The sequence below is a fragment of the Syngnathus scovelli genome, chromosome 1 (genome assembly GCF_024217435.2).
Source record: "Syngnathus scovelli strain Florida chromosome 1, RoL_Ssco_1.2, whole genome shotgun sequence".
NCBI lineage: Eukaryota > Metazoa > Chordata > Actinopteri > Syngnathiformes > Syngnathidae > Syngnathus > Syngnathus scovelli.
In genome coordinates this window covers 23568164-23639485 of record NC_090847.1, presented here as the reverse complement: position 1 = coordinate 23639485, position 71322 = coordinate 23568164, and the positions used below count along the sequence as shown (strand labels likewise).

At 42.7% G+C, this 71322-nt stretch overlaps 1 long non-coding RNA gene and 1 pseudogene across 4 annotated transcripts; both read right to left on the bottom strand.

Moving 5' to 3' along the window:
- Positions 1-29550: 29550 nt before the first annotated feature.
- Positions 29551-29669, bottom strand: LOC125993966 (5S ribosomal RNA; annotated as a pseudogene).
- A 5286-nt stretch (positions 29670-34955) lies between these two features.
- Positions 34956-70757, bottom strand: LOC125989242 (uncharacterized). Of its 4 annotated transcripts, XR_011087561.1 has the most exons (7): positions 67605-70757; positions 65240-67530; positions 63944-65174; positions 57621-57696; positions 56599-57516; positions 49783-49901; positions 34956-36228 (listed from the first exon to the last, which is right to left on the bottom strand). It is a non-coding gene; the product is annotated as an uncharacterized lncRNA (long non-coding RNA). The 4 variants fall into 4 exon arrangements; XR_011087559.1 differs by having other exon boundaries at positions 63944-67530; XR_011087558.1 differs by lacking the exons at positions 63944-65174; positions 65240-67530; positions 67605-70757 and having other exon boundaries at positions 57621-61541.
- Positions 70758-71322: the final 565 nt, after the last annotated feature.

Genomic DNA, 71322 nt, shown 5'->3' with positions numbered 1-71322 from the left:
CTGGCACATTTCGCTAACAGCCCTTTTTTTGGCGAAACGGTCTGTTAATTTCGAAGTCAGCACAAGTTTTAAACGAGCCCCCTTGACTTGTGCCGCCGTTGCCGGGCGGATTAAACTCAACATTTTAAGTGTCACAGACGCAGCGGACAGGAAAAGCCACCGGAAATGGCCCCTCTTTTTTTACGTATGCTGATGTAATGACTTGATTCAGTGTGCATAAATTTGCATATATTTGCATATATCGGAACGGGCCCAGCCTGAGTGCATTCTGAAGGGTCATTTAAGGCAGGCAAGTGTGTTTTTTTAAGTTGAATTCAGATTTTGATTGGGATGTTTTTACATTGCATTAGCTCCAAGGAATTCTGATAGGATTTAGAAATAATAGAAATTTTGGCATGTTGCAAAATGTGTTGGAATATCTGACAAGGCTCAGAGGTAGGCATTTTGAAAGCAGCTTTCTAAAAAAACTCAGACATACTTCACATTTTACAAGATAGTTGTGTGCAAGGCACAATAACATTTCTTTGCAGACCGTCGGTAGCAAAACGATAAAATGAAAATTCTGAGTCGTATGAGTAGTCGGCGAGGAATATTTAGTCCATACACTTCTTTTGGCCAGTTGTTGACAATACATTAGATAAGAAGACAAAATCAATACGGTCCTTGAAGATATGCAGCAGAAAAAATCCCATAAAACAACGCACAGTCATTTTATGAATTTTGACACCATCTTCTTAAAAACACACAAGGTATGGCAAATCAAAATACCACAAATCGCTGGAAGTGAGAAGACACCAGATATAACAAGCATCTTTTTATATTAAGAATCAATTGTGTCCTTGCTCTGACAACAAACGTGATGTATCAAATGGATTTTAGTGAAAGCACCTTTGATCCAATTCCATCCATCCATTTTACGAACTGCTTATATTCCTGGTTGGAAAAAAAAAGGAAACCCGGATTGGTTGTAAACTGACATTAGTATGAATTTTCACACTCTCTTTCAAAAGTAGAGCGTCGCCGCTCGACATTTACACAAAAGCTGTCATGACAAATTAGGAGTTACTCACAAGAGACATGTCGCCCGAGGCACCTAAAACAGTCCAGATCGTTCTTTTTTTCTTTCTTTCAAAAATCAATAGGAAAAGTTAAAAAAGTCAAGAGTTTGGGAGCTTTTCATTGGTCCACTCCATCAGGAGCTCCCGTGGGAGGCTTGATGAACTTCAAATCCGGCAGGTAACCGGAGAGCTTAGCAGGTGGATGGCGAGACAGGGGACACCCTAAACTTTCGTTATCTAATCGGCGGTCTGGTAATGAGTCAGCAGGACAAACGACTCTACCCCGAACCCCCCGCCCCCCCCCTGAGGGGCCAGTGGGGGCGATCAGACCCTTTTGTGCCAGTCGAGCTAATTACATGGCGTTCGTTTAATGTGGGACAAGGTGGGGAAAAAGGATCTGGTAGAGGGAAAGTGGCCACTCAGGTTACCTGTGTTTCCCCAAAACACATTGCCTCCTTGTTGTGAAGGGTCGACAGGGGCGGGGCGGGGGCGTTTGAACCGGCACATTCCGTCTTTTCTTCCCAGGAGGATTAAAGCAGGATCGACCGGAAAAAAAACCCTACTGACAATCAATCCCATTCTTTTCCCCTGATTACATTCCCCATAGATGTTTTTGTAAGTATGAGTTGGTGGATTTGAAAGTATGAACATATCTGACAGCTCAGAAAATGTGTTAAAAACGCAACAGGAAATACGTAGGATTCTAAATTTTGTCACGAGTTACCGAAAGAAACTTAGAATATCAGAATAAAACTAAATGATATTCCCCGAACCTTTAAACAAGATGAAAACGGCTACATGAAATGTTACTGATGGGAAAATAAAGCTTTGCAAACGGAAATTTGTTTCATGAACCAGTTCATGTTCAACATTGTGCTAAGAGCACACTGCTCTGCCATTTCTTAAACTTCTTCAATCAACAATGGCATTTGTGTAGAAACTGTTTCATGAAGCAAATTTGAATCTTCATTTCCCCCCCATCACCACAAAACATTCCTTGTGGATTCTGCTATTAGATTCTGCTATATACAACTGGGAAGAAATATTTAGTTGATTGAGACTGAACGGCAACTGTCCTGAAGCCTTAGCATTCCGTCAAAGACAATGAAGCCCTCTCCCTCGGCTACGAGGACCATCTACCGTGGGATGTCCCAAAAGGGATTGCCCCATCAAGCTTGGTGTCAGAAACGAGATCCTCTTGACTGATCCTGAATGCAACTGTTTCTGCTTGTCTTTTCGGCAAAGATGCAAAGCAGACCTGGACAGTGTCATGAATGGAGTGCTTGGCCAGTGTTTTCCATATTCTGAGTTAACTTATTCCTATTTTTCACCGTTTATATGTGTGCCTGAGCTACACACTCATATCCACACACACAAATGTGCATACACACTTTGCTATCCGCTTCCTGCGGTGTATAGTCGTCCCCTGATGTACATGGTTGTCCTGCAGGAGGGCGGATGAATAATGAATGTCTAGCAGAAAATGATACAACATTATGGTCCAGTGTATTCACTCTAAAGGCATGTGGCCCATTTTAACGACTGGCCCAGCCCATAATGTAACAATTGCCTCCGTCCCCCCTCGGGACCCCCTAGAGTGGCTGTAAAGCCACGGGTCGCCCCGGGCGAGCCAGATGCCTGATTTATGGTGCACATTTGCTCCTGTGGTTCTGGTTCCGGTTCTGGCTCCACAGCGCTAAAGTCTTCCAAGCACGCTGTCCGCCGGCCAAGAGGTAAACGTGAATTCTCCCAGGATGCTTTGCTGGAGATGCAACAATCCAGATAGTGGTTCATTCATCATTCTGTCACAGCTTGGCTGTTTCTTTTTTTTTTTTTTTTACATTTATTCTCACTCATAAGGTAGAAAATACAGGAGCTGTAGCAAATTTATGCTACTTAATGTTCCAGTGAATTGTTTAATTCAGTAGGTCAGTTAGGAAGTTAGTTGCGTGGTTCATAAGTTACTTAGTCAAGTTAGTTAGAAAGTGATTCAGTTGATCCCGTCAGTTGTATTTATCATGATGTGGATGTCGATTAGTTGGAAAGTGATTCAGTTATTCAGTCACATGTGGCTATCCAAGCAGCGTTGTCATGGTAACCACATACCGATGCGATGCTTCGACTATAGCAGGATGCTCTCGTGGTCAAATGAAGGAAGATGTGGTAGCTAAGCTAATCGCTCATCCTCGTGCGAAGCATAGCGTCGGATCTCATTATACGCCAAATGAAGGCAACCAAGAAGTGACTGACTGAGTGCACCTACTTCTTCTTTCTCTTCTTCTCCTGCGAGGCGGCAGCGGTGTGATTAAGACGCATCGTCCCACGTTGCGCATTCATCAACCTCCGCCTTAATGAAGAGATCAGAAGCGCAGATGCGACGCGCTGAAATATGACGCCATTAGACTCTGACCCGCGGCATTTAGCTTGTTTACCCCTCAAACCCAATGCCCAATATGTGAAGTGTAAGTGATGACCTGCCATGCCGGCTCGGAGAAGGACAATCTTTCATCCTGGGCTCTTCAAACAGGAAGCACATGCGCCCTGCCTTTGCTGCCTCTCTGGTGGCAATGATGCTAATAAAGTGTCAGCGTGTAGCGCTTTGTAATTGCATTTGTGCCTTGTTGAACAAAGAGCGAGGGGATAGCTGGGGAGCGGCAGAGTGACAATCTGTCCGCCTCGTCGGGAAAATGAGCAGGAAAATAAAACAGCCGCCACATAAGAGATTGCGTAATGGCGCCATGCAGACGCATGCTGTGACCTCATTGTTTGTTTTCGGGTATTTGGATATCGTTTTGATTCTAATTCAAATGAGAAGAAGTGTGTTGAGAGCCTCGGTCCTAAAGCATATCTATCCTTAACATGACATCCTTGAAACACATCAGTCCAGAAGCACATCAATTTCAAGCTATATCGGCCTTCAACTATCCTAAATCACATGAGACCTTGAATGTATTTGTCCCAAATTACATCTTCATGTCCCACATCAGTCTGGATCTCTATTTTCCCAGAATTTGTATTGAAACACATCAATCAGTTGCAAAGTCAAACTCTATGTTGTCAATCAGTCTAAAATCACAGCAGGCCTAAACCATATCAGTCCTGACATCAGTCTCAAGCCACATCACATCACAATCAATACACAGTCAGTTGTGAACCATATGAGTCCTCTTTTGTCCTTAACAAAATCTTTCTTAGATCACATCAGTCTTGGACTACCTGGACCGAGTGAGTCCTGAATCCACATCAGTCCTCAGTCACTCTCAGCTGCATCAGTATTGTTTATACCCAGAAACGTAGTATGAACACGATTAAAAAGTGACAACTGAAAATTAACCTTCATAGAATTAAAACTATAGTTTCAATCCAGGAAGAAGATTTTCGCTAATTAGCACGTTCGGTAATTCCCAGCACAACGTGACACTGTGTCCCTGCCCCTCCTGGTGAAAGCTGGCCGGGTATGGACGGCGTCCAGCTAACACGCTAGCATGCGTTAAGCCGCCATTCTTCTGCTAAATGCACATTAGCATAAATACTTGGCAGCTGTCGTTAGCATTGTGCTATTGTCTATAGTCAATCTATTGTTTCAATCCACCTGTTGTCCTGGACGTGACGTAGAGTCTTTGCTCCATGTTGATGCTTTATTTTGAATAAATGATTTCTGATTAACACATGTTACTAACTAACCGCCACATATTTACATTGTTCTGTAAATCAGCCGTAATAGGGGGAACACAATTCCCTTGTTTTCTGTGTTTTGGTGTTTTTGCAATGTGGGCCCATATAGGCAAGCGCATTGGTGACAATGTTAAACGATGGCAAATGGTGGAATTGGGCAAAATTGCTGCCAGTGAGACAGAGCTTAATCGGGCTTAATTTATATTCCACAAATGCAATATTTATATTTTATATTATATAGTGAGGCCACCTAACATCATATTTTTGCTAAGAATATTTTTGCAATTCGTTCTTCTTTAAACCAGTCCTATTTTTGAGTATTTTGTCTTTTTTTTTTGCCAAAAGGTTTGATTCACAGTAAGAATAAAATACTCTTGCGTTTGACATAAAACATAAAGAAAAGTTCATAAAACATGTATGATTATGTCTATGTAAACGTGTGCGTGCGAGTGTGAGGTCGCTCGCGTGTACATGTTTGGTCGTTACGTGTGATGGATGCGTCCGTGCTCTGAAACGCTGCACTTCATAAACGCTGCCATGGCTTCTGGGGGAGATAACGAGGAGAGGAAGAGTGAGATAGAGATTGGGGGGGCCGTAACTTGAGTGTGTGTGTGTGTGTGTGTGTGTGTGTGTGTAGTATGAAGGAGGGGCTGCACAGGGGAGGGGGGGGGGGGGGTGAATGATGGCGAGACGTTCAGGTTTTAGGGAGGCGGAGGAGTCTGTTTTCACTCTAATCTGTTTACTCTGCAATTTGTGTTTTCACAGCCAGTCCATTCATTTTGCTTAAACTGACACTTCACTCGCCGACAGGAAGTGTGGGTGTGTACGTGCGTGTGTGTATATGTGTGCATGTGATGGAGTGAGAGAAGGAGAAATCTTATTTAAGCCTCAATTTATAGACATGCAGTGTGTATGCAGGACTCCATATTTGGCGCGTAACACATTTACGAGACCTCCTGTCATTAAAACTGAGGAAAGAGCATTTGGCATTGTCAAGTGCATTAATGCGGATGACTTTGGCAATTACCCAGGATGTAACCTTACACTGGATGGTGTGTGTATGACTCCACATATTGCATTCCGTACATTTACTAGACCTCCCATCATTAAAAATGGGAACAAGAGTGAAAAGCATTGTGAAGTGCCTTAATGCGGATGATTTTGCTAATTACACAGAACGCTGGTCTCATACTTTTGTTAAGCACTGTGTGCGTATGCGTGTGTGTGTGTGTGTGTGTGTGTGTGGGGGGGGGGGGGGGGGTTGGCTCCTACAGTGCTTAACAAATTTATTAGACCACCTGTCATTAAAAAATGAAAAGCATCATGTCGTGCTTTAATGCAGATGATTTTGGTAATTACACAGGGTGGTGGTCTAATACTTTTATTAAGTACCGGAAGTGTGTGTGTGTGTGTGTGTGTGTGTGTGTGTGTGTGTGTGTGTGTGTGTGTGTGTGTTTAACACACTTAAGAGACCACCTGTCATTAAAGAAATGAGTAGGATCATGACGTGCTCTAATGCTGATGCTTTTGGCAATTAATCTGGGTGGTGCTCAACTGATACATTTGTTAAGCACTGTAGATGTTGTTGGTATGTGTGTGTGTGCGTGTGTGTGTGTTTTTATATGTGACTCCATATACAGTGTTTAAAACCTTTATTAGAACACCTGTCATTCAAAAAAAGAACCACCATGAAGGGATTTAATGCAGATGATTTTGGTAATTATACTCGTCTGTTAAGCAATGTTCATGCCGGTAGAAGTGTGTGTGTACGTGTGTACAAGATACCACATGTAGCGCTTAGCATATTTATTAGACCAACTGTCAGGAAAAAAAACAAAGAAGCATCATGAATTATTTTAATCCAGATAATTTGGGTGAGTGCCAATGCTTTAACTGGACACTGCTCTGGTTTAAAGTATTTGCGTGTGTACATGTGATTTTGTGTACTTAACAGATTCACGAGACCACCTGTCATTAAAGTTGAGACAGGGGCATTTGCGAAGTGCTTTAATGCGGATATTTGAGTCATTACCAATGCTGTAACCTTATACCGAGTGCTGGTTGAAAAGATTTGCTAACCACTGTATCGATTGTGTGTTTACTTGTGTGTTAGTCTGACATCTCATTTACGGGGCTGCTGTCTTTAACTGTGTGTTTGTGTGCGTCCATTAGCAAGGTGGGAATGTAATTATTCAGAGGCACTAAGGCCATTAGCGGCGTCGGTGGACAGAATGTTCTCGCTGTCGCATTTCTGGGTTGACATTGTTCCCTTTCTTTGCTGTACTCTAAATCGGAGCTGGCCTATTATTATTGAGCAGCTACTTTTCCAATTTTCCCTTCAAGAATTAATCTCGTTAAATTAAAAATACAAGAGTGGACTGGATTGAGTTGCAAAACAGTAAGTGGTGGACACGTCAACTTGACTACCCAACAATGAGCAGTCAGCACAGACGTTTTGATGAAATTAACACGTGGTGTATTCACAACAAAAACATATGGTAAGCGTATGGCAACATTTTATTTTATATATATATATTTTTCTTTTTTATGTTTTTATTTTTAATTTTATTATTATATTTTTTTAATTAAGTAGAATTACTTTTTATTTTATTTTGACATGACCCTTGCAATATTCGCATATTTAACAAGCGCACAATGAAGTACTACGTACACGCTAATGCTAGCTGAAGAGAAGCCTTCGATCCTCATGTCAGCCATCTACATGTTCGCCATCTCCTTCTCATGACAAAACCAAGACTAGATATGGTCGAGTTTGACCATAAAAACTACACCTTCAGTCCATTTCCTATTCTTCGGTGTTTAGGACAACCATGGGCTAATCGCCAGTCACTCACAGGAAACAAACAAACGAGGGTTCACACTAATTGTGTCTAAACTGCCGTGATGGCTCTACCAAACTTGACAGATGAGCTCAGTATTGCAAAGTTGTCACGCGACAGTCCCGTAATTATTATTTACTTGGCAGAGAGTCGTAAAAGTCATTCAATAATTGATGAAGTGCACTGACCTCATTATAAATGCATTAGTTAGTCTTCACAAACACACCCTGCTTGAATTATAAGTGCATACGCCAAAAGGTAGGCTTCGACATGTACCTTAGCTTTAAGGTGTTGCTGTTGGGTTCACAGGAGGAGAAGAGAATAAAAGTATTGGACAGGAAATAGGTTGAATAACACCTAACAAAAAAAAGTGGTTATTTTATGTAAGGTAACCTTGGGTTACTCCAAATAAATTGAAATGAAGAAAAAAAAAAATCCTGCAAGCTCAGCATAGTCTTAATGCTGTGAAAACTCTGCACCATGCTGAAGTCCAATGACGAACCAATCAATCGAGAATTAATCGATTATTGAAATAATCAATATTTCTTTTGATAATCAATTAATCATTGTTAAAGTTAGTCTGAACAAATTAGAAATCGCAGACCACATGAGTCCTTTAAGGCACCTGCATCTCGAATCACACCAATACTCAACCAAATTTGTCAGGTAAAAAACGGTCCTAACCACATCAGCCCTGAATTGGCTTAACATAGTACGATAACATCTTCCCGAATAGCTTAGGCTAGCCGACTAGCAAAACTCCAGCAGAAAACATTCAAACAAAAGTGGCTCCTGTAGGCTGTCAATAAAGAACATATGTGTAGAACTCCATGCCTGTGAGCAACATCTGACCGTGTGCAATAACATGCGGCTTTGGAACGATTCGACAAATAACGTGGCACTGGACCCCGCAGCCAGGTTGTAAACATATGGTGTCTTTGTTTTTCTCGGTGGTACCTACTTTCGATTTGACACAAACACGCATGCGTTTCATTCATGCTTCAAGACATCCAAGAAGTAAACGGATATAAGTAGACCGGGCATGAAGAAGATGTACGGGTTGAAGTTGGTCCCCAAGTGTCTACTTTGCAGAAGACACCTTTACGTACATCAACAAACGGAGACCTTGCAGTTACTAAAGAACGTATTTTGCGCACACTAATCTCTTTTACAGACTCAAGAGAGTCCGTTATCTATCTGACTGGAGGAAATGAGGGCAAGCCGCTTTGAGTGGCCACAAACAAGCACAAGACAAATAAGAAAAATGGAATGATAATACATGATCGGAATCTTTCAAATAGATTTTTAAATGAAAAATTGCAGCCATTGGAGGAAGGCCAGAATCTGAGCTCTCATTTAGGAGCCAAGCAGCAGCATTTTGAGTCAATTACCCTGCTTTTAAGCAACATCATTAGCAAAAGCGAACTAAATTTAATGCTAACACTTCTTGCTGTTGAAAAAAAGTAAAGTAGAAACGCTCCTAACAAAGAAGGCTCCTGCAGGCTGTCAAGCCACCTCATTGTATGGTCCGAATGCATATTTGATGGCGGGGCATGCAGACAAAGCGCAAATCTCATCTCGGGGCGACGAGCTGCCGTAAATCCGAGCAGGAATCAAAGGCGAGCGCAGGGTATGAGACAAGGTGAGGAGGCCCGTGGAGCGCAGAAGAAGCGGCCGGGATGCTTTTGAAGTGTCAAAACATCGGTGGGTCAAAACAGCGCCAGCCACAGTAGGGCTCGAGCGGTGCTAACAGCATCCTGGAGCAGAGCCTTTGACGGCACTTGCGACGGAGGTGTCAGACCGTCATCAAAGTGACGGCAAACCTTGAGGAAGGCCGGGAGGAATTGAGAGCTATCGTGATTTCACTCAGGAGCTTTTTGTGTGGTTCTGGCCTACTGGCAGACACACTGTGTGCCAGCAAGTTGGCAAACATGCTGCATTAGATGTGCTTCAGACCTCAGGACCTGGCCCGTTCCGTCGATGCGGATTCCTTAAGGGAAAGGCATCAGACTCACCGCCATCTAGCAGAGGAGGTGGGCAGGAGAAAGGAGAAGCAGCAGTAAAACTGGCCAAAGTGTGAAACAGAACAGAACAGTGATTGTGAGTGTAAATTGGTTTGCCCTGCGATTGGCTGGCAACCAGTTCAGGGTGTAAACAAATGACTGCCGACGTCTGTTGGTGAGGAACACATACGGTCCAAATCTGCTACCTCATTTAGTCCTTCCTTTCATTTTGATGCCAACTTTCCTCACTCTCCAGACGCCCAATGGTGTGGAGATTGTCTTCTAAAAAACAAAAACTATAAATAAATCTTGATCGCAAAACAAACACCCATCCATCCATCCATCCATCCATCCATCCATCCATCCATCCATCCATCCATCCATCCATCCATCCATCCATCCATCCATCCATCCATCTTCCGCTTATCCGGGGTCGGGTCGCGTATATAAACTACTGCCATACATTTAATCCATACATTAAACACAGTGTCTTTTTTTTCCACCGTACCTGACACTCCAGCCAACAAACTTATTTCTTCTTTGGCATTATGCGGTAAAAATGTTGATGACAAAGCTGGCTCCTGATTGGCCTCCGTCCTTAGCTTGTCTCACCCCCGCCCGGACTCTAAACGCTGCGGCATGACAGGCTTAGCGGCGATATGAGCGGACGCCTTATCTGCTCAATTCCAAATTCATAAATCTTTGAGATCAGATGAAATTGAAGCAGCTTGAAAGGCTAGAGGGGGGGAAGGGGGTGGTGGGTTGACACGTCTGGGTGGCTCTGCGGGCCGGCTGCATGCTAATGTAGCATCACGCTCGTGTTTGTATGTACTCAAGAGCCAATGTTGTGGCGTATTACCTCAGTCTGCATGCATTTATGCATTTATGCATGAAGGTCCACTTGGGTGCTGATTCACTGTCAATGCCGACCAGCCGGCTTGTTTTACATTTTAACTCGGTAAATGTTTAACATCCATATCGCAAAGTCGGCTTTAATCTTAATGTTTGCAACTAAAACAACCTCTAACTTACATGAACCCTCCAGTTTTTAAGCCGCCAGGTCATCCTGTTTTCGGCAGAAATGTAATACTATTAACAAGATACTATGGCAATTATAATTAGGGTAATAATGAAATATAAGTAATGTTTGTTGCTGACTCTTAGGGATGATTATTCTCCCTAACAGGTCAAACTGATTCACAGCTTTTGTAAATTATTTGACTTGATAGAATTAAATCAACTGTCTAAAACTGTTTTATTTTAATGTTGTTGTCACCTCAACGTCGTGCCTACATCGACAACAGTTGAAAACTAGCTTAAAGCTAACACTGGCCCATTTACAGAAATGTTCATTGACGTGCACTGTCCCTGTTACATAAATAAATAAATAAATAAATAAATAAATAAATAAATAAATAAATAAATAAATAAATGTTTTTTCATACAATTACAAACTTTTAATTTAATCACTCATACTAAAATATATGTTTCCAGTTTTACTCATCGCCACCAAATTACATGGCTGTGTCAATGATAAGAGAACACCCGAAAAATTCATGAAGCCATATCCGGAATCAAACAGAAAGTCAGCCTTTTTGGATTGAAGCAGCATTTTTTTTAGGGATTAGGCCTATTTGCATTCCTCCAAATCACTGCAGCGTCTACTTCTACTGCAATTTATTTATTATTATTTTATTCAATCTCTCTTGAAATGTTGCTCCCCACAAAAGTTAACGCCCGAGGCAACTGCCTCCCCCCAGTTCCCCCCCTGCATAACGCTATGCGATGGCAGAGTTTCGGGTGCAGATTGAGTCTGAGATGTAGCGTGAGATGAGCGTTATTTTCGCCTCCAGATACAAAGTCTGCCTCTCGTACTGGCTAATTCCTTTTGCTTCCTCCGATTTATCTTGTTTTCCTGCGTCTTGTCAGCTCATGCCCCCGATAACAACTTCCCAAAACCCTCCCCACCACTTCCGCCTCCCCCAAATTGCATCAGCCACCCATCGCTGGCTAAAACCGCCCCCCCCCCGCAAAAAACAAAAACATCTAACGCTGCTATGTTTTCGATTGAACGTAGATCAGCGTTTACGCACATGGAGGAAGCATCTTTTGATGAAATCATTTCATGTGTCAGGGTGCAAACAGCACAATGGGGGGGCTTGAATTTGTGATCTGACAAAGCTGACTCATCATTTTCACATGCCGTATAAAAAAACAAGATAATCTTTTTGCTGAAATTCTTCCTGTCAGTCAGAAGTAACGCAAAATGATAAATGCTGGCGTATTGGTTATCAGATTCCAAGACTTTTGTTAAAAACAAGTTAGGATCCAAACTCTAATAAGCTCGAGCAAATACGTTGAGGAGTAGTGACCACAGTTGAAACCAAGACAAGACCAAGACTTTGAGAGGTTAAGACCAAGACAAGACTGAGACTTTGTGGATTTGAGAGAAATTGAAGACCCAGACTTTGAAGGAATGACGTTGAGCCAAGTCCATAAAATATTTTTGAGCTTCAGAACAAGACAAAGATCTTTGAAGAGTTGGGAAGTCATGACATGGACTGAGCCTCAAGACTGACTCAGAACCAAGACTCTGAAGGGTCCAGACCATGTCGAAACAACAACTTCAGTGCTTAAGATCAAGTCAAGACCAAGATTTATGTGATTGTGACCAAATTAAGACCGCACAATCTGACACCAAGTCAAAACCAATAATGAGAATTTGGGAAGGTGATGCATAAGACTTTGAAGAGGTAGAACCAATTCTGGACCAAGACTTTGAACCATTAAAACCAAGTCAAATCAAGGAATCTAAGAAGATGAAACCAAGACTAAGACAACAATTTAGGATCGAAGATTAAGTCAAGACAAAGATTGTAAGAGGATACTTTAAAAATAACTTTATATGTCTAACTCTCAGTGGAAGAATGTTCAGCAAAACACGTACGAGTTTGGTATTGTATTTTATGGTAAGTCAGCACTTTGATTTTTTGTTTTTTGCTGCATGCTCCCAATCGTAGAGAAATACTTTAAGAAGCTAAGAACAGCTTTTATGTCACGTGTCAAACAAACGTCAAATAATACACTGTGCAGTGTTCGAAGAATCCAATGTAACCTTGCTGGCAGGAGGTCTGTACTCCCTCAAACACTTTTGCAGTTTTGTAATAGCGATCTCCTGAGCGTAGCAGGATGTAGTAGAGTGTCTCTCTGATGGCAGCAGACAGTCGGCGGCTTGAAATGTGACAGGTGTCATCCAGGGAAGACCATCGAGCACACGTTAGAGCGCTCACGACGAGAAAGGAGCTCGATGAGGCCCTTTGGGACAGTGGATTGGCCCCCAGTAATGAAAGGCTAATTAGCTACCCCCCAATCTACCGCCCCCTTACTCTCATCACAGAGCAACACCCCAGGAGTGGGCTTCCCACCTAATTCCATCATTTCTCTCAATGGATGTCAGCACATGCATGGACCCTGTCAGGGGACGTCGCCGTCGTCCTGATGGAAATTACTCGCGTTCCCAGTGATGATGAGAAAAAGACAAACCGCGACCGCTCGATAGAGTCTTCGTTCATTGTTACATGTCAATCAAAACAGTGCGAAACCAAACGCCACTTTTCGAGTGGCAAGTGGGAAAATTTCCTTTCATATCAATAGCATGAAAGATCGCAGAGCCAATCAGAGGAACATATAAACAATCACACTCACATAACCAATTTAGAGTCATCAATTAACCGTTAACAATTTTTGGGGATGTGCAAGTAAACTGGAGTGCCGAACAAAACACATGCAGGCAGAGATTTGATGAAAGTGAATATGCAAACTATCCCAGTCGAGGTTCGAACCCAGAACCGCAAGGCAGAGGTGTTAACCACTGAAGCACTGCATAGCGCAAGCTAACAAAGCAAAACCCGTCTCAGAGGTGCGTAACCACGGCAACTTTGAAGGAGCCAACTTGTCAGGATTGATTGGGATGAATTCCCAACAGGCGGCAAAGCGGCACAGCCATCAGACGCTCGTGTCAGGAGGCTTTTCACTTACATTTGTCATCGGCGGCAGCGCTTTGAGGATGCCGACAGTGATTGAGAGCCTCGCGCCTTTTTGTCAATGAAGGAAATCATTGACTCTCTCTGTGATTTTTATGAAAAGCACTTTCGCCCCTACGGAACTTTCTCGTTCACCCCGTTTGACAAACGACGAGAATCTAACACACTTGACTCCTCGAGTCCAAAACAATTGGTTAGTGTGAGGAATGTAACGCAGACATACTTCAGTTCTTTCTTCCAGTTTTCACAGAGAATAGAAACAAAAACACAGTATAGACATTTGAAGACTACGTAGGATTTGCAAAGGACAATAATTAGATTGAACTATCTTTGAGTCATAGATAGGTATTGCTAAATATTTAAGGACATTAATTCCTTGATTTTTTGGTTAATCTGAGATTGATTTTAGGCTGAGGATGCAGAGTGCCCAAATGCCTTCTTTTCTTGAATTTCTGTCTAAGTCAGGGGTGTCAAACTCATTTTTTTTTCACGGGCCGCATTGTGGTCATAGCTTCTTTCTGAGGGCCATTATGACTGTCAACCCAAATAAATGTACGTATGAGCACCTCATATTATATACAGTAAAAGCTACAAAACAAACTGACAAATAACTCGTTTTCAAATCAGATTAGTAAAAACTGGTCAAATATTCTAAAAAAAAAAACTTTTAAAAGTGAAGACAATTTGCAATTCTAGTAATGACACATGAATTTGATGCACAATTTGTCTTCGCGGGCCACATAAAATGATGTGACGGGCCGTATTTGGCCCCCGGGCCTTGAGTTTGACACCTGTGGTCTAAGCGTATGGAATAGGAAGCGTAAAGAAGTCCTGAGAACACAACAAACACTTCCCTGCCTGATAAATACAAAGGAGGACACAGACCGAGAATTGCCATATTAACGATAAACGACTGCAAATAATCCTCAAAGTCGGAAAAACTGCATAATGAAGGCAAACGGATGAGCAGTGTATAAGTCAGCTCTGCTAACAATGTCATGTTCTGCCCCCAAATGTCTATAGGTAGTGCTGCTGTTTGTCATTGTTCTTGTCTTTCCGGCATCTGAAGACTTCCCATGGCCGCCATCATTAACCAGCGGAACCCAGGGCCGGCTGTCACCGGCTTCATTTCTAATTCCGCAACCCCGAAGTGGTCTCGTACTTGAGAACGTGCCGGCTGGACTAATGAGAGGAGGATCTGGAACATTCTTACATTCTTTTGCGCAGGCTTGCTTAACTCCGATGCTTCTCGTTCTTGAACCAGGCAGATTTGAAATTCACGACATTTTTACGTCATCTGGTTGGTTGGTCAGAAACAAGAGTTCCAGAGTTGGACGATGCACGTGACAGAGCATTGGCATTATATTGCGATTTTGAATCATATTTATGGTTTGTATAATTTTGTTTAATGTGATAGCGGTTGATTACATCAGATAAGACCCACTGAAGGCCCACGGACCAAGTCTGCCCGTGCTTTTTATTGAGGTATGGTGCAGAGTGCCACAAATGTTATTGGCTTTCAGTGAGTTGTTTTAATGATGCGTCCTGTGCGGTATAATTATCAGCAGGGCTTCACTGCCGAGTTTGGCTTGTAAAGTCTGCGTCGTGTGTTTCTTTATGAGCTACACCAGCAATAAACTTTTTCATCTTTTTATGAGCTTTCGCTTGTTTTACCCCACTGCGGGATCACGTTGGCTTGGAACGGAGTACTTTTGGTTGATGAAACCGCAAAAAACCTCCCAACAACTGTCTGGATAGGATGTTTTCTAAGTAATGTAGATCTTGAGATTGTTCTGGTTTGAATGCAAACATATTATTTCTGCCATGAATGACATTTTGAAGACAAGCCTGACCCCTCAAGTGTCCTCGGTACAATTTCTTCAGGTTTTTGCCAAGACTTGGTTTCAGATTCTGTAGTTTAGTTGTTTTCAAGTCCTCAAAATCTTGACTTGGTCTCAATTCCTTGGTCTTGAGTTAGTTTTATTGCCTCAAAATTCAGGTCTGAACTTGGTGTTAGCCTATTCTTTGTCTTGAGTCAACAAAGTCTTGGTTTGGCTTGGTCTCAAATCCCTAAAGTCTTAGTCTATACTTGGAGTCATGTTACTTAAGGTGTATTCAGAAAAGTCCTTTAGTCTGCTTGTTTGATCCGGACCAAAAACGTACTTAATTTTTTCCGTTTGTTGCGGTTGCTATTCAGACTGTACATTTTGCCGGTGAAGTATATTTTGTAAACACATCCACGCTAGTGACGATCTGTGCTCCCATTGGACAGCAATGACCAGGGCGGCACACAGATTAGACGTTTAAAGCGTCTTAGGGTGTATCCAGACCAGAAAAGTCCTTTACCTGACGTTTAAAGCGGTCAGGTCTGAATACACCCTTAACCTTGGTCTGAGTTTCTTTATCTCGACTCAGTCTTAAACCTTCAAAATCTTAATCTTGACTCATTCCCAAGCCTTCCCCTCATGGGAACCTGTTAGTATGTTAAAAACTGCACCTGTCAAGCCTTTATATGTGCATATAATGGTATATTCAGCATATCCTTATTCAAACACCAATCAGTGCGCTTGTGGTTTAGTAGAGGATTCTGGTGATTATCTCCACAGAGGTTATGATTGTAGATTGATTTCAGTGTGAACTTAACCAATCTTAATCTTCCTCTTTGTGATGTGGCAGCGAGGCTGACTGAGGAGCAGCAGCTGCAATAAAAAAAAAAATCAATTTATCCTTTAATGAAGTCATAAATATCATATTGTTATAAAAGCAAGCAAGCATAAAATATTCCTACATTTAATCTTTTTCTGGATCTAAAGTCTTGTGAGCATCAAAGATGGTGGTAAATTATTATGAATACTATGTACTTGCATATGTTTTTGGGACATTTAATTGGGATGACATACAATATTACCCCCCCCCCCCCCAAAAAAAAAACAAAAAACAGCATAGAGCACAAGATTAATACAATAAGGGAAAATCAGTGTGAATTGCGAAGGTCGGAACCATTCAAAGTCTTGTTCTTGACTTGGTCTCGGTCTTCAAGTCAAGTTAAGTCAAGTCAAGTTTATTTATATAGCCCTAAATCACAAGCAGTCTCAAAGGGCTTCACATGTACAAAACAAATTGACAATTATTCTCAAAGCATCCCCTGATCTTAAGCTCCCAAGTGACCCCGGTCTTGACCCCTCAAAGTCTTGGGCATGATTTCATCTTAGTCTTGAGTCAGCGTCATTCCCTGCAAGTCTTGATTTGGTCTTTTTCTTAGTCTTGATTTGGTCTTAGCCTTTCCTTGGTCTCGATTGGGACTTGATCTTGACTTGTGCATCTCGGCTCCCTCAGGGTTTTGACCGAGCACAGTCTTAAATTTTTGGGCGTAATGGTATCCGTAGAATTTGATATTCTGACCTGACGCGGCCAGTGAGTGTCTGCTGCGTTTTTTCTCAGCAAAATCATAACCAAGCCGTGGCCCCCCAAATTAAATTGAATGAATGAAAAATGTACACTCTGTTGTCACAGTGTCTTCCTAGCCTTTGGCGTGAAACCGACTGGGAGCCAATTGAGGTGAAAGGGTTTAAACTCGTAAAACATTTAAGCCTGAAATTGGAGCCCAAACGTACTTAGTGAAGTGTATGCAGCTAATGAGAAGGGGAAAATACAGACGTATGAGCCCTTTGGCTCAGTGTGACCAATTCATTTTCTGGGGATGGTGCTAAAGGCAGGTCTATTTATTGCTAAAAATGACACGGCCATTGCGTGGGGTTGTGATTGCATGGTTACAGCGGTCATTCCAAAGTTGCTAAATCTATCAACAAATCTGCTAAGTTGCATCAGAGCTGTGATTGCGAGTAACCTCGTTCAGGGAATGACACTGCTGGCAGAGATTTCTTTCATCCCAGTGGTTCCGATCGATAACGTGAAGTGCAACATGGCAGCTTGAGCTGCTCAGTGTACCTGCACGGGAGTTCTTCTACCTGCGTCGGCTTGTGTTTGGAGGTTTCGTCACGCCCAAATGAACCCAATTTGACAATGGCGCTAACCTGATGTCAACCAGAAAATGGAAGCACATGTCTGGAAAGTCTTTGGATCTTCCATACATCATATTTCATGTTCTTTCCACCTGTAATGTACCAGATTCACATTACAGTTGATGTCTATAAATGTCTAGTTTGCCGAACTTACATTCTGTTGAATTTCTATACATAATCTATTGTATCATATCTAATGTTTAAAGACTTCTACTGCTGCATAATTACACAATATTTTAAATGTAATACAACTTACTTAAAGGTAACATAGTGTATTTTCCGGACTATAAGGCGCACCAGACTATAAGGCGCACCTTCAATGAATGGCCCATTTTAAAACTTTGTCCTTATATAAGGCGCACTGGACTATAAAGCAGATTTTTAATCCAGATCAAATCATTCTACATTTTATCTTTTTTTATTTCAACTTCAGATGCAACAAATTACTTTATAGTCACAAAATAATGATCCAAAGACTTTTTGATTCATGATTCATAGTCTTCAGCGGGCCACTTATGATTGAGTTCATGACACAATGCTTCGGGCCAGTTTAAATTTAGGATTTTGGTCCACATATAAGGCGCACCGGACTGTAAGGCGCACTGTCGGCTTTTGAGAAAATTTTAGGTTTTTAGGTGCGCCTTATAGTCCAGAAAATACGGTAGTTAAACATGTTAAGTACGCAGCAGGAGTGAGGCTCCAAGTGGAGGGAAGCAACCAGATGTGAAAAAATTGATAATTTATTATAAAGGGGATAAGGCAAAATAAGGTTCAGAGACTATCCAAAATCCAAAGAGCAATTACACAAAAGCTAAGAAAACAACTGGGCTGGGTATGAACATGGGTTGAAAAATGACAAGACAACGTGGCACGGACACACTCAGATGAAACCAACAAGGACGGAAAGAAAGCAGTGAAATAAATACAAACGGACGAGACAACGAACACCTGGACCTGGGGAGCTGATTGGGTAACACAAGACCACAGATGTAACAATAAGTTGACAAGACAGACATACACAAGAAAAATAAACTACATTCTAACTCAAAATCATGACGAAATAGTTCCTTTCTCTTTTTCAAATAATACATTTCTTTGATGCGGCTTGCATCAAGGTGTAAAATGAAAAATCTTCATAAGTGTGTGTGTTTGTGTGTACACTGCCTTCTTAAAGGCTTTTTGAAGCCTTTTCAGGCCCCCATAAAATCAGAAGCGAGCCTCTGTAGTGGGAACCCAAAAAGGAGATAGGTTCCCTGGAGCTTGCACGTCTCAGCATGCTCCTAAAAGCTGAACGTCTGCCGCACTTTGCCTCGCGCTGCACAACACTTTCATCAACACATTTCACACTTTGCCGTCTTCATTATTTACACACCGCCCGCCTTTGATGCGCCCGTGCCGAGCCCCTCTGCAGAATTCGGCCAGGGCGAGCTCGTCTGAGGGTAAATCCAAAGGGTCGCCAGGGGAGTCGCAAATCCAATGATGTCATCTCACTGAAAAACTTTCATCAGACACAGACACCCCAGGAATGTCTCAAATTCTTTTCATCATTTAGTTCATTGGACTCCATTCAAATGTCCTATTTTGTGCTGCTTTTCCCCTTCCAGTTTTTGTCTGAGAGGCAACCCTATCAAATGTTAGTTTTGACTTGCTGTTTTTAGAGTAGGATTATTGGTTAAGTTTAGGTTTTAGGGGTTTGGGTCAGATTGTTATTTGGGGTTGGAGGACAGATTTCAGATGAGTTAGCAAGGGTCCAAGACAAGGGTTAGTATTCGGAATGTATTGTTCTGGATAGTGTTAGGTGGGGTAAAATTAGGGTTAGAGGGTTTAGGATAGCATTGGTTTGTGGGTTAGATGAAGACTTTAGGATGGGGTTAGAGTTTAGGGTGGTTAGGGTCTGAGCTCCCTAAACCTGGGTTTGATTTACTGCCAGTCCCTAAAAGTGTTTCTCTTCAATCTGACTAGAACTCCGAGATTTGGGCTTGACTTTGACAGTCTAAACCCCCTTAAAATCTGGATTTTAACTGGATAGTAGCTCCTAAAAATCTTAGTGGTGACTATCTCAATTTTATGTCACAAAATCTTAGTTTTGATTTGGTCTCATCTCCTTAAAGCCTTCTTCTGATTTAGGCTCATTGAATGGTCTTGAATTATTCAAAGGGGCCTAAACTATTGGTCTTGATTGGGTCTCAGTGCCTTAATATCTTTGTTGTGACTATCACCCTCACTTAATCTCAACTACTCAAATTGTGTGCTCTCACTCAGTATTGCTCCTTAAAGACTCAACAAAAGCCATGATATGATCTTGAATTATTCTCAGCTCCTTAAAGTCTAGGCACGGGTCTTTCAAATCTTTGCCTTGGCCCACTTAAATCCTTGATCTTAACAGTGCCTGAAATAAAATAATTTTCTAAACTGGGACTTGTTTCTGAAAAGTCTTGGTCTTGTTTGTATCTCAAACCAGTGTTGACCTAATTCATAATCTTGACTCTGTCTCAGCTCCTTTAAACCATTGTCTTGTCACTCAGTCTTGTTTTGACTTTGTGTTGACGCTGTCTCAACCCCAAAAAGTTTCATCACTGCTTTGCGATTGAAGTCTTGACTCAGTCTAGACTACTCTAAATCTTGGTTTTGACTAGACTTTGTTTGGTCTCCTCAAAGCCATGGTATAGGCTTATTGTCCTTATTATTCTCAGCTCCTTAATATCTTGGTCTTTGCTCAGTAAATTCCGAGCCTTGATTTGGTCTCACCCTTTCAGTCTTGGTCTTGATTCTGTCTTGACCCCTCCTCAGTTATGTCAGCAATAAAACTTGCCTCGGTTCAGATAGTATTTTGCTCTCAGTGCCCCCCCCCCCCCCCCAAATATATCGTAAAAGACTAATCAGACGCTTGCGATTCAAAAGTATTTCTTAAGCTACCAACACCCCTGGAACCTTACAAATTATTTTCATAACTTAGTCTGTTGGAATCCAGTCAAACGCATCATATAGGACACTTCCTGGTCAAGGTCCTTGCGCTTTTGTTTTTGAATGTACGCAGCCATTATTTCTTTTGTCTCACCGTTTCAGTGTCATTGTGTTAAAAATGTCTTTTCTCTCTCCCCTCTCTCCACTTCATGTCAGTTTCGCAGCGCTTAAGATTGTCGTCTCCCTCCACCCAGCAATCCTATCACGGCGGCCATCTCGCACTCCAGCCGCCACTCCATCGGAGGCTTATGTTTGTTTAATACCCTCTGGAGTTGTCTGGCCAGGATTGGGTGTCTGAGGTGCGATGCCCACAGATTTCCAATTGATGGAAAGAAGTGAGCGGAGGCGATGGAGCGGTCGACCAAAAGTGTTTTGGCCCAGAAAGCATTCGGTGAGGACTATTTACCGGAGAGAACGGGCGGGCCAAAGTGGAATAGAAACTGAAAAGGCTTCAGTGGAGAGCTGGGAATTCATTTTTTTTCGAGTGAAATTGCAGTTTTGTGCCAGCGTTTTAAGGGTAGCGACATTCTTTTGACTTCTTCTCCTCTGGCTTAAATCCTGCTGTCGTTCTTTCCAGCCACTCGCCTGCTTTTGGTTGAGGTCCAACCAGAGAGTATTGATGGGTTTATACATAACGACGTCCTGATATAAAAACCTTTCTAAAATTATTTTACGTCCTACAGAAATGTGGTAAATCAAAATTTTACTCAGAGGCGGGCCATGTCGTGATCTTGCTTAGTCTGTGATCTCCAAGGGAAAAAACAAATTTACCAGTCGAAGTTGCCCGTCACATCTGATCTAGAACTTTCTGATTTGGTCTATGCCTGAAAATAAACTGGTGAATATGAAATTCTTGCCTGCTGATTTGTGCGAATGAGAATGAAAAACAAGCGTCGCTGAGGCAGAGGAACATATCGTGACATTTCTTGCACACAGTGTCTGTTTACTTGACTGTTCTTGTAACTCCTGTGTTGTCGTCCTTATATACTTCCCACCTATGTTGGTTTTCCAAGATTTTTTTCCCCCCTCCTGCTTTCTGTTTTACTATCTCTGTCTTCTTGCAGTTTGTTGCACCCGCCGCCACTGATCCTCCTCCACTGTTCCTCGCAACCGCAAAGTCAAACAGATGTTAAGATTCCGATTTTGTTTCATGTGCTGAAGTGATTCAGGTGCGACCGTTTTGTAAGTCGTGTACCCGCAAGGAGGGCGGTCGCCGAGCTACCTCTCGCTTCACGTTGCTAAGCAATCCCTGCTAACAGTCGCTGGAGAGGCAGCAGACAGCTGTTGTTGTTTTTTCCCACTTGACATGTTTGCTTTAAGGCTGAATTTACGCTGCCAATCAACGGGGGAAGTCCAGAAAACAGCAAATTATGATTTTTGAAGGGGTTTACATGTGCTACAGAGCAGAACATCAAAAAGCACAGTAAATAGACACAGTATATTGGACGAACATGAATTACATATGATATAAATATGGCATATTAGAGTTGTTCTTGCATTAATCATGATTTAGAAATAGTACATTCGAGGAATATGATGAATTAAAGAGAATTATATTAAATATGATTCATAATTTCTACATTACATGAATTTTATAAGATGGAAAAATGCTACATCAGATATGTATAATGTAAATATGGTACTTTACATGCAGATTGACATTAAATATGAAATTATAAGAACATGCATTATTATTATTATTATTTGTGCAAATATGAAAAAACAGAGGTGTACAGAATAGACATTAAATATGTCAAGATAGAATAGAATGTAGATTATAAACGCACACACACGGTCGGCCATTTCTTTGATATTTATTAAATATGATACAAATATTCTAAATTAGAGGGACACTCACTAAATCGTGGTTCACACGGCAGGATCATCGGCCCGAAAATTAGCCTCGGATCTTCCCTCTCGATAATCGTAGGTCGGCCCCAGTTCTCGAGATAATCTTAGCAGATAATCATGTCGTGCGTGATGTCTTCAGGTTGATCTTGGCCGTGCCATTATATTAGATGCGGAGGTGTGAAATATGGTCTGAATAGATGTAAGCGATGAGGGGAATTTTAAAATAGCTATGGTACATTAGAGATAGTATATAGAGAGTCAATACAAAAAAAATGTAGGTACATAAAATAATATGTAAATATATTGCATTTCAAGTGTACAGACTTAAATATGATGGAAGTGTCATGTCTCGCTACCATCCCGAATGCTGACAGCGGAGGTCATGGAGGTTGCCCAAGTCGTTCCCCAAAGTGCACCGCCGAGGCTCATTTTGCTACTGGAGCACTTCTCAAGTCTCTTTTTTATTTCCATCTGTCTCATAAGCACTCCACACCGTCATCCCCCGAAAGGGAAGGAACATCACTTCACATCACTCAGCGGCCGACAGATCCTTCCAACGATGAGAGGTCCCGTTTGAAAATCTACTGACTGCGGTGCAACGTTCTCACTGCAAAACGTAGAAAAAGCCCGCCAGAGTGCCATTGCCAGCTTTGAGGTCAGGTTAGGGCTAGCGATAGCGGGTTAAGGTGGGAATTAGGGTTCGGGTTAGTAGTTAAAGATTAGAACATTAGGATAAGTGGGATTTGCGTTAGGGAGAGTCTGATTGTCACCAAGCGACACACACACACAGCCTCCTCTCGTCATTCATCAGTATGACTTCACCAGAGAGTTTGTGCGATCTCGCTGCCGTCAGCCTCGCTTAATTCAGTGCTGGCGTTCATCCAAATGCTAACGACAATTGGCTCTTGTTACTTTTCTGCGGATGTAGCATCTTTGGTTGGAAGCATTGAGCAGCGGCGGTGGGGAAAGCCTTCAATTCGTAGTCTTCAAACTGTCACTGGGGAAGAGAAAAGTGGGAGGGAGCCTCTGGTCAGCAGTTTGCGAGTCCCCCCGCCCCCAAAACACGCTCACTAACGAGCACTTTAAGTGGCCTGCCAGCACTCTTAATATCTCGGTCCCCGCCAGCAAAATCAGGCAAAAAGAGAGGTTGGGATTAGGGTTAGGAGATAAGGCTCTGAAGTAGGTTTCAGGGGTTAGAACCAAAATAAAAAGAAAAAGAAAATCCGAAAATCCATTACATCGATAAGTGTATCCAAGCACGGGTAAGGTTAGTTCTAAATAGGTTAAGGATTAGCGTTGTGGTCAAGGGATTTGATTTAGATTGAAATCAATTCATTCATACATTCATTTTCCTTAGCGCTTATTTTCACAAGGGTTGCGGGTGTGCTGGAGCCTCTCCCAGCAATTCTGGAATGTGGGAGGAAACCGGAGTACCAGGAGGAAACCCACGCAGGCACGGGGAGAACATGCAAACGCCACACAGAAAATCCGAAGCCCAAATCGAACACATGCGTATTTCAATTCATGGTTATTTTTATTCAGGTTATTATTTAAAGTAGTTGTTTCAATAGGAGGTGTTGTTGGGTTTGGGGTTTTAGATTTCGGGTTACGTCTTAGGGTTTGTGGTTTACGTTTGACATGTTTTGGTGTGATAGTAGGCAGTCTCATTCGACTGGGAATCAAACGCTGAATCCACACGAGGAGACTGCAAAGGTAGCCACTGGTCAGCAGTTTGAAAGCCAGAAAAAATAAATAAACTGCAAAAGGCTCCCTGCTGTCCTCCCAAACACGCTGGCTAACGAGCACTTCCTTAAGTAGCTTGCCAGCTCTCTTTAAACAAGCAAAGTGGGCAAAAGAGACGGCTTTTAAAAGGCAGCATATGGTCGCGCTGGATTTTACCCTGATGTATTGTCACGGGATAGCTCAATACCCTCCTTCCCCTTGTGGTACCCCGCCTTCGGCTTCACCGCCAGATGTCGACGTCTCGCCCTGAACATGATGCGCTGTCGCTGTGAGGCGATCGGTCGCTGGTGAAGTCGCTTACTAGCATCTCGTTGACGCTGATGGCGTTAATAACAGATGAGAAGGCTGATTAAAAGTTGCCGGTGCATCAATTATCCAGCTGGGAGAACAACTGCAGATAATCTTTGATGTCATTACTTTTTCAGGGAGAATATTGGGAAAAGGAAATTTACACGTTTCAACAATTCCACCTCCAATTTAATCAGAAACTGACTATGAATTAGTCAAGTCAGGTTTACCCGGTGACCTAAACCAATCCAGAAAAAGTACGTTTGGGGATTTAACCTAACCGTTAGGGTCAGCAATATTCAGTTTTTAGTGCTAGGGTAAAATGATTCGCCAACAGTGAGGTGTAATTCAAGTCGGGTGATAAGGTTGGTCGCTAGTTTGAATTAACTGGTAAACAAGTAGAGCAAAGCTAGATTCAGGGAGGATATTAGAAAAAACAGAGTTGTTTAATTTCACTCCTAAAACTCTTCATAATTTAATCTCATGAGCGACACTTGAACGAGATAAAACAAGTCAAATGTTTCTGAAGATCAGAGATGCATGAATGCTCAGCAGCACATTAGCAGTCCACGCTTCCAGCCAGGTCCAAGGTTGACCTGAAAATGAGCTTATTGTCCTTTTACAAATAACTAGCCAATGTTTTCTCTCAGAGAACAACAAATGCTGACAGCTCCTTGGCACATTTTTGCGATTCACAACCACCCAGGAATGTTGCGCCACGTGTCCAAACATCCGTCAATCAAAAGCAGTCTAGAGGCTGCATTGTGATGGTTGTATCATAGATGCATGATATCTTCACTTCTCCAAACACAAAATGTTGAAATGGGATGTCAAGCACTGTGTGGGGGAAGTGAAAACAAGCTTGAATGACACCTGCTCACGAAAAGTAACAGTTTTGAAATAGGAAATCGTTCGCCTCCATTTTTCTAAAATGCTAATTTCCACGCTAATGAGCGTTGAGATTCATGATATACGATTAAACAAACAAACATTCGGTTGGTCTTTCCATCAACAGTCTTCTCTATTCCAATTATTTCATTTTAAAGGGACTTTAATATATTTAACATGAGTATTGTTTGAAAAAGAGAAACTATCTGCTGCAGTCAATTGTGATCACGGGTGTTAAAATTCGATTCTAAAACTGTCAGCCCACTTCATTGTTGGTGAGCGGACGCAAACAAACGACCAAATTGTTCTTCCTGTGAACATGACGGCTCATCTGAGATGGCAAAGAGGATGTCTTCCTCGTAAAACCACAACAAGATGCCGAGCATCCATTAAGTAGCATGGAGCTGAGGCGCAGGGAACAAGAGAGATTTTAAGGGGACGCTGACATCATCATCATCAACAATATCATCATCGAGTGCCCCCGCAGTCAAGCAAACACTCGGGCGGGCGATTGGTGGTGAAAAGGCGGCAAATGAGGCCCAATCAAGCTGAAAGAAGAAGAACAAGTACTTGTAAATGAATTGCGATAGATATGCAAATGAGGCCTGTTTACACCACCATCACTGTCAATACCAACGAAGAAGGTCACACGTCACTTTTTTTTTTTTTTTAACAACAATGAAAAAGTTGTCTTCTATAAGAATAGACAGAAACATAATTGGAGTCCTTTTAAACAGCTTCTTTATGGTCTTCACTGTTTCTTTGGCATTTCAGTTTCAAGACAGAGTTTCAAGGCAGGACTTTCAAATGAGAATTTTAAAGTACCGTATTTTCCGTACTATAAGACGCACCTAAAAACCTCCAATTTTCTCAAAACCCGACAGTGCGCCTTATAATCAGGTGCGCCTTACATATGGACCAATATTGAGCCACTACAGCAGGAGTGTCCAAAGTCCGACCCGCGGACCAAATATATATATATATATATATGGACAAAGTTGTGCTGCAACAGGGAAACCTGGAAAACGGCTCCCTTGAACTGGACTTGCCTACCCCTGGTCGAGGGTTTCAATCCAAGTTCAGGGTTGAGTTTCAAGTTCATGGTGATAGAGTTTCAATACAATGTAAAATTTCAAGTTCCAAAGTAGATTTTCAAGATAGCGTTCTGCTTTGATACAAGCAGTAAGGATCGGGGTGTTTTATTTGTTCCGGACTTCCTTTGTTGCATTCAGACTTGATGAGTTGAAAAAAAATACACGTTTCTTGGGTGAACGTGATGAATGTTGAAAGGAAAAGCCCTCGGGTCACCTCCTCGTTTGTCTTAGGAGTTCTGCTGTGTGCCGTCAAAGATTTCTGCTTCAATCTTTGTGACTAATTGAGAGCAGCCAGTGAGTCAAACAATACAGAAAAAAAGTCTGAGAAATGGTCGGATGAAAGAGTCCAAAAAGACTTTCAGGTTTTTCAAAGACGACTTGGAGACACTCTCCGCTTGCATCATTTTTGCTGCACTCGGAGAGAATCTTAATGTCAGATGTCCCAGCAAAAGACAAAAAAAAAAAAATTCTGGTGAATCCAGCCGGAAGGGACGTGGGCTGTTTCTCCCTGGGGGAGGTCGCACCTCAGCGCCTCAGACTCGCCGGCTCGTTTTCATGCTGCTCGATTCCGAAGCTCAAAGACGGTTTGAGTCATCCTCCGTGGAATTGGATTATTTCGGGATGTGGACCCAACACCCGCGCATTACACGCACGCACGCATATAAACACACACACACACACACACACACACGCACACTGTCCATCACTTCTTAACTTGTCCTTCCTCTCTGCTGTGCTGCTGTTGTGCGGAGGGGACACTGTTGGCTTTTTAAACGTCCCCGTGGTGAAAAACGCAACCCCTGAAGCACATTCCTGCTGGCAAGATTTATGAAGAAGTCCAAATTCTGGTCTTTCCCCTGCTGTGAGGACCACGCACTTTCAGACACGGCTATCACAAAAACACTCAAATGTCATCTTTGGTGACACTTTTACCACATGTTTGACGATGATTATTTGCAGACGTCTCAAATAAACCAACACCTGTAAGAAAAATACCGCCCTCTACAGGTGGTACCTCATCTGACTTTGCTGAGTTGTTACTGGAGTTTCCTGTTTTATGGCGTTGAATGAGCTGAATGAGCACCAAATAGCTTCTTTACACCAAAATGACAGACATGGTGACTTTCCAACTTCTGCTTCTTAAACTTTTTTTTTTTTTAGGGTTTAATCGTGACACACCTACTACATTTCACATTGTTAACTAAGTTGTCTTGGCTTTACGTTTAAAAATGCATAGCACTTAATGTTGGTCATAAGACAACACAAACACGCCCCCTGTTGTGTATTGGAAAGGGTGAAATGTCAGCGTCGTTAATCGGCATCTGTAACCAATCTTAACAAATGCCAGCGTCGGTTATCCCCAAGACAAATCTGACCAATTACACCCTCTGACCTTTCCGCTGATTTGTTTACAGCACCGCAACAACATTTCCTTTTGTCCTCAATTGTTCCACTTTGTTAACAAGCAAATCATAAACACAAACATCACGTCCAAATATGACGTATGAGTAGCCTAAAGATCAACAAGTATTGCTAGCTTTTTCAACCTAACCATCTTTCACAATCAATTTGACTTAATTAGCATTTCATTCAGCGTTGTAACATTGGACATAAAAAAGCTACTTTAAGAAAAATTCGAAAATGCCTACCTCTGGTCTAGACAAACATTGAAACATGTACTTGGCCAGAATGAATTTTCTGGAATAATTATAGCAACTGTTTCGTTCCTTTTATTCAAATGCAAAAATAGAAAAAAAAAAATCCAAAGCTGGTCGTTGCAGTGAGTGTAGTAAAAGCCAACATGAATGCTGTCTGTGTCGAAGAGACTGCTTTGGCGGCGGTGTGATGAAACCAGTTGAAAGACAGCAAATTTAGCCTTGTTTGTCCGTCTGTCACGCGCAATTTTCCAGGCCGGCGTTTAACGGTGAGGCTTCATTTCTCTTCATTGGCGCAGGAGCGAGCTGACAGCTCTCCTTAGAGGACGTCTACACAAACGTCTCCGACGGGATCAAATCTTTTTCACCGCGTGACGCGCTTGCAGACAAACAGGATTCAGGCCTCAAATTGACTCGACGGGATTTTTTTTTCATTTCTCCACGTTGTCGACAAAACGATTTAATGTGCCTACAAATTGCGGGAGTCAATAAATATGCTGCTGTACAAAATTTATTGGACGGGGACTTTAAGAAAAATGCAATCAGAGTATATTTTTTTAGACTAAAGTTGGAATAACTCAAGGTGATACAAAAATACACGAGGACAAAAAGTATTGTCTAAGTTTGATGTATGAGACTTAATGATTTAATAAGGTCGATTTATTGAACATACACTTCATATAAATTAGATATGTATTCAACTACCCAAATTTAGCATACCGCCTTACCTCAAAATGGCTGGTGTGGCTGAACAGAAGAGCACAGCACGTAGTCCAGGTCGGGGCAAGCAGGTAGTCGGGGCAAGCAGGTAGTCAAGACACACGGCAGTCAGGACAGGCGAGTCGGAACACGAGCAAAGTCGGCAACGGGATTCGTTCGGGCAGAGCACAACAGTGGCGTCACAGGCAGGGTAAGGAGACGAAACTGACAACCACTAGCTTGATTCACCGAGTTTAAATAGAGCTAACCTGACGAGCCGAGGTAGGTGCTGGTGATTGGCTTGATTGGGGGCGTGGCTGGAAGTCAGGTGACGCAGTCACGTGACACAAATGCAGAAATGCGTTCTGCCAAGCGACCGCTATACATTGACCATTGCTGTTTGCTAGCCCGGTTTCATCCCTATTCTTGGCAAAGAGGGTCTACGTTTGATTTAAAAGTAAATGTCACCTTTTGTTTGATAAAAAGAGCCTGATATGATTAGTTAGGTCGTCCTCAGACGAGCTTCCATAGTAGAAGCTATACATTGCTAATAATGACTGTGGGGCACAGCTCCTCACAGCACCCCCGATCCAACCCTTAATGCTGAGTGTCAAGCAGGGAGGCATCGGGTTCCATTTTATAGTCTTTTGGCATGACTCGGCCGGGGTTCAATCCCACGACCTCCCAGTCTCAGGGCGGACATTCATACCACAAGGTGAGCTGGTCAAGTTTACCGCACCTGGTATTCCCAGGCTGTCTCCCATCCAAGTACTAAGCAGGCCCGACCCTGCTTAGCTTTCGAGATCGGACGAGATCAGTCGCTCTCAGGGTAGTATGGCCGTATGATTAGTTAACCGTTTTGGGAGCTAAAAGCCAAACTAGTAGAAAGGGGTCTTCATACCACCCCCCATTAACTTGTGTGAATCCTAAACAGGGCAAATTTGAAAGACTCCTGATTGGCCCGGTGGGGGAACAGGCGCGACAAACTCACCAGCGCCGAGTTATTTGTCGCTGATTGGTTGAGTCAGCGGGGATGATGATTCTGTGCCGCCACCGCCTGATTTATTTCCTTTCATCAAGACTTTCGCATCTGCCAAGCTCCCAAAACACAAATAATTCATGTGTTGCTGCCACGCATGCATCGGCATCTGCATGACTATGACAACGCCCGTGTGGGTCGCTTTGGATCATCTTTGGTTAAGTGTAAAGCCATCATGAGGCCCTTCCCGTGGGGAAACGTTTGGCATTACCGTAAGAGCAAATGTATGTCCGACCACTGTGCCGGATGAAGTAGAAAAGGACGACAGGGTAGGGCAAGGAGGTGTGTGTGTGTTGGGGGGCCAACAACAGAAAAAAATTCAGCAAGTAGAGCGTAAGAAGCCAAACAAGCACGTGAAAACACAACAATGTCCCCACATGAGCGCAAATTGCCTGATTTTCATTTATTTAGAGGGCTTTTACGCTACAAATTCTGCCTAGCAACAGGTGGCCACAACAGGGAGATAGACATTGCGTTGGTGGGTTTTTTTTTCACAGAAAATAAAGGTTTATTTACGATGCAATAAATATTGGACAAATTCCCAAGGCACAGCTGAATATCTCTGGTTTAGAGGTTATTGGGTTCGCCTTAGAAGAAATTGACTTATGTAAACTAAACAGTGACAGAAGTACAAGGATAAGACTGGGTAAGACAGCTCCATTTCATGAAAACAAACTTATTCACAATATGATGATGAATTACCCAGCATTCGTCAGGGTGTCCACGAGGAGCACAAGAACCCGAGAACGTCCTCCCGGTGCGTGCACGTCGGCGGGGCGCTTGTCGCGGCGCCATCCATCACACCGCCGACCGGCCTTATCTGCAAGACAAAAAGACGGGATTTCCTATTAGCCACGTGGTCGGCTCGCATTCGCTGATGATTATCAACATGATGTCATCCGGACCAGGACGGGAAAAAGGCACAGAGAAAAAAATTAAATGAAAATACTCGCCACACATAATGGTAGAAAAAAGATAACCTCTTAGGTTCCAATGATTTACTGTTTGTCATGAGGAAAAAGACATCATCAGATTTGGAGAATAAATTATAAATAAAAAAATGACATATATTCAAGACTGAGGTGGTATCTTGTCAAAAGAAGAAAGAAAAAATATGATTTAAGTCAACTTTTCGAGGGACAAATGTGTAATAAGGAAGTAAAGTACTAATTCTTTTGTTTGGAAACAATGTAAATTACAAGAATAAATATTGCATATATTTTTAATTTAGGTTGTTCTAGACATTTGTATTTTATGTAGTAAACAGGTGCAACATTTCTGGTAGGATATGGACGAGATAAAGTTTTTGTCATATGGATTTAAAATGTAAATTATACATTTGTGTTTCGATATAAAATTACAATGATATTAAGTTTGGAATACTTTAGTTAAAGTAGAAGTGTAAGAGTTAAAAAGTTGATTATTTTTCCTACAATTTATTTTCTGAATGTTTGCTTCTTTCTGTTTTATTCATTATTATTTTTAAAATGTTGTTCAAAAATCAAATTCAATTCAATAATGTAGAGTGGGCCAACTCAAATTCAAAAATCAACTTTAGAAGCTTGTTGTCTTTACGTCGCCATAGCAAGGTGTCGGCTGCATCTGTCAGCTCAACGTTGGCAGATTGCGCGGCATTGATTTAGCGGCTTTGTTTTATAATTAAACATAAAACGCAATTCGTCCATATGCATGCATTTAAAAGAGCAGCGTACACACACACACACATGGCGCTTGTAATTAAAAGCACTCACGGGAAGCGGGAACGTAGAGGTTGGCAAGAGTTGGAGGCGTCAACGAGTGTTTGGCCGCCAGCTCACAGGTGCTTTCTTTTTGAGTTTCTCAACACAGAGCAGAGAAAACGCTACAAACGCACATAACGTTGGCTGGCGACCACTCGCTAGTCAAAAGTGTTCTCATCGTCGTGACGGAGTACAAATTCGATGGCAGTCAATCACACGGCCATCTGGAGGCGGCCATTGATCGCATTTACTCAACATGGACGACATGATCGGCAACAGGACGCAAATTGCTTTTTAGCGCTTTTATGTTTTAACTCATCCAAATTTTACAACCCAGGAAATCAGCTGCTTTATCGTAAGGGAAGAAAATAGAGGAAACTGGAAATACGATTTGACAGAGTCATATCCCAAAAAGAAACCTCATATGATCAAGCAAAAGAAAATGTACTTGCAAGGAAAAGAAAGGAAATTCTGAGGAAAATAAAAGTGTCTCATTTAAAAATAAATTAAGACAAAAGTTACATTTTAAGAAAATATATGTACCGTAATTTTCTGACAATAAGCCGCGACATTTTTCGCAAATTTTGAACCCTGAATCACGAGTTTTAGCTGGTGCGGCTTATAGTCCGGTGCGGCTTATAGTCCGAAAATTACGGTCATTTAAAAATATATATTTCCAGGAAAAAAATGGGATATTTCAATTTTCACACAAAGACAATTCATTTTGAGTAAAATATCATACATGGTTTTGAGAAAATAAACATATTTTAGACGTCATATTTTCCAGACAAATGTATTGCTATTTTGTGGTTATGTTCTTGTTCGTACGTTGGTTTTAGTTGTTTCTGTATTGTTCCTCTTGTGTGTTCTTACTGTGCTGTTGTGTTGTTTTTGTTATCTTGTCATTGTTTTGTTGTTAGCATATTAACTTGTGTTATTATTGTGCAGATATTTCCTTGCTGTTTTGGCTGCGCGTTTTGCCTTTGTTGTGTTCATGTACTATTATGTTTCCTGTGTGTTGTGTTATTGTTGTGTTGTTGTTACGTTGTTGCTTGTAAAACGTGACAGGCCCGATGCCTTGCGTTGAAACCTAGCAGGAATCCGCGTGTCATCCGCTGAGTGGAGGAAAGCTGACGAGGTGAGGTAGCGTTCACGTGGGGGATACGATAGAAGGTTGTTGGGGTTTTTTTTTGGTGGCGGGGGTGCGTTGACAAGCATCCCGCGCCACAAGTCAAAATGGAGAATGACTAATGAAAAGTCGTGGACGCAGATGGCGTCGGCGTGCCAGCTGTGCTGAAATCTCCCAGCATGCATCTGCGGTGTTTATCGCCACCGCCGAGCCAAGCGGGAACACGACAGAACGGAAATGCGACAAAAACATCTGCGCGTGATCCTCATGGACCACCCCCACACACACAAACACACACACAAAGAAAAGGTTTGGAATTTTCTGTCCAACAAAATAAATAATACCCTACTTCAAAACTCTTCCCCTTTCTCAAAACCCTATTCTGAAACCTCAACTTGAGTTTGAAAGCCTAACCCTGTCTTGAAACCAAAATTTGAAACTGTAATCAGGGCTTAAAACCCTGCTTTGAAACTTAAACCCAAATCTGAAATCCTACCCTTTGCTTCTTTCCACTTTTGAGTCTCCACTCTTGACTTGAAACCCTACTATAAACACCTAACCTTGGTCTCGTGACCCCAAGCAGAAATCCTTAACATCGTCGCCAAGGCTGGAAATACTCGCTACATTGGTTTGAATTTCTAATTCATAACGGTAACCTTGTGTCGTCATTTGATATCACCACATTGTTTTGAAAAAAAACGCTGCAGAGTAAAAGTCGGAGGCCGTCTTTCACGCCGACGCCATTTTCATCCCAGCGGGGCGTTGAGCGTCTCCCGCAGACCGGTCGTCGGGCTAAGCGAGAGTGTCTGAAAAACTCCCGGCGACCGAGCGGGAAGATAATGGACAATTGATGTTCTCTCGGAGAGGCCCTTCTTGGCAGGATTTAATTCTTTTAATGGCGGTACTGCTGTTTGAAAGCCGGATGTGAACCCAACCGTGTAAATATTTTATGATGTCGCGGTGTCGCCAAAGCGCTTACTTGGCATGCCAATGTCATGTGATGAGGATCTTGACGACTTCCATACTCATGTCATTCCTGAATCCCGAATCAATCCGTTTACGCATTCATGGGTAAATTTCAAATACAAATCTGAATTAAAGGAAAGTTTTTTTTTCTCAAGAAGACCAATCCGCACGAAAACAAGCGATTTCAACTAAATGAGCCGGGACATGTGCTTAACTGCTGATTCCCTCTTGAAATCTCGCCACTTCAGCCATTTCTCAGCATTGAAGCGTCCTAAATTAACCGGGATAAACCCGCATCCCCCACCCCTGTAGGCTAATTACACCGTCAGCCGCTTGTTGTGGAGATTGTTTGATGAAATATGAGCGCAATAAAAGTCGCATTAAAAGGAGGAGCGATGCGCCGGCGGAGATGGCATCACATCTTCCGTGTTGTCATCTTCATCATTCCCGTCACGAGCTAAACGGCGTTCTTGACGGGAGGTGTGGGTGCTTGGGGGGGGGGGGGGGACACGTGTCGGGACCGGAGGGGAATCGCTCATTCATCCCCCAAATGTTATTTCTATGCAAATGAACGCGGACCGAATTAGAGGAGACAGGCTTGCGGGAGTCCCGCCGGTTGCCACGGCGACCGGAATCTCATCATCATCATCATCGCAGTCAAGTGGGGCAAAAGAAGCAGATGAGAAGCTAGTTGAGAGGCTAAGAGATGAAAAAGATGAGAAAAAAAGAATCTCGAGAGGAAGCTACACACAAGTACCAACAACTTTGTGCCAAACACGGGTCTCAAAACGGCTTCAAAACAAAATGGCCGACTTTCTGTTTCGTTTGTACATGAGACTTTTTAGTGCATCCTGTCATGATACTAATTGGTATCAATGATGTCATTTATTCTAAAATGGTTGCTTTTAACCATAATGTCCGACTTCCCGTTTATTTTCTTTGAGTCATTTTTCAAGTGTTTCCAAAAATTCTCATCACATTTTCATACCACATTGGATGGAAAATTAATTAAATCATTGTGTTAAAACTTATTGTACTTTTTGCACATTTTCAAAAAAAGTGTAAACAACGTGGGACTGTTGTGTGACCCTTTCAATATTAACGACTGGGGGTGCGGGTTTGGTGGCTGGGGGGGCGGGTGGAGGGAATAGCGGGAGAGCGCATGAAAACAAAAGCTGCTTTATTCCAGAGAAAATTCAGCACATGAAATATTTAGTGTTGTTTTATTTGACACACACACACGCTTTCTTCCTGCCTCCCATGATTCCACTGGGCTCTCCTGCCAGGAAACGCTCAGCCTGGAGCGCATGGCCCGTCTGCGATAAAGACACGGCAGCACAAGAAGAAGAAAATTCTCCAAAGTTTTCTTTGGACTTGCAGTGAACACACTCGCTCTCTCTCTCGCTCCTCCCGCTCGTCATGCAGCAGACTTCTTAGGAGATTAGAAGCTTTTAGGCATTTCGCAGACCCTCCCGTCTCAGCCGGGGTCTAAGTTAGGCAGCGGGGGCTTTCACAGTGGCCGGCCGGGCCTCCTCAGATATCAGACGCCACTTGGTGTGATTGTTTGAGAAAATTTCCTCACAGCCAATCAAAGAGACACAAAAGAGTAACCACAAGCTTATTTTGGACAGCCAGATTTGAGAGGGGTGACAGACGGACGATGTTGAAGACCATTTTGAACAGAGTCCATCTCGAGGAATCTCTTGGAAGACATTTGGTCAAGATCTGATTTTGACGTTGGAGGATCCTGTTAAAAAATGGCGTACTTCTTTTCTGGTATGGCTTCTTGCACCTTTTTTTGTGGGTCTACTCATAATAGACACATTTGAAAAAGTCTCTTAAACTCATACCAGGAAGCAAATTGGAAGACATTTCAGACAGATTTTTTTTGGCCTTGTTTGGCCAGATGTACAACCTACATTCATAATTCCAAAAGAAAATAAATTCAACAGCGTGCTCATTATTGTTCTCCTCACATTGCAAACTTTTCTAATATTTGAACCGTGAGGGTCAAAGCGTGGTGACGGAAATAAAATGTCTGCACAGCGCGTTCTTCTCCACATTAATTTGCTTCCCGCTGCGGGGACGCTCTGCCTTTGATGCGGCTCTCTTTCAAACAGTAAAACAAGACAAGAATTTAACATTGCCGCTGTTTATCTATTCTCAAACACCGAGGAGAAGAAAAAAAAAAAAAACGTTTCGCTTCGTCCACGTCGCTGGGAACAATTTAACAGTTCAAAGTGGTTTTAATGCGTCTGTGTGGCTCGCCTCTAAAGGATTTGCTAGCACTTTTCAAAAAAGACGCAGATACAGCAGAGGTGTTTGATGTGCCCGCGACCGTCTGAGCGCCCCGACGGCTCTCCACACCATTTAACATCCATTTTTCATCAGCCGCCTTTGAACAAGTTGTTGCCATCCATCGCTATGCCAGCGCCGTCGGCCTCCTTGGCTTCGCTCGCGTCGTCTGTGATCCGCCTTCTTCGTTCCCGGCCCGTCCCCCTCATCCCCCAAACTCCACACGCCTCCTGGACCCTGGAGGAAGAGCGCCAGATTTCATACGTGGCCAAAAAGAGTACACAGAAGAATTGGCAGATGCGGATAGGAAGTGGAATGTGGGAAAAATGTGTACGACAGTTTTGAGTAAAATCCTTTGGGACTTCTATGGAAAGTGGAAAAAAAAAGGATTGGGACACTTACAAGAATGCAATGCAGTGGAATGGAATGGTGACAGTAGAGAGAAAAGTATTGGGACACCTACAGGATGTGAAAATGCGATGAAAATATTAAAATAAATAAATCAAAAACAAATATTGGCACCTATACAAAAAAATTAAACGTAACAAAAATGTAGACAAAATACTGGGAACCTCAAGTATATAGGAAGTGAAAATTACACAAATTTATATTTTTTCCCCAAAAAACAACTATTATGACGTTTACAGCAATTACAATACAAATGTATTCAAACGTATAAGGACATTTAAAAGATGTGGAAACCGTCACTTCACCTCCACTATTGCACCCAATAAAGCACAATTAAAAAAAAAAAAAAAGTGACATTCATCCTTGGTAAAATCTTTTCCAAGAAAATCGCTCTCAGGGCCTTGTAGATTGTCTCAGTCAGCCGTCACCTTGGCCGTTAAAACAAAATGGCAGACTGGAGCAGAATACAACGCAGCTTTTGACTGACAGGGTGCCGACACGTACCGAGTCCTGGTGGATCTGGACCAGCGACCTCAGTCTTCTCCAGTCAGTCACGTCAAGAAGAACCTTGACTGACTTGATGATTCAACCGACGTTTCCAGTAAAGCACAGAAGCGCTGCACCACTGTAAATCACGTTTCACCTTTGTTGCAAAATTCATTTTCAGTTTTATATTTTAGGAGCTGGTCAAAATAGGCTTTTTCCACACGTTAAAATTCTGTTGTTGGATTTTTATGGCAAGCATTAAACATTTTCCTTTTGGTGGCTGTCCATCTGCTTGACTTTGTTAAGGAGGTCAAGTGTGATTGTATCAGGGTCAGGGTCACTTCCTTTTCATTCTTTCATCTTCTCGTCAGTATCATCTGCATGCAGGAGAGGGAGGAAAATAAAACAGGAAAGGGCCATCCAACATCGAGGCGATGATGCAAGCGGGAGGCAAGACGAGCGCTAGCTGAGCGCTAGCCGCCGTTAGCGATCCAGCAACAGGAAGGCAAACCCTGTGAGGGTTCAGGTGGGGAGCCCCGGCCTGGCCTGGGGAGTTAGGAGGTGGATTTCTTCATCTTCTTCTACTTTTTCCTCTTCTCCGTGGGGTGTCGTGACACTGTTGCTGCTTCCTTCTCCTGTCAAAACCGACCACCCGAGGACAAGATGAGCCATCAAAGACCACAAGGAGTGTGTCTGAGTGCTTCTGTTGTACGTCATACAACAAACCAAAAATAACGCCAAGGATTCTATTGATTTAGATTGGTTATTTCCCAGGTTTCAAAAACGGTTAGTGTTGATTTGAACTAATACAATCATATAACCCTTGGTTTGATTCCTCAGCGGGTAATTGCTTTTGAATTATTTAGCACGAAGGCTTATTTCGGGTCTTAGGGTCAAAGTTGAACAGCTAATCAGTGATGATCCTTCTGTCACAGGAGCCACTTTGATCATTCATGTGTTCTCTTCAACTTGCTGGTCTTACATCATCATCTTGTCTTACCTGGTCTTCTCCTCATCCTCCTCTTTTTCATCCTCCTCCTCTTCTTCTTCTTCATTGAACACGTAAGGGGAAAAAAAACACAAGGCAGCTTTCTTTTTATCCCGTGACACTTGAAAGAGAATCCATGTAAAATTTAACAGCCCTTCTCCGCCAGCAGAAGCGATCTGTTCGCAATGGTAGGGGGGTGGGGGTGTAGCTGCTGGTATGGGGAAGGATGAGGAGGTTGAAGATGTGGGTGAGGAGAAGAAGGGCAACAGGTGAGCCTGAGACATACTTGATGATGTCATCGTAGCAACTTTGCTGGAGTTAGGCAGCCAATCGCAAAATGAAGAGTAAGGGCGGTATTGTTGCAAAGCATGATGGGAGTTGTTCTTTAGTGGGAATGATGGACAAATAGAGAAGTCAAACTAGAGTTTAACTGAAGTGTGATCGTTGGCTTGTGTGTTTTAAAACATAAAAACCTAACTCTTGTTGGTAACTCTAGCCTGGTCTTGAAACCCTAACTTTGGTTTAAGGTTCCAATTCAAACACTAAAACTTCTTTCAAACCTTAATTTGGAACTAACCCTGCTAATAAGCCTTGTTGAAAACCCAACCTTGGCTTGAACTTAAAAGTCTTGTTTGAAATGTTAAAAATCAAATTTTAAGCCTTATGTTACAACACTTATTTGAAGTACAAAACCCTGTCTTGAAACTCCTGCCTTGAACTCCTACTTTAAAACCTCAAACCTTGTTTGAAATCTTTATTTCAAATTAAAACCTTTAACCCTTTTATTGAAACATGACATCAGATTGGAATCAATTTTTCATAACTTAATCCTGACTTAACCCTTAATCCTGAACCTCAGCTTCCATTGATGTGTTTATTTCTGCGTCTGTTTCCATCAGAAGTTATTAATTACATTTTAGTTCATATCAACCACAAAAAAAAAAAAAAACTTTTGAATTCTGAACGGGTTGAAAAAGGTTGAGCTAATTTAATCATAATGTTTTTTTTTTTTTCTCCCTGTTTGTTTACTCTGCTAACTTTTCATCAGTTTCTTGAAGAGCACTCACAGCGATGCCCGGTCAATTATGCATATTGCATATTAATACTTCATATGGCGAAAAAGAAAAAAGGAAGAGCTGTACTGCATTTCTCCCGAAACATGCCCAAAAGCACAAATATCTTTTTTTTTATTGCCTTTAATTATTTGATTCAGTGATGCTCTAAATTATTGTATTATATATATATAATTGTTATGTATTATCTTTAAATTGTCCCCTCGGGAAGAGACTGGACTTATTGGACCTCTTCAAATTGTGGTCTTTACATCAGGACTTTCCTTTTCTATCCGAGCCACAAGACCCAGAGGCTTTTGCCGAAAAGGATGCTAGGAAACAAAAATACTTTGGAAAGGTGCCTGCAACATTTGAACAGACAGTAACTGCTCAAATGAGTGAAAAGTCTTCAACAAATAACACGACTCACTTCACTCTTTCCAACATTGTCGTTTCAAACGTTCGCAAGGGACACTGACTTCTGCATTATTCAAGTAATTTTTGCAAAGGGAAAATGTTTGAGGTTCTTATGTATTGAATTTGATTTGTCATCTGAGAAATCAGTCGGCGCAAATAAGTCCAATTGGTCTCTGGATGTGAAATATGGGATTTATTTGAATGTTTTGTGTCAATGGAAGCAGAGTCGCAACAGATGTTTACGCTTGTTTCAATCTAATTGTAAATCTCACTGGCATGAAAGACCAGACAAAATACATCATTGTGGTTGCCACGGCGACACGAAAAACAAGTGCGGCTGATAGACTCGGGTATGCAGTTGTAATTTTTCCGGATTGTTTTTTGGGGAGTGTATATGGCTACGAACTTGGGTTCATATTGAAATTTGAAACCCTAACCCAAACTTGAAATTTGAATTTGAAACCCTAAACCAGATTTGAAACTTGAATTTCAAACTGTAGACATTGCTTCTAACACATATTAGAAACCTTAACCGTGGCTCAAAACTCAAATGGGAAACCGTAACATTGGCATCAAATGTTAACATTTTGTTTAAAACCGTAATCCGATTTTAAATGCCCAACGTTGGCTAGAAATTCTAGTTTGGATTCTAAATGTGAAACCCAAGTCCACAAATCTTTTTTTCAAGAACTATGATCCAAGTTTGAAACCTTAATTTGCAAACTTAACCCTGCCTTAACACCCACCGTAAATTAAAGTGTGAACAAACAGCTGCTGCTTGAACTTGTTGTAAATCTAATCGTACATCTCCCAGACATGAAGGTCCAGATGAAACACAAGACTGCTCTTGCCACTACAAATGTTGAAAAACAAGGTTGGATGGTAGACTCAAGGCAGCTGTTATTCTTATCCAAAAGTCGGCGTAATTACCCCGGCAACGGCTAACCAAATTGTCCGGGCTGGGCTGGCCAATTAGGTGCGGGCGGAGCGGCTAATGGAGAGCCAATTACACAGACCTTCTCCCCATTAGCCTCCATTTGCAGCCAGGAAATTTAGTGGCGGCATATGGACCGGCCGTGACGTCCAAATCAGATTAGCGTTCACAGAGCACTCAGACGCGGCACGAGTTGTCCTCATCTCAGACGCGGGCGTGGCTGTCCTCGACCGTCTCATCGCTAAAAGCAAAAATAAAAGCCATGCTTTTTCAAATAAGGCGCTGGAGATGTGAGAAGTGATAAGCAGCAGTGACCTCACTCCAAGTGGACATATGATGTCACAACACACAAGAGTTTGGGGAAAAAAAGTTTCTTTAATTTTGCAATCCTTACTTTGGTTTTAAACTACATTTTTTGAAACCATAACTGTAATTTAGTACTAAATTCAATTTGTGACCATTTGTTTGACGTACCAATTCTGGCTTTAAACATTAACTTTAAGATTAGTCAGGCAAAACTGTAAAAAGTCAACACTTGTTTTTTGCGGACTTTCCTGTATAGTGTACGTGTTTCAGTGTGGGTTTGACTGTGCTCTATGTGTGTGTGTGTTTTGGTGAGCGTGAGAATTCCCTCAGTTGTTGCATTAATAATGAGCAAGAGTAGCAGATTAAAAATGGAGGCGAGCTGAGGAAGAGGCGTCTTCACCACAGGTGGAGAGAGGCTGAATATAAAACACTGGCATGTGTAAACACACTCACGCACATACAGGCACGATTTTAATAGAAAGCAGCTGGACAAATATGATGGCAAGTTTATCTTGGAAAGACCCCTGGAAATGATTTTAAAATGGCAGCTTGAAACCAAACCGCCAGATTTTCTGTGTAGTTGTTTGTGGTTACATTCTTAATATACAGTAAATAGAATGGAATGGATTCGGGGGGGCTTAATTTTAAATTTTTTTAACTCAGTTATAGTGAATTATATAAACCACACGCAATGAGCAAAACCACAATATACGTAGCATTTTCCGACTTTGTAGTATGCCAGGGTAAAATTTAGTAACAATAAAAAATAAAAATCTAGAGCAGGGGTCACCAATATTTCAGAAATTGCAGTGCTCTACTTCTTGGGTACCGAATAATAAGTTTGACACATTTGAAATCAAATTACATTGAATATTATTTTTTGTTATCATGATTACGTGTTTTTATTGACTGAAATGCATTTCTATAAATCCCTACCAGTCTTTACATTTGTACATCTATTTTATTGACATTTATGACATTTTTAGTCGACAGCAAGTCGTAAAATGGCCGCCCGTGGGATGAATAAAAACAGGTGAATTTTGATTGTTTAATTCATATCCCACCAACAAAATACTAATCAGAACACTGTGTTTCGACTAACTGGGCACTGTGAAGGTCAACGTTTTGGGGTTGACTTGCCCTTTAATAAGGTAACAAATGTAAGGTTGCAGTAGTTGTGAAGTCATCGATATATTTTTCGCAGGCAGCATGAAGACGAATGATGTCACAGTGAATAGCACCATGTTCGCTGTTTCCTCCCACAGTTCAGTGAGCACGGGTGGGGAGTCACTAGCCTGATGGAGTGACAATTTAAAGAAGCGCTGCTCGTAAAGGGTTGTTTCTTTAAAATGAAGATCGTGTTGTCGGCCACCGGGTCGCATCCCGGCAGTCTTTTCTGCTGGCCTAGCACTCTCGTTTATGTCGTGCCCCGATTGGTGATTTAGATTTTGACAACAGACATCTGCATATTCTGCTGACGTACCATTTTTATTTGCTTAAGACTGTGTGTGTGTGTTTAATAACAGTAACTATTGACTTGTCGTGAAGCCACGGTCCTTGAAAGTATTTATGACCCTCTTGGCAGCTCAGCGGCATTTCTTTGCTGTCGAAGCGGAACGGCTTGCGCAACGACTCCCACCTTCAGTTCACGGCGCCGTTTCCCCTGTATCGACGCCTCGGATCCATACGAAAGAAAAACCCGTCCGCCTCAAAAGTATCGAATGAACAGCCGAGACAAAGCGTAAGCTCAGCTCGGAGGAGATGAAGTCGACTGGGGGAGAAACTAACGCGTCTGGGTTTTGTTATTCAAGGTAAACAGCAGCTGAAATCAATGCTATGTTTTGGCAACAGGACAAAGAGTCGTCTTTGGAGGACATCTGAAAATGTAGAAAATGACTCAAAATGGCCACTTTAAAGTAAAATAAAACTTTTATTTTTGCCTGTTTTAGTTTTACTTTTTGGGGGTCTACTCATGATAGACATTCTTGCCAAATTTCATGTTCCTAGCTTTGGGGGCCTTACTGTCAAAACAAATCATTCACGATTTAAGCGTTTATTCTAGAGATCTATTCCAGATCCAGACAACCTAATTAACCTAAAAAGAACTGTTTTAAACCAAATTAAATGACTGACTTCTGGTGTCAATCTGGGTATGGATTCTTGACTCATTTTTGGGGTTCTACTCATGACAGACATACCTATCAAATTCTTTGGTTCTGAGTTAAACGGGCTTGGGGGCTAAAAATCATCCCCAAAATTGTGGGGCAAAGGTATCTGGAAATTAAGCTTGCAATGGCTCCATTAAATGAAAAAGGCAAACTCCCTAAAATGTTCAAGTATTTGCTTCTAGAGACTTTTTGGTGGATCTACGTAGTCTGCCTACCAAATTTCATGTTGGCAAGGATATCTGGAAATTATTCTTAGTATGGCTGCTATGACTTCCTCCTGACTGACTTTTTGGGCATGACTTTTTTGTGGTTCATCTCACAGTAGACATGCTCACTAAATTTCATGTAATGAGTCAAACTAGCTGTGGAGGCTTATTATTATTAAAAAAATAATAATTCTTTTGCATCTTGGCGTTTCCCCTCTATCTGGCATAGAAGGTTGAGATTTGGTTGGCCAAAATCTTGAAATGAAATGCCAGATTTTCTTTCATATTACGTATCGAGTTGAGCTGTGAGGACTGAATTTGAATGAAATCTGTGAGGAGCGATTTGGACCACGTTGCCAGTCCAATACTCGATGGTGTGAAAGCAGTCTGAGATTTAATGACTTTAAGGGGCTCGACTTGAGTTAATTATGTGGATGATTTACTACTTTTTATTGCCACGCTGCACTAGCTTATCGACTGCACTGACTAAGCAATAAGAGAGTACTTTGCAACAACATCCCAGCACACTTTGACTGCGTCATAAATAAGAGTGACTCATCAAGTGTTGTGTTGACTAAACTTGAGGACGTGCTGAAAAATGCTGCTTTTTAGGGTTATTCTGAGAAACATTTTGGAACACAGAGAACAGACAGAGACGTTATCGATTTGAGTTTTAGTGGAAGTGAAAATGTTATCTAGGTTCGTGTTGATATACGTTTCAACAAAAGCGACGCATTCCCAAGAGGAAGTGGTTGATTTCATATTATCTGTAGTATTACTTGTTTGTTTGTTTGTTTATTTGTTTGTTTAATTCTCGGCTCTGGAAGTTGATACAACGTAATATTGCGAAAAACTTGCTGGAAAAAAAACAATTTCAAAGACGCGTTTGATAACAGGAGGAAGAAAGCAAATCCCGGAAGGAAAGACAAACAAAAAGCAAAACTTGCTTTAAATAATTCAATTGTTATGTGCTTTTTCTTTAAGCAAATAAAATTACATTAAAATTGGATTTTTGAAAAAACAAAACTAACAAGAAGTCTTTCAAGTGGAAAAAGAATTTCAAGTGATGCAGTAGAAAGCCTGAAGCAGCATAGTGCACAAAGCAGATTGTTTGGAATAATGAAAATGAAAAAAAGTAAACAGAAAACAAGTATGTAATATAAAAAAAAAAATATATATATATATATATATATATATATATATATATATATATATATAGAGCAACATTTTTAGAATAAGATAAAGACAAAGCAGACCAGGAGTCTATGAATGAACATAAACCCTACTCTGATGTACACAGACAAAAAGTTATGACAGAAGATGAAAGGTGAACGAGAAGGACATCCAGAAGGTTACGCAGGTGTAAATAGTGGGGTCCAACTTAGTTGGCAACCACAAACAACAATCCCCCCATGTGCGGTAATACGGCTGTTGACAGTTGCAGACATGACCTACAACAGATGCACAGCCTAATTCACCCCGCGGACCTCTAATGGAGACAAATGGACGAGGCAGCCGGCGACAGAAGGTGCCGCGCATCTATATTCATCCATGTTTACGCCAAAAAAAGACTTTTTACCAGGAAGCCTTTCTTGCTCACTTGGCGCCGCAGTGGGAAGTTGACACCTGCCCTGCCAATCTGAAGCACAATTCCCAGCATGTTGACGGTGGAGAGATTTGATTATTTTGACCGTGTTGGATGGAAAATTCAAAGAAAACAAAGTCATCCACACAGGGACTAAAGAAAATTGCACGAAATTAACTGGAAGTGACTGTTTGAAAAGGTACGACTCCCACTGTTCATTGCAGGTGTACACAAAGTGGTACCAAATGTCATCCAATTTGAAGTACCTCCAAAAGGTTTTTGAAGACATCACATCGTCAATCTCTGACCTTATGCAGTTGACTCATTAAACGTTACCAACCTGCTATATCCGCACATAAGAGTTGAAAATCAAATGTTTCTTTAAGAGGAGTTTGCATCACTAAAAATAGTCAAAATCAATCACAGATGGTTCCTTCAAAACAAGATGGACGTCTCTTTATGCAGAGCTTTTTGTGGGTCTACTCATGATAAACACGCTGACTAAATTTCATGCTTCTCAGTCAAACTGGACTCATGGGCTCAATTTCCCCCTCAAAAAAATCCCAAGAGGACCTTCTAGTACCTTTTCAAGCAAGACTTCCCGAGACCTTTTAGTAGGTCCATTCTTGAAAGACATGTCAGCAGTCGACTCAGTGGAAATGGCTCAAGGAGCTGAAGTTTCTAAACGTATTCCAGGAGGAGGGATTGCAGGTAATTGGCTGCCTCAAACCAGAAAGAACTCTTCTGTGTCTTTTCAGGCATGCCTTTTTGGTGGGTCTAATCATACAGATGAGTCCACCAAATTCCTGGTTGTTAAATGAAACAGGCATCAGAGGCTGAATCTTCAAAGATTCCCGCACGTACCGAGGTGGCCTTTTAAATCACAGGTTCACACTTTCATTGGATTTAATAATGATGCCTATCAAGAAACACATTATTATGATCATCTCTCTTCAGACGAGTGCATTCTGGTGACTGTCGTCCCTCGAGCAGGCTCTTCATCTCGCGGAGGATTCCCTCGTCAAGTGTGCAGAGTCTCCCCGCCGTAAAACTTGATCATTCCCCACATTTACATTTAGAGGAGGGCAGGTTAAGCGAAAGAGCTCCAAGACCGAGGACGCGACGCTTAACGCAAACTCCCTCGGACTCAGTTGGGAATCGTAACCTCGCCGGTGAATTACAGAAATGTCCTTTTGACACTTTTTACGGCCTTTTCGCTTCACTACCTCTTTCTCGCGGGAATGCTTCGGCAAAGTCATGCAAACGATGCAGGACAAAGAAGTTTGAGATGTTCCTTGGTCAGGGTTCTCAGGTTTTGTGGTTTGACGTTCAAATTGTCATTTGCCCGCAGTTTAAATAATAGCTTAGCTAAGATGAAGAATACTAAAAGCCTAAGCTGTGATTTATGTGAGGTGATACTCTGCTGAGTTAGCATGGTTAGCAGACCCATTAGCCAGGTGCTAATTAGCACTATCACAGAAAATAACTTTTACTTCACGGGTGGATGTGAGATATTTTGTTGTTTTTTTTTTTTTTTTTTACTCCTTAACACCGAAGAGTGCCTTTGATTGAGGCTAATTTAAGATCTTAGCGTAAATAACATCCTCAAATGAAAATGACAAGCGTCCAGAGACAAGAGCTAAACGCCTCTGCCTGAAACGAGATGATTAACATGCCCATAAATGGAGGATCAGAAGCGCATCTGAGACTAACAAGCTCTCTCGGCTTGTTATTGATCCAGCCTCAATCGATCCGACTCAAATCAGAGCGGACGGGAGCTGATCAGGCTAATTACGTTAGCATCATGCATTCATCTGCTTCATTATTGAATTCCTTCCGATGCAAGGATCACCTGTTTTGTTTTTCCCTCCCACCCGTTTCTTAAAGAACTGGGAAATTACGACAAGTATGATCATTAGAAGAACTGCTGATGTTGTTTTCACATTTTCGTCTTTAATAAAATGGCCAAAATGACCCGAAAATTACCACGACAAACCAAAATGGCAAAGTATTTTCAAGCTGAAATCAAGCGTGTGTGTGTGTGTGTGTGTGTGTGTGTGTGATAGATGATAGAAATGACTATCAAATGTCAAGCTGATGAGGGAAACTGACTTCAGGGGGCTGTATTTTCAAACTCAACTAATTAGAGTCTTGTGCTTTTGGCAACTGATCAAATGTTGCCACCATTCTCTGCCCATTTAGTAATGAAAGATGTAAGATGCAATTTAGCGGCATTCGTCTGTCTCGTATATCCATCCACTTTCTGAATCGCTTGTCCTCACGAGGGTCGCGGGCATGCTGGAGCCCATCCCAGCAGTCTTTGGGCAGTGAACTGGTTGCCAGCCATGTCACACAGAGACCAACATCCATTTTTTGGGTTGTGAGAGGAAACCGGACGACCCGGATGAAACCCACGCAGGGACGGGGAGAACATAAATCCACACAAGAAGGCTGTAGCCGGAATTGAACCTCTGTTGTTCCTCCCGTCTGGTGCACAAGGTTCAAATTTGTTAACAATTGGGCAAAATTTCTAGGAGGACCGATAATTGTGGAAATGAGCGCGTGAGTACGTGAGAGCCGAAAGGAAACAATTTCAAGAGGACTACCGCACTGCATACGTGGGCTTTCATAATAATTTTCCCTGATAGTGATAGCAGCTGCTTCCCAGTAGACAGAAGCGCCACACATAAATATCATTCAATAGAGCTTTCTGTTAAAATACGATCCTCCCTTTCATTCCCATCTTCATCGCGCTCGTCATCTGTGCTCATGCGAGCCTCACCTGTGCTTCAATTGAAATTTAAAATGTAAATGTGTTTTATTCGGCACGGAAAAACTCGTTGTGAGGTGAACGCGGGGCAACAACATCTCGCCAAATCATTTCCCCGACGCATTTACATGCAAATTCGGCCCTCCGCCGCCACAATGGAGCTGGGCAAATCATTGTCTCATCACACAGAGATGGATTTCATCCCCCGGCATGAATCAGGGCCGTGCTGAATTCATATGCCGAGCGCTGCGAGCCAGACTCCTCGTCTTCCATCACGGGGGGTGCAGGTGGTAAGGGGGGGAAGGCAAACAGCCCCGGACCCTTTAGCATTTGCGCAAATGTCAGCGAAAAGGACAGATCTCAGGAAGTAGGTACAGAAAAGCTAAATGGGAGGGGGGGGGGAGAAGAAATGGGAAGAATCACGGTGCTAGGTACCAAGTTCTGAAACAAGCCATAGTTGAACAAAGACCAAGTAAAGCAATATCTTTGAAAATAGTGACTTTCCAGAGGATGTACAAGCATCTTTTTTGTAGCATCTCGTTCCCTTCAATTTCCATCTTGTATGGTACACGAATATCCTCTTTACTCTGTGCCCTATTGTGGTTTAAAAAAATATGGCTGGACCACAGAATCTTTTTCCTAGCCATGTTTTTTCCCAGGATTCTGGCTCAGTTGATGGTAAAGCAACGTTGCGTTAGGGACAGCAGTAGCTCCATTGCCCGAAACACCACAGCCCGCGAAAAGAAATGGTAAATAGTATGCTTTAGCTCTTGATTCTTGGGCTATTCCGACCCACTAAACACCTACAAAATGTTTAAATTTGTGTCCAAATGTACTAGGTCTCCTTTAAACACAGCCCAGCGTGAGTCCAAACACACACAGACACCTGGTGTCACAAAATGTCTGCCATCTTTTGTTACTCGAGATGACTTTTTGTAAGGAATATATTTCCCTGCATCTGCAGCCAGAGAGTGTCCTCCCGTTGAGACTCCCGCTTTAATATTCATCCGCTATGTCCCAGCAGGCCAAGCCGATACCTCCGGGCCTTCAAACCAGACAGGAGACAAGAGACAAAGAGGGGGAGGAGGGGGGTGACGAAGGAAAGTGTAAAGGGTAGGAAGGAAGTGAGAAATACACCTTTAGACCATGACGTCACAAGGTGGCAAAAGAGCACCAAGACAGAGCGGGGTCTTGCCGTAAAGAATTTCATGGTATGTCTCGTTATGCCACAACCAACTATTTTTTTTTAAATCATTGTTCTTTTTTAGTTCACGTCTGGAGTGGTCAATCATCTTCCTTCCACCTGGAAGTAACCGAGCATTTATCATTGACAAACATGAGGAAACCGATTATCGGCTGAAAGCCGGAATACAATATGGGAAGCGCTGTAATCTACTTTCTGATGTAGTGACCCTGACTCCGACCGGATGCCTGGCAGCTGATATCTACTTTTATTGAATAAAAATCCACCTGGAAATCGTCAGGTCAGGCAGTTACGATTATTTTTGACCTCACTGTAGACACACCTCGAGCATGATCACAATATGACCAACTAACAGATTTTTCAAAGCGACCTGGCTTTTCTTTTTTGTCTTTAAAACCTCACCAAACAAGATCTATTGTTTTACTTCTCAACTCAAAATACTTCTTAGTAAAACATAACTCGTCGAAGATGGCACAAAACTGCTGAACTGCAAACCACCATGGAGAACTTGTACTTGTTCTGTACATTTATATGCAATTTTATGTTAGCTGTAGTTCATTGGATGTGTTTTAGTGAAATGAAATGTTAAATCCTCTTTTCTGTATGTTGGTATGTTGAATGAATCTCTGTTTAACTGAAGGACTCAAAAACACCATTAATCACATCATCTTGGATGGGTGGGCGAAGATTAAATGGTTTGATATTTACAAAAATAACAGAGTTGTAATCGAAAAAGCCTGTTGTGAGTTTCATTGAAAACTAAATTGTCTCGATTATTGGATAATACACAATTCAAGTGTACGTATGGCACAAAATCGTTGTATTGCTTACAGAATTTTTTTTTTAGTTCAATGACGCTTTTAAAAAAAAAAAAAAAAAGGAAAGTACCAATACCAGATATTGGTATCGGTACCAAGACTAGCCTTTTTTTTTAACTATCGGCACGAGGCAAGGTTGCTTAATTGTCTTCCCCCTGTCAGAACAAAAAAAACAAAAAGTACTCATTGAAGATGACTGATTTTCTAACACTTTGGTGCTACCGAGCAGGAGAGAAGCAACAAATCCGGGTGACATTTGAGCAGAGGCTAAAGATGACAGCTGGGGAGGGACGGCAGCTTCTGGAGGGGAGAAAATCCAACGAGTTGTCCCTAAAACGTCTTAAGGGTGTCGCAGATTGAGTAATTACTCGCATTTTCCCATATTCACCGCAGCATTAATTCACCTTAATGCCAAAATATTACAGCCGTAATCTGGAGCAAATTCCTACCTGTCATGGCAGCTTGCGTGCGATTAGGGAAGGCGGGCAGGTTGTGGGGTGGAGGGGTGGAACCGCAGCTGCCTTGTTGATTAGGGAAGTCAAGTGAAGGCGAGATGCCAGTGTGAATCCTTTAGAAAGATTAAAAATAACTTGAATTTTGTCAACAGGCGAAAGTAACATTTTAACCTGGGGCTATCTTTTCTGTTTCCTAATCGAAAAAATTCTAACTATATCCAAATTGCAAATTCAGCTGAAGACTCGGAGTTGTCCTCAGTGTTTACAAAAAACAGGTTCGCTGAAGGCTGAAAATGGTCTTTGTTTACAAAATGGACTCCGCTTGCCCTTATTGTTTACAAAAAGACGTTAATATCACTAAAAACTCAACACTGTCTTTTGCAATAAAGTTGGTTATCTGATAAATAGTAACTGTCCTTGACATTTATAAAAAAAAAAAAAAAGGTTACAGACTTTCACTGACAACACAAAACTGTTATTGGTGCTTAGGAAAATAACAATGAGTGTCTCTTCACGAATAAAATAGGTTTCTTTTTGCAAAAACAAGAATGTTATGTTAGCTGAAGACTGATTTGTCCGTGACGTTCACAAAAGAATATTTGTCACACACAGTTAAGAAATGAGGCCCACTGATGGCTCTAATTGACACAGCGGTTCTGTCATCACGCGACGGGGACAAACCAGCGACTACGGGTGAGGGCGGCGACCAATCCCAGGGCTCCCGTCCACCCGGCCGCCAGTTAAAGACCTCGTCTGCATTTTTCCCCCAAGCGTCTTCACTCTTCAATCACGTCGCCACTTCATCAAGAGGCATCAATCAGCGGCATGCGAGCGGACGGTAATTACACCCACTGCTGATTTCCCCGGAGGCAAGCAGACGCGCCGGTGGTATCGGCGCTTTCGGCGCCCGCTGAGGGTTCCGGCCTCTCGCAGCTCGTCATCAGCGGTGACCAATGCATTTGATTGACAATCAGATGCAGGGCAAAGGTAGTGAATAATTTCGCTGCTCGGGTTGAGAAAGCATTTAAAAATATACAGTGAAATACAGTAAACCTTGAAATGTGAAATATCCTTCACATGGGGAAAATTCGATCACTTGATTCAAAAAGATAAAAATGCAAGTTTGTTAAGTCTATCGTACACTAAATACATAAGCATCAAAATCGTTAAAGGACATGTTTTGTTTAAACATTTTTTTTTTTAATCATCAAAGACAAGCCAATCGCACAACAAAATATATGGTTTTAAAAACATCAAAACAATTAAGCCATCAGTGAAGCCAATGAAACTTTTGCGTAAACATCGAAGACAAAAATCCACGTACTAAATGTATACCTGCATAAGAAAAAAAACAAGTACAAATTAGTCTTTAACTAACCTAGCATACATGTTAAGCATCAATGCCAATTTAGCCACCATGAAGCTAACAAATGTTTTGTATGAACACTAAATCCAATTTCCATTTGACGTACGTATTGTTCCACACAGTAAACCTAATTTAGTTGTCGATGAAGCTAAGATTTATTTGTCCCACAGAGGGAAATGTACTGTGTTCAAACACCAACAACAAATTGAAATAAACTAGTGTACATGATGTTACAATTTAGTCCATCAACAAACAAAATGAATCTTTTGGGCAGAAAAAAAACAACCTAAGACACTTTTGATTCTCCAATGACATAAAATTTGAACATATGTGATTTTGTAAACCACAAAGGCAAGTAAAGCTCAATTCTGCAGCAGATCCATTTTACTGGTGTGGTTGATTCCCAGAATAGAGATGAAAACACATCACCCATCAGAGAGGCAATTATTTTTAAAACAAAATAAAGAAAAAACAGCGGGATCAGGAAATGTCCTGGGTGGCACAGAGAATTGAGGGTAATGATGGTGGAGTTCATTTCATTAACGGCCGACTGGAGTACATGCGGGTGTAGTCAAGGCAGGACCGCGTGGAGTGAGAAAAAAAAGATGGAGTCGTCCGTCGGTCTCAGCTAATGTCAGCAAATTTTCGATTTGCTTATTTTTCGTATTTGAATATAAAAACAGCGAGTCAACGTCACTGTAAACATCAATGTTAATAATATTTGCAAAGATTTGTAGAAATTAAATGTGAAAATAAATGAAGTTAAAAAGAAATAATCTCTCAGAATGTGTGTCCTCGGGTTTTAAAATAGTTAGGGTACTAAGAACGGGTATTCAAAGGATGGTTTGGCTTTTCAAGTAGGGTCCCAAATTTGAACAAAGGTTATAAAATTGAGTTTGATAAATTCAACTATTCCTCGACCACGTATTTTTGCTCTTCCCCCAAAATACTTGTTAGCTTCATTGAGGAATAAATTGTCTTTGATTTTCAGTAAAACTGTCGGCGCATCGCTGAGGACTCTGCTTGCATTTCGCATCGGAAATATAATAAAAAGTCCAATTATGCCGGTTTCAGTGCTGTTGTAGTCATATTCCAGTAAAACGGTAATAACGAGGCAATTAGATTAGTAAACACGAGCATGATGATGCACATTACTGCACATTGTGTGAAAATTGCAGCAAGCACAAAATGAGCTTTAAGGCCATTCGGGGGGCTCCCCTGAAGTCTCTTCGCCAAAAGAAAAAAAAGAAAAGTAGACATAAAGAGAACGTTCCAGATATATTAAGTGTGAGCGGCCTTGCTTTTGTAATTGTAGACGCAAAGCAATTATTCAAGAGATCAATAATTGACCAAGACGTCCTCATTACTTTAAATTGGGACGCGTACTGAGAAGTGTTCTTTCAATGTTAGAATGGGGTCACACCCATCTCTCGGGGGCTTTTTAGCGTGTGTGTGAGAATGTGTGTGTGCTGACTCAGCAGGTCATGCAAAGGCAGCGCCCGTTGCTGCTGGAGCTGTTGGCCAATGGTGCGTCACTTAACTGCTGTCCCGGAAGAGAGATGAAAACACATCACCCATCAGAGGGGCAATTATTCTTTAAAAAAGAGAGAGAGAGAAAAAAAAAAAACGGAGATCGAGAAGATGAAGTGTCCCGGGTGGCCGAGGGAATTGTGGGTAATGAGGGTGCAACACGTTTAATTAGCAGTAGAGTGCAGTGCAGCGAATAGAAGAGGGAAGCGATCGGATGTAAACATCAAAGATGATTTAAAACGGCCAATAAAGCTAATGTACATGGTTTTCATAAACATCAAAGACAAATTAGTTTTTAATGAAAATAGCGTTTGTGGTTTTGTGAGCATAAAAAAAAAAAAAACAATTTAGTTTCCAATGAAGCTAATGTGCATATTTTGTGTTAGCATCAAAGTCAATTTGGACCATGTGAAATGTGACGTTATGTATGTTTTACAGTTGATTTGTGTTGTGTATTGTGATTATTGTGCCATTTTGTGAAATAACAATCTCCTGCGCACGATTGACCGGGAGGATGCTGCATCGATACGGCAACAACCCAAGTTTCTTTTTACAGTGAGGAACACGGAGATTGGATGGATGGATGGATGGATGGATGGATGGATGGATGGATGGATGGATGGATGGATGGATGGATGGATGGATGGATGGATGGATGGATGGATGGATGGATGGATGGATGGATGGATGGATGGATGGATGGATGGATGGATGGATGGATGGATGGATGGATGGATGGATGGATGGATGGATGGATGGATGGATGGATGGATGGATGGATGGATGGATGGATGGATGGATTTTGATTTTTAATCTTGCCTTTATATGTTGTTTCGTAACTACTTAGTGCAAATTGTGTATGTGCTTTATAAATGAAGCTGCCTTGCTTTGCCTAGGTAATGTTAAAAGCATATTAAATTCAATGAAGACCAAAATGTCATTGACGTCAATTAGGTTCATAAATGATTAGCTTGTCTCTACTGTCAACAACACACGACCAGAGCGATGAAGCACCGATGACTGTCGTCACTACTCTCCATTAGGATCAAATTTAAAATCACTGCATCAGATTGTTAACCGGGATGACGGGCGACCGACATCTTTAAATAATCCAACATCCTCCCCAAACATTTCTGCTCGAGCACCTGCGATGAAAGCGAATGAAAAAAAGGTTAAAGAGTGTTGCTAATGGGCCGCGACGACCGTTCACCTTCGCCTGCGTCGGTCTGTTCCGCTCTCTGCCGGGGGGATAATGGCCACCCCCATTGAGGATTCATCCCTCGTCCCTCAACTTTTTCTTTTTCCTTCTCGTCGCCGCCTTGCCGCCAAATGCAAATCCGCTCTGTCACATCTTTTTAACTAGCCCTCCGCCCTCGTCTTTCTCGCTGCCTTTTGCTTTTTTCTCTCCTCCTTGTGGAGGATTAGCAGCCGTGCGTGACTGATGGGGAGGAGATACGCCATCAGAATAAGTTACAAGCCTCTGCCTCCTCTTCCTCCTTCATATTCTCTCTGAAGTGGCGAGGAAGTCACTACATTGTCTTTGATGTTTACAAGGTGGGTTGTCCTTGATGTTTACCAAAATTTTGGAAGTTGTGCTGGTGATGTTTGATGTTTGCCAAAATACATCCGTTAATTTCTCATTGACGCATAAATTGGCCTTGACGTTAACAAAACACAAACCTTCACAGCTAATTGTTTTTGATATTAACAAAAGGACACAGTGTGTTTAAAGATAACCTTGAAATTTTAAAAACAAAAAATAATTGGAATCAGACTGTTAAAAATAATTGGAATCAGACTATTAAATGTTCCTTGACGTTTGCAAAAATTGTCTCCAGTATTTTCAAAGTGTGTTGAAGAATAAATTGACCTCCGTGTTCACCAAAAAGTTAGCAATGTATGTTTTTGATGTTTTGCCAAAATAAAATTTGTCATTGTCCTTGATAGCCTACAAAACACCGACATCTACTGTACTTATGTATTTGATGTTTACAAAAGAATGCCTTAATGATGGTTGACAACCTTCATCCATGCATTTTTGGAACCACTTAATATTTTGAAACACACTTCTTAGAATTAGTGCCCACTAACGTATCCTTAATCTTTACAAAAACATAGTTTAAGTTGGTTAAAGTACCGTATTTTCCGCACTATAAAGTGCACCGGATTATAAGGCGCACCTTCAATGAATGGGCCATTTTAAAACTTTATCCATATATAAGATATATACATTTGGCCCGCGGGCCGGACCTTTGACACGCCTGCTGTAGTGGCTGAATATTGGTCCATATATAAGGCGCATCTGATTATAAGGCGCACTGTCGGCTTTTGGGAAAATTGTAAGTTTTTAGGTGCGCCCTATAGTGCGGAAAATACAGTATGTAAATTGCAGTGGCTGTTTACAAAAAATAAATGTGTTGGTCTTTGAGGTTTTGAATTAATTGCTGTCTAAATTGCCCTTGATGTAAACAAAACACGTAAATTGTTTATTGAATCATTGATAAATATAAGAAAATTGTCCTTGATGTTTACAAAACATGTCCGTTCATTTACAACTAAAATGTCTTTGTTTACATAGCCACAAATATTAGCTTGATTAATGGGTAAATTATCTTTGACATTTACAAAGATGCATTCATAACGTTGCTTGACAACTATGCTGTTCGAGATATTGAACATTCTCTAAATTGCTGATGTTTAGAAAACACATTTCTTAAGCTTCTTGAAAACAAAATTGTCTTAACAAAACACGTACATTGACGACTAAATAGTCCGTAATGTTTACTAAAAAAATATGTTTTGGGAACAATTTCCTCTCTCTGTAGTAGCTGGGATGGAAGGAAAGACTGAAGGTAGTTCGGGAAGGAAAGTGTGGCCTGTAATCCGTCTGGGTGGCCTCCGGGAGCCCCTCATTACTGTCAGCGTCTCAGTCATTGTGACGGCCGCCGTGGGTCTCGTGCCAACGCAGGGAAATGAAATGCTTATTAGGAATTCCGCCGGCACCTGCCTGTGCCTCCCTCAACTAGGTTGAAGCCCCCCTACCCACCCCCGCAAACGTAACAAGGATACACTCACTCAGCTGTGTGCTGGCACAGGAGTCAGCGAAAAATGTGTAGACATCACCCTCGCTGCCAACAAGACTTCATTATCTAAAGCTGGGTTTTGGAATAGCTACTTTGATACTGGCAATGTGATCATTCAAATTTTGAAAAAGTGGGTTGTCCTCTATTGAGTTGGCAAAAACTTGATATTGAACCTTGGTTAACACAGAAAATATGCTCCACAGTGCATATGTCCACAATCTTTGGTTATTTCGTGATTGCTTTGTCTGGAGTAACAATTTCGATTAAAATTTCTTTTGGGGCTCCGACTTAGTATAAATGGTAGCTTCAAGTAGCCCATCTCCACCACTTCTCTTACTCTAAATGATGCTGTGTTGCTTCCAATAGAGCTCAGTGCTGCCAGGAATGTTGTGGCACAACATGGTAACACACCAACGGCAAATCAGAATTTGACTACCCTGTATATTTTAAAAACTAAACTAAACTTGGGGTTAAACTTTTATCTTTATTCTTTTGAAAGAAGAACTATAAGTTATTTTTGTACAAAAGCAAAATTCCTTATAATCTTACAAAGGTAAAGTATTTGTTCTTGTGCGTGTTGGCAAACGATTTGTGCAAGTGCACACATTATCATCGCACGATCTTGAAGGCAACCTTGGCAGAAGCCCGAGTCTCATTAGCCTGACTAGAAAAAGTTGGCTAACTTTTTTGAGTCTCACAAGTGTAGCACGGCAACCTTAACTAGAAGACGCACACGTGAGTGAGTGTGCATGAATAATTGATGTGCCACCTCCTCCTATGAATATTTCAGCACTGTCACAGAGACACCTGCTCTAATATTTGTATTTCTACCTTTTGTTATCCGTCGCTTGTCGCCTAATCGCAGCAAGATCCTCGTCGCCTTTGTTGACAAACTGTTTTCCACTCCACTCCTCAAAACAAATTAAAAGCATGGACACAAATAAAATACACAAATTGGAAGGAATTGAATCACTTTTAAAAAGTGCAAGCAGGATATTGTGATTCAAAAATCTTAAAAAAAAAACAAAAAATTAAACATTCTCTGTGCTACAAAAATCTTCTACGCCGGAATGGGGCATGTTCAGGACAACAATCTACCCAGTGATGTGTTTCAACAATCGACACTACACAACAATCTACCAAACAGTGCCAGTGCATACGACAACATACACAATAGAAACACAATCTGATACTGCACGACAATCAACAAAAACTTTGGTCCAAAAATTGATTAGAATGTGCACTTTCTTCCTCTAGATGTCATAATTATTATTATCATTATAATTCTTAGTATTATTAACAGAAACAATTATCTACATTATTCAAGTGTTTATATCATGATCCGGTTCATACCTGAATGCCATATTTATAGATAACTTTAGAGTTCATTATGATACATTTTTGAGGCACCACCTCAGGTGTTGCGGCCTCCAATTTGTTCATCAAAAGAGCTCCTTTGTCCTATGACAGCTGAAAGTGAAGATCACACAAAATGTCTTCCGCTCTCCAGCAGTAATTGGTGCACACACACACACACAGGACCCTGTATGCCCTCTTGTTTCCTTGTTTAGTTTTAATTGACTCTTTTTTTTTTAATGCTTCATGCGCAGTGCCCACATGACACCGCTGTTGCCGTGGCGGCGTCACGCTCTGACAGTAAGTGGTGTCGAATGTCTGGCGACAGACGGGAGGTGACGCGTTGGGCTGCGGGGTGACGGGTCGGGTCAGGCGACTGTCAGGATGTGTGACCTGCCACCAAACAGGAAGTCATGTTTTGCTGACATCCTGTTGCTGGCTGTCACCGTGGGAGCAAACTTCATTCGTCTCCTTTGCTGTAAAATGTCGTTCCTCACCTGTTTGTCAGAAGACTTTATGTGCTGCATTCAAAGCTTCTGCTCTGGACAAGTTCTCCGTATTCTTCTAAAAATCCTGTGCAACAATCGACCCAATACAACACTTTGTATATCAATCTGTGCAATATTCAAGTCTAAACAGTAAAACAATCCAGACATTTGTACATCTTTGTGTATAACATGGCATACAATAATATACATAAGTTTGTATACAGCAATCTACACAAACAAAAATCTATTCAACAGTCTGTACAACAATCTACCCAACATATGGTGGAGCAATCTGTACAGCAGACTACAAAACATTATAAATGAATCACTGTGTATTAAGAATTTGAAAAAAAAACCATGTACAATATTCTAAACAACATTCTGTACCGCAACCCACCCAACATTCAGTAAAAAAAAAAAAAAAATGTACATAGCAATCTGAAATAATGTGGAAAAATCGACGGAACATTCTGTACATGATCATGAACTTTCTTTATAACCTTCTAAACAAGTGTCTATCCAATTTTTTATACAACCATCTAAACGTCTTTTTAACAATCGATTATAATACAAAATATCTGCACGATAATTTAAGTGACAACAATCTACCCAACTTCTGTACAAAATATCCGCACGATAATTTAAGTGACAACAATCTACCCAACTTCTGTACCAAATATCCGCACAACAATCTACACAACAAAAAAAGTATATAATTTCTTAAGTTTCTTCTATGAGGTCACGAGATTGGCAAAATCGTGCCTTCCATTCGCAAATCTCAAGACTTGATTCAGAGGTTGCAGCAATCAAATCATTGGCCCTTTTCTTTGCATTTGCTTTTGCTTTCTTCTTTAGCCAACCTGTGAGTTATCACTCAATATTCCATTGCATGATGCACGGAACATCAAGCGAGTGAGAGATCTGTCATTGGCGATATCATAGCCGACACACGGGCTTGCCTTTGAACGTTTCGTGTCCAGCAGAAATGCTAATTCGTATAATTACCAAACATAGATGTTATCCCGCGTATGATGTGAGCCACAAACGGACGCAGATGGAGCTGCCATTTTGCCACTGATAATTGCCTTTTACAGAGCGGCGAGAAGGGCTGGCTCGGGGGGCGGGGGGATATGATGGGAGGGGGTTTCATTGTGGAGAACACTTTGAAGCTTCCTGCCTGTTATGTGCTGCGAGGTCTCTCCTCCATGAAATCCATTAGCTTAGCGCCGCTGCCAGAGTGCTCGCTAAAATCATTCGGCGGCTTGCACGGGTTGACCCCCCGCCTGACTCGAAATGCATCGAGGGACTCGGGTAAGGGCCATAATTACGTGACAACCTTTAAATAACTGCTGCCTATAGATAGGATTTGATAATGTGTGGCAAAGAAGCTGTTTGGGAGGAGCGGGAAAAGGTTTGAAATGGTAGATTTCTGCACCACGTAGTAAGTATGTACATCATGACAGGACTCACAGATATCACCACGAATCCTATGCTGGGAAATGTACAGAAAGTCGGTGGGCCATTTTGGTTTAACATGAAATACAGCATAGAACAGGTTGTCCGCCTTTTTGAGTTGAAGGCAACCCATTTTTTTTTTTTTAATAGTTTGACCAACACGATATGTCCACTGTAGTATTGAAAATTATCTGGCACCAGTCGACTTTGTTTGAATAAAATCCAGAACCCCAAAATTCAAATGACAACCGCGTGTGATATAATGCACAGTATATATTATTTAACTCAACTTCTCAACTTCCTAGACTTCATCCTAATTATTGTTCCTCACCACAACTACAAAAACAACCATATAAAGCAAATCTTATACATCACTCAAAGACATCTTGTGTAGCCAGAATACAAAATAATGCCATAAAATATAACAAATGAGCACACACTTGGAGCGATCTCCAAGCACGGCAGCCACAGCTGTGCCACACTCATCATCCCGGCATAACACAAGCGACAATAACAACTGAGAAATCTGACAAAGAAATCTAATATATGAATAAAGTTCATTATACTCACTCAAAGAGGACATTATTTGGAGACTGAATCCATCCTTCTCTCATCCTCTTGAGAAGAGTTCAATTGCTCTTTTGAGGATATAAAAACACGTCACATCCAGAATTTTGTTTTCTTTCTTCAGTCTGAAGCCATATGTTGTATTTCTAGTTGAAACTTTTATTTACTCAATGCTAAATATATAAAAAGTAGATGCATTTGCTAGCATAAACCAGTTTGGGCTTGTTTGTTGTCGTTATTATAGCAGCCTATCTAAAGGCATGAACGATAATACTGCTCACTCTTTTGAATCAGAATGAATTTCTACCAATATATTTGATAGTTTGAGGGAGTTTACCAAATGAAAAAACGTTGAATGTGACAATAAAACACAAGGTAAAACGTGCCATCAGGCCGTTTTGTTGCGCCATCTTAACATCACATATGGATCTAATATGATGAAAAGTGTGACCCGGCTGCCCCGCCCACCCTGAGTCACGGCTACCGAGTCAAACGGCAGCCATGACCTCGGCATGAGGAGACAGCTTCTCTCTCATCTGTGATTGGTGGCCGGCCGACGACAAACACGGCCAGTGCGCCGTCGTCCTCGCATCTGATCAATGCATCCGTTTGGCGACGCTTGGCCTCGGCCGGCGGGCCAGCTTGCAACGACGTCGGGCTTTGTCCCGACCGAAACTCTTTTCACGTGTTAGCTGACAGCGGCAAATTGGTGTGTCATTGAGCCCCCGCCTTTATTTCCACTGTCCATCAATGTTGAAAGCTGAAGGGTCTCCAGTTAACGCTACACCGCTTTTTTCCGAGGGCCCCCGCGGAGCGCAAGGTCGGCGGCCGAACGCCACCCGGTCGGCGACCTTGGCGGAATGGCCTGTAATATGAATACAATCATACTGAGTGGCAAAATAACGGCGCCGTAAATTCAATGAACAACCCTTCCGACCTGACTTCACCTTCCTTCACCTCTTCTTCCGTGAGACTATTTTTTTTTGGGGGGGGGGGGGGGGGGTATGGGACAAAGTAATGGAGCCCTCCCCGGAGAGACCCCGAGAAGAGTTCTCTTTTCCCAACGAAATGTCAAGGCGCCCAAGCGTAGAAAAATGGGAGCGCGGAAAAGGCACCGCTTAGCCAGGAGACGAGGACAGCACCACCTGCTTAGCGTCTCGACCTGTTCTCCTGCCGTCACGACTTTATTTCATTGAACAGGAGGGCTGGAGCAAAACAAAGTTCACAAAGTTCAGAGGAACAACAACTGTGATGACAAAGAGCAAAAATCACTTGGAACTATTAGGTGCAAACTGCCCTCGGTGTTTCACTACCTGAATTTTTTTCAACATCTTTGGTTGCCTGAAAAAGCATTTTAGGAAGTAAACATATCTGTACCACTACCAGAATTACAATGAGTATTAGTTAGCTTGGACACACAACTACCAGAGCTGAATGAGCATTTAATTTATGTAACTAGACCAGATAGAACAAGACCCTGTTAATGTGTTTAAAAAGCCTGTGCTGGTGTCATGTGACGACTTGTCACGGACTAAAATAAATACATTTGTAAAAAAGAAACATGACTGCATGAATACCAGAACCTGAATCCATCATAAATCAATATTTTTACATTTCATTGAAGCGATAGTGACCGAGTTACATCCGTTCAAAAAATGATGAAGTCCTTTCTGCAATATCTCGTCCTCTTGCAGGTGAGGGGCCGTGGCTCTACGCCACAAATGGTAAACGTCTCAGCCGTTGCATGGAAAAGTGATGGATGGTATTGGGCGTGAAGGTAAAGATGCCGCAACGCCCTTAAAGAACACTTCCAATGTGATTACATTTACATTTAAAAGGCTCAATTTGCACTTATCGTCTCCTGACCCCAACAGGACCCCAATATACACCCACACCCCCACCACACACACACACCCAACACACACTCACACACACACACCTGCTACAGCAAACTTATCCAACGCCGGTCATTTCATTAGACACTCATTTTGAGCATATTATACAATCTACGATCAATAAACTTTAACGGCCTTTGGGTTTAGTGCATGTTTTTGTGCAAAACAAATCAACAACAGTAGAAATATAGATGTAAAAAAAAGAAAGAATCACATGAGTGTCCTTGGGAATGTGGCAGCTCCAAAGTGTTGACGATGAGCGAGTCATAATTAAGCGAAATTCATTAGGGCTAAATTGAAAGCGTTGAAAATGTGATTATTTCTGTCTTTGGAGCGACCTTCGTCAAAGAGCTGAGAGTCAAAAGCCTCATTTAGCGAGTGGATGCAGCGACGATAAAAAAAGATGAAATGTATAACGTTCCGTAATGTTTGATCCCTCGTTATTATGCTGTGTTACAGGTAAGTCTGAAAAACTCGGTTGATATTAATTTATTTATTTGGAATTGTATGAAAATATTAGCACATATTCAAGACGGGGCATGAAAAAAAAAGGAAGGAAACGATGCAAAACAACAAAAACATGTAGTTGGGGAATCTAAATATAAAAGACAACAGGAGATGGGACAAAATGACAAAAGACATCAACAATGCCTTGGAAGCTGGTTGGGGAAAACAGGGGGAATAGAGACGACAAAAAGAAACACTTGTCAGAGAAACCTGGGAATACACTGAGAAAATAGGGAACAAAAAAACTGTTAGAACCATTGGACCCCTGATGAAACCTGGATGGGGAACCCGGGGATACAAAGAAAGGAGAGCAAGCAAAATATTTGTAACACGTGTTGGACTGCGGTTGGGGAGCGAGCGGGAGATGGAAGCAATAACACAAGGCAACGATATCATCTTTCAGAACCTAGTTAGACAATCTGGGGATAGATTGAGAAAAAACAAGGGCAACAATCAACACCTGTTGATAAGCGGAGAGAAAAATCGTCAGCAAAACCCAACACAGCTCGTACTGTCGTGTCATTAGCGAAAGAATGATCAAACAGAGTGAACGGATTTTTTCAGTCGGGACGCAGCAAACACATTTGATTGCACAGCTCCAACACCTCCTTTCTCATTGTTTTTGTTGATTTTTATCTTTTTGGGGTAACACATCTCTGAGTCAGAAGCAACCAGAACATCAACAACATCTGGGTTCTGAGTTCTCGCAGACCGCCCCCACCCCCTGCCCCCGGTGTGCTCAGCTGGCATTCCGCAACATATTTTGACATGAGGTTCAGCGTTTGCGTGTATCACTGACCCTCCTGCAATGATCCTCCATGTTGCCCGCCGCCCTGCCCCCTTCGATCCCACGGGGATGCCGCCTCACGCCCCTCCTCTCGGTCCGGACTTGTCAAAGCAGATTTTCGTCAAATTAGCAATGTCCTGCACGGTGGTAATTGCTTGCCAAAGCCATTCCGCCGATGCAGATTTACGGGGTCGACTGTGATGGAGATGACGCCAAATTGGCTTGGAGATTGTGAGGCGTCCCATCATGGCGGACCTCGAAATGAGCATTTGTGGCCAGAATGCTGATTGGTCACTTTTCAGTTGAAAAATGTGGATTTGTAGTCACAAGCTGACAGGCGGACACGTGTGTAAGATGGTGGACGGCTCGTGGTGATGTTCGGATGACATGAACAGGACTTTAGCTTGTGGATCGTAAAAACACTTACGTCCTCGATTCTTCTATATTTTGAAAGTGAAGACCATTTGCAATTTTAGTATTGACATAGTCAACAAGTGGATGCACAATTTGTCTTCACGGGCCAAACAGAATTATGCTGTGGGCCGAATTTGGCCCGCGGGCCGGAGTTTAGGGGCTTCCGTGCTGCGGGATTGATGGGTTTTTTTTTCTGAGGTGACGTGCTTGTTTCCTTGGAAACATGCAGAAATAATTATGCAGAAATCATGTTCCTCTTTTAATGCTCACATCACCGCCTGTTCAAATTAAACAAAATGTCGGCTGACATGTCAAAGCGAGGATTAGGTCCGCCGCCTCGGTCAAAACGACCCACTAGGCGACTTGACGCTTTCGGAGGCTAATGAAATATTTTGCGGTCTCGCGTGCTCCCGCCGGCTCTCCATCATTCCTCGCTTTTTCCGTCACCTTGCTTTCCCGCTCTGTTCACCGGCGGGACTTGACAAGTCGGTGAAAATAATTAAAATTCAGGCAAAATGATGAAAGACTTGCAGTGAGGCGTCCTTGAAGGGTCGAAGGGGCCCTTCGTGTTAAAAGCGGTAAGGAAGAAGAGAAAACATTTTCCTTTTTTCTGCCCCCTCGTCTTGGCGGAGAATAATGTTAAGGCGGCTGCTCTCGGCTTAAGGGCCTCTTAAATTGGAAAGGCAGTGGCCTATAGAGACATGTACCTGTCAAACAAATAGCGCCGGCTCGCCTCTGCCGTCGTGTTAAACTCTCCGACTCTGACGGGTGACGCCGGGGTGGGAGAAAAGGGGGGAGGGAAGAAGGAACTGGCGCTCACTTCTGCGCCGCCGTCCAAGGCTGTTTAGACTCCGCCGATAATTCTCTGTGAACCGAATTGTTACGGCGGTGGCGCAGTTGCAGTGTGTGAAATCAAAGGCGAATTTCCAGCAATGTTAGGTTGTGAGAATTTTCCAAGTTTGGATTAAGGTGGTCTCACGGAATATATGGGCAAAATGTTTACAAGTTAGGAAATTAAATTAAGTATTGTACTAAGCCGTGTTCTAAATAACTAAAAAAAAAAAAGTTTATATGAGAGCTCAACCAACCCCTTGGAATTGTGTGATGTTGAAAGATAGTTAACACTTCCTGTTAGCATTGATCAATACAACGTTTCAAATATGTCATCCTTTCATGATTCATATTCCCAAATACATGCCGCACGTATCATGCAAGATGTTTCCGCCCAACAGCCACGCTGGCTCCCCCCGGAATATTTTAAAGCTCATTTTCTCTTTCTAGAGTGTTTGTTTTAGCTGCCAGCCGCAGGGCAGGAGGTGCAGTTAACGTGCGGCATGATGGGATGCTGAGAGCTGAATTACGACTAATGGCCGCCGCCCCGGACCAGCCTCTGAAAATTTTATCCATACAGTTGTGGGGTTTTCCATAGATTTGTGCGCTCTGTCAGCAAAAAACAGTGGCGGTTAAAAAAAGCCTGACAGAGGAAGAAGAAGAAGAATGAACATGAAGTGGCCTCATTATGAAACAGTTGTGCAGGGATTGACAGAACACTTGAAACTGAACTGGAAGCCAAGTTTGACACACCAAAAATAGTGCAACTAAATATATATAAAATAAAAAATAAAAAGGGCCTGGTAAGCAGTGACGTGCGGTGAGGTTCATGACTGAGGAGAAACTGACGTCTTAGCCTCCCTTGCCTCCTGTGACCACAGATCCCTACCGCATACTTACCCCTTGAGTCGCATTGACCCTTCGTTAACACCGCTAGGTATCCAGGTCAAGCCACTCAGGGCAGAAGAACTGGGGATCAATCCACGCAAATCAGAGTGAGAACCAGCTGCGGTGAACCACTGCCTTTCTCCTCCGATCAGGGTCCAAGAGCACTGGAGCCAGCCCTGACTAGGTAGTGCCTCCCCAGTCCTCTCCTCCCGGTTGTACCTAAGAAAAAAAAAAAAGCTTCTTTATTCTTGAGCAATCTTCTTTGTCCCATGTCAACGCACGACCTAAGGAGATGCTGGATCCATTCCTCCAACTTTGCTGTGCTTCCTCCATCGCGAGGCTTGTACCCCCTGAGTCGCATTGACCCTTCGTTAACACCGCTAGGTATCCAGGTCAAGCCACTCAGGGAAGAAGAGCTGGGGATCAATCCTCCCCAATCAGAGTGAGAACCAGCCGCGGTGAACCGCTGCCTTTCTCCTCCGATCAGTCCAAGAGCACTGGAGCCAAGAGTCAGCTTGACCCTTCGTTAACACCGCTAGGTATCCGGGTCAAGCCACTCAGGGCAGATGAGCTGGGGATAAATCCTCCCCAATCAGAGTGAGAACCAGCCGCGGTGAACCGCTGCCTTTCTCCTCCGATCAGGGTCCAAGAGCACTGGAGCCCCTGAGCACTGGAGCCAAGAGTCAGCTTGACCTTTCGTTAACACCGCTAGGTATCCAGGTCAAGCCACTCAGGGCAGAAGAGCTGGGGATCAATCCTCCCCAATCAGAGTGAGAACCAGCCGCGGTGAACCGCTGCCTTTCTCCTCTGACCAGGGTTCAGGAGCACTGGAGCCAGCCCTGACTAAGCAGTGCCTCCCCAGTGCTCTCCTCCTGGTTGTACCTGCAAAAAAAAAGCTTCTTTCTTCTTGAGCAATCTTCTTTGTCTCATTTCAACGCACGACCTAAGGAGATGCTGGATCCGTTCCTCCAACTTTGCTGTGCTTCCTCCATTGCGAGGCTCCAGGGAAGTCCAAGTACCTAGAGGGAACTCACCTGTATTGCAATACCTGTGGAGGGAATGGCTGAAAAAGAAACCCTACTCTGCAACGCCTAGGTCCCGGTGCATCCTCGGCCTAGTCACCTAAGCTGGACTAGGGGATGTGAATAGTAGGGGTAACAATTTGGAACCTGCGCCAATTGGCCATTTAGGGTACAACATTAACAACGTGTGTGGTGCAATGTGCTGTTGCATGAGTGAGGCTACACCTCATAGAAGACTGAGCCTGGATTAAGGTCCTTCCGCTCTGGACCACCACACCCTGCGTGCTTTGTCCCTAGAATCGGAACTCAGGGGGGCCGCATACGTACCCCCTGAGTTGCTGACCCTTAGTTAACACCGCCAGGTATCCAGGTCAACCACTCAGGGCAGAAGAGCTGGGGATCGATCCTCCCCGATCAGAGTAGGCCAGCCGCGGTGAACCGCTGCCTTTCTCCTCTGATCAGGGTTTAAGAGCACTGGAGCCAGCCCTGACAAAGCAGTGCCTCCCCAGTGCTCTCCTCCCGGTTGTACCTACAAAAAAAGCTTCTTTCTTCTTGAGCAATCTTCTTTCTCCCAGGTCAACGCATGAGCTAAGGAGATGCTGGAGCCATTCCTCCAACGTTGCTGTGCTTCCTACATCGTGAGGCTCCAGCGAAGTCAAACAAAGTACCTAGAGGGAACTCACCTGTATTGCAATACCTGTGGAGGGAATGGCTTAAAAAGAAACCCTACTCTGCAACGCCTAGGTCCCGGTGCATCCTCGGCCTAGTCACCTAAGCTGGACTAGGGGATGTGAGTAGTAGGGGTAACAATTTGGAACCTGTGCCAGTTGGCCATTTAGGGCAGGGGTGTCATTAACGTGTGTGGTGCAATGTGCTGTTGCATGAGCGAGGCTACCCGTCATAGAAGACTGAGCCTCGATTAAGGTCCTTCCCTGAGTTGCATTGACCCTTCGTTAACACCGCTAGGTATCCAGGTCAAGCCACTCAGGGCAGAAGAGCTGGGGATCAATCTACCCCAATCAGAGTGAGAACCAGCCGCAGTGAGCCGCTGCTTTTCTCCTCCGATTAGGATCCAAGAGCACTTACACCCTGAGTCACCTTGACCCTTCGTTAACACCGCTAGGTATCCGGGTCAAGCCACTCAAGGCAGAAGAGCTCAGGATCAATCCAGGGGTAACAATTTGGAATCTGTGCCAATTGGCCATTTAGGGTCCAACATTAACGTGTGTGGTGCAATGTGCAGTTGCATGAGCGAGACTTACCTTCATAGAAGACTGAGCCTCGATTAAAGTCCTTCCCCTGAGTTGCATTGACCCTTCGTTAACACCGCTAGGTATCCAGGTCAAGCCAATTAGGGCAGAAGAGCTGGGGATCGATCCTCCCCGATCAGAGTAGGCCAGCCGCGGTGAACCGCTGCTTTTCTCCGCCGATTAGGATCCAAGAGCACTTACACCCTGAGTCACCTTGACCCTTCGTTAACACCGCTAGGTATCCGGGTCAAGCCACTCAAGGCAGAAGAGCTCAGGATCAATCCAGGGGTAACAATTTGGAATCTGTGCAAATTGGCCATTTAGGGTCCAACATTAACGTGTGTGGTGCAATGTGCAGTTGCATGAGCGAGACTTACCCTCATAGAAGACTGAGCCTCGATTAAAGTCCTTCCCCTGAGTTGCATTGACCCTTCGTTAACACCGCTAGGTATCCAGGTCAAGCCTCTCAGGGTAAAAGAGCTGCGGATCGATCCTCCCCGATCAGAGTAGGCCAGCCGGGGTGAACCGCTGCCTCTTTCCTCTGATCAGGGTTCAAGAGCACTGGAGCCAGCCCTGACGAAGCAGTGCCTCCCCAGTGCTCTCCTCCTGGTTGTACCTGCAAAAAAAAAAGCTTCTTTCTTCTTGAGCAATCTTCTTTGTCTCATGTCAACGCACGACCTAAGGAGATGCTGGATCCGTTCCTCCAACTTTGCTGTGCTTCCTCCATTGCGAGGCTCCAGGGAAGTCCAAGTACCTAGAGGGAACTCACCTGTATTGCAATACCTGTGGAGGGAATGGCTGAAAAAGAAACCCTACTCTGCAACGCCTAGGTCCCGGTGCATCCTCGGCCTAGTCACCTAAGCTAGACTAGGGGATGTGAATAGTAGGGGTAACAATTTGGAACCTGCGCCAATTGGCCATTTAGGGTACAACATTAACAACGTGTGTGGTGCAATGTGCTGTTGCATGAGCGAGGCTACACCTCATAGAAGACTGAGCCTGGATTAAGGTCCTTCCGCTCTGGACCACCACACCCTGCGTGCTTTGTCCCTAGAATCGGAACTCAGGGGGGCCGCATACGTACCCCCTGAGTTGCTGACCCTTAGTTAACACCGCCAGGTATCCAGGTCAACCACTCAGGGCAGAAGAGCTGGGGATCAATCCTCCCCAATCAGAGTGAGAACCAGCCGCGGTGAACCGCTGCCTTTCTCCTCCGATCAGGGTCCAAGAGCACTGGAGCCAAGAGTCAGCTTGACCCTTCGTTAACACCGCTAGGTATCCGGGTCAAGCCACTCAGGGCAGATGAGCTGGAGATAAATCCTCCCCAATCAGAGTGAGAACCAGCCGCGGTGAACCGCTGCCTTTCTCCTCCGATCAGGGTCCAGGAGCACTGGAGCCCCTGAGCACTGGAGCCAAGAGTCAGCTTGACCCTTCGTTAACACCGCTAGGTATCCAGGTCAAGCCACTCAGGGCAGAAGAGCTGGGGATCAATCCTCCCCAATCAGAGTGAGAACCAGCCGCGGTGAACCGCTGCCTTTCTCCTCTGACCGGGGTTCAAGAGCACTGGAGCCAAGAGTCAGCTTGACCCTTCGTTAACACCGCTAGGTATCCAGGTCAAGCCACTCAGGGCAGAAGAGCTGGGGATCAATCCTCCCCAATCAAAGTGAGAACCAGCCGCGGTGAACCGCTGCCTTTCTCCTCTGACCAGGGTTCAAGAGCACTGGAGCCAGCCCTGACTAAGCAGTGCCTCCCCAGTGCTCTCCTCCTGGTTGTACCTGCAAAAAAAAAGCTTCTTTCTTCTTGAGCAATCTTCTTTGTCTCATGTCAACGCACGACCTAAGGAGATGCTGGATCCGTTCCTCCAACTTTGCTGTGCTTCCTCCATTGCGAGGCTCCAGGGAAGTCCAAGTACCTAGAGGGAACTCACCCAGGTATTGCAATACCTGTGGAGGGAATGGCTGAAAAAGAAACCCCACTCTACATCGCCTAGGTCCCGGTGCATCCTCGGCCTAGTCACCTAAGCTGGACTAGGGGATGTGAATATTAGGGGTAAGAATTTGGAACCTGTTCCAGGTCACCATTTAGAGTCCAATATTAACGTGTGTGGTGCAATGTGCTGTTGCATGAGCGAGGCTACTGGAGCCCCTGAGCACTGGAGCCAAGAGTCAGCTTGACCCTTCGTTAACACCGCTAGGTATCCAGGTCAAGCCACTCAGGGCAGAAGAGCTGGGGATCAATCCTCCCCAATCAGAGTGAGAACCAGCCGCGGTGAACCGCTGCCTTTCTCCTCTGACCGGGGTTCAAGAGCACTGGAGCCCCTGAGCACTGGAGCCAAGAGTCAGCTTGACCCTTCGTTAACACCGCTAGGTATCCAGGTCAAGCCACTCAAGGCACCTCAGGATCAACCACTTTGATCAGAGTGTGAACCGGCCTACAAAAGTATGCTCCTATCTTCTTGAGCAATCTCCTTTTATTCTCCTATTACAACGCCCAATTTAAGGAGATGCTGGATTTAATTCCTTCCACTTCCCTGTGCTTCATACACCGCAAGGCCCCAGGGAAGGCCAACCTGTTGTTATTGTTGTTGCCAGAGGGTCACTATTTCAGAAAGTTCCTACACTCACGGTTCCCATTCATTCAGGTCCCTTGTGGCTCTCTCTTGTGGATCTCTTGTGTACTACCTCTCATTCTCCAGCAGTTACTGCAGGTAATTTGGATATACTTTCGAGCGGCCCTGAGCGTGGCTTTATTGGATTTCCGATTATTAGTCAAAACCTATTTTAATATTCTCAACCCTGAGTCGTGTGTCTTCAAATATGGCTGCATCCTTTGTCCCTGCTGAGTACAAAAGTTGCTTATCCATTTCATACCATTCCCTATCTTACTATTTTACTTCTTTTTGTTTATCCCCTACACTTTTGATCTCATTTATTTGAATGATCAGCTGTCAATTTTATTTTGTCAATTACTGTTTATTGGTCTTGTACTACTATTTTAATGCAAACATCTAACTATCTTATTTCATTCTATTACTGTAGTTTTGACATCTGGGGATCCCATTGGCAGGGTGTCCCATTTGCTGTGAAGTATCACTGCAATATCTACAGCTTATTTTATTGGTATCCTATTTTACCTGAAGGTCCTTATTTTGAGTGTCCCTTACACTCACGGTACCATCATTTTTTCAAAATGGCCGCCACGCGATTTAATTCTGCTTTTTAAAAAAAATTAGGATTAGGGTTAACCAAAATTAAATTAATCCCTTATTTAGAATATTAATGTAACAATTGCACATTCACAATATAAGAATACAAGTGACGTGCGGTGAGGTTCATGACTGGGGAGGCACTGACGAGCCCCCCCCCCGGGTAAAAGTTAACTAACCGTGTCACAAAAATGTTGGGGAACGCTGCTCTAGTGTGGCTTAGTCATTATTTAATTTGAACTATTTTAATTAAAATCTCGTATCAGCAGTCTTCACACATAAAAACACTCAATAAAACACATGGAATCAAAAACTTGTTTTCGATCGTGCGTACCCCCCCCCCCCCCCCCCCATTCCGAAGTCACGCTGTCTAAATCAAACCTTTTAACTCCGGAGTTGCTCTTCCTTTACTGATGACCTCCTGCTTCGACCGAAAATCCATAGTTGAAAATCGTTTGGATGTGTAATCTTCCATTGTAAAACGAAATGTAAAAACGGGGGGGGGGGGGGGGGGGGGGTGAAACGAACGCAAAACAAAATTGACAAATGCTCCTCAGGTGCTCACTGTTAACTGAACTGAACTGAACTGGAGATTTCTTATTCTACAGGTAGGCGCACGAAGCATCCCGGGTTCACTAGCGCCCCCTGCCATAAGGCTGAAGAACCTTTTTTCATAGCTTCCGTAAAGTCTCTTTTCAAAGCCGTTTTGTTCATCTTAAGAAACACGACGTTACAGATAGATGACAAAAAACACTAGATATTCAATACATGAGCTTAACTACGGAAATTTGTTAATTTAGCCACACTGTTTGAACACTTAAACAGCGACATAAAGACAGAGAGAGAGCAGTTCTGTCTGTCAATATAGACAGCCGTGTGATTAGTCTTTG